Source organism: Staurois parvus, unplaced genomic scaffold, assembly GCF_062004578.1.
Source record: "Staurois parvus isolate SC_StPar_1 unplaced genomic scaffold, SC_StPar_1.0 ptg000288l, whole genome shotgun sequence".
Classification (NCBI taxonomy): Eukaryota; Metazoa; Chordata; class Amphibia; order Anura; family Ranidae; genus Staurois; species Staurois parvus.
Window position 1 is genome coordinate 2,492,480 of NW_028318084.1, and position 72,089 is coordinate 2,564,568.

The following is a 72,089-nucleotide window of genomic DNA, read 5'->3' on the forward strand; positions in this document are numbered from 1 at the left end:
TAAAAGTTGGTTATAAATTTAGGCCAAAATGTATTCTGCTCCATGTTTTTGGTAAAAAAAATCCCAATAAGTGTATATTGATTGCTTTGTGTGGAAGTTATAGCGTCTACAAACTATGGTATAGATACTGCAATTTATGCCATTTTTTTTGCTATACAGCGCTGCTCTAGTTTAATGGACAATTGCGCGGTCATGCAATGCGGTACAATTCTTTTTTTCCCACAAATTGAGCTTTCTTTCGGTGGTATTTGATCGCCTGTGCGTTTTTTTTTATTTTTTGCGCTATAAAAAAAAAAGCCTGACAATTTTGAGGAATAACAGTATTTTGGACGTTTTGCTATAAAAACATGTCCCAGTAAAAAAAAAATGTAAAAATCAAATTTAGTCATAAATTTCTGCCAAAATGCATTCTGTGACATGTCTTTGCTACAAAAACCCAATACGTGTAAATTAATTGGTTTACGTGAAAGTTATAGCGTTTACAAATGGCGGGAAAGAGACTGGGATTTTTAATTTTTTTTATACTAATGGCGGCGATCAGCAACTTATGGCGGGACTGCGGCGGACATTCTGACATTGGGGGGGTACTGACTTGGGGTCACTGACATCCCCAGTGACACCAATACAGTGATCAGTCCAAAAAAACCACTGACACTGTACTAATGGCACTGGGGAGGAAGGGGTTAAGTTTATTATTCAGTAAAAGGGTTAACTGTGAGGGGAGTGGTTTACTAGGGGGTGGGGTGTGTACTGCACTGAGACATGCTGATCCGGACAGAAACTCTTCTGTCCCAATCAGCGTGTCAGGGAACTGACAGAAAGCACAGCTACTGGAGCCCTGCTCCCTGTCAGTGATTGCCGCTAATCATCGGGACACAGCCGGTAATGACCGGCTGTGACCCGGCGACTGACATCCATGGCTGGGATCGGCGGGACAGGTAGGGCGGCGGGGTGCCCCCTACCTGTTTTAGAAACACATTTTAAACCGTGGTTTTGCCCAGCCGTGCCGCCGCATTTCTACAGTGGCTGGGCGGCATGTGGTTTAACACTGAGGGATTTTTTTTAAGCACTTTGCATTAAAAGAAAAATGCTCCCCTATTATGTATGTTTTCACATGGAGGCATTGCGATTCCGTTGTGTTGTAAAAACTTGCTTGCAGCATCTTTGGAGCATGTTTGTTCAATTAAAAAAAAAAAAAAAAAAAAAATCCCTCAAAACTCCCCCCCATTGAAATTGAAAGTCACGTGTCCTTTAAAAAAAAAAAAAAAAAAAAAAAAAAAATGCTCAAAGCGTGACAAAAGCACTGTAAAAATGCAAATGCGTTTTTTTTTTGCAGCGGATCAGTGTGAAAGTAGCCTAACACAAATGCATGCACCTGCAATTTTCTTGCATTCCCATTGAAGTCTATGGGGCTAAACGCTGTGCTGCGCCACAATAAGCACCTTTTTCAAATATCGCACTGCGCCATTTTTCTTTAGTGTGACTACTATAGAGCGTGCCATTGCTATTGGTAGATGTACAAGATACTGCATTAGTGTGAGCAGGGGACCTAAGTGTTGCAACAGGGGGGTGTGCTGCTGTCCAATAAATTTTGAATGACTCTTCAAAGCGTTGTTGTTTTTAACCGCTTTCCTGCTGCCTTCTAGCAGATATACTGCTACCGGGCTGCAGGGGTTTTGCAAAAAAAAAAAAAAAATATATATATATATATATATCTGTTAACCACATGCCGCCCACCCACTGTATAAATACGGCGGCAGGGCGGCACGGGCAGGCAAAACCACGTTTTAAAACGTGTGTTTTGTAAACGGGGTGTGTAAGGCGTGCCGCCGCCCTACCTGTCCTGCTGATCACAGCCGCGGATGTCAGTCGCCGGGTCACAGCCGGTCCTTACCGGCTATCTCCTGGCAATCGGCGACAGAGAGCAGGGCTGCAGTAGCTGTGCTTTCTGTTAGTTCCCTGACAGCTCCAGGACAAGCTGATCGGGATAGAAGAGTTTCTCTCTCCCGATCAGCGGTGTTCCCTGCAGTAAACCCCCCCCCCCCTAGTAAAACACTCCCCCTCACACAGTTAACCCTTTCCCTGAAAAATAAACGTAACCCCTTCCTCCCCAGTGCCATTAGTACAGTGTCAGTGGTTTTTTTTTTTTTTTTGCACTGATCACTGTATTGGTGTCACTGGGGATGTCAGTGACCCCAAGTCAGTACCCCCCAATGTCAGAATGTCCGCCGCAGTCCCGCCGTAAGTTGCTGATCGCCGCCATTATTAGTATAAAAAAAACCCTAAAAATCCCAGTATCTTTCCCGCCATTTGTAAACGCTATAACTTTCACGTAAACCAATTAATTTACACGTATTGGTTTTTTTTTTTTTTTAGCAAAGACATGTCGCAGAATGCATTTTGGCAGAAATTTATGACTAAATTTGATTTTTACATTTTTTTTTTTTTTTACTGGACATGTTTTATAGCAAAAAGTCCAAAATATTGTGTTTTTCCTCCAATTGTCAGCCTTTTTTTTTATAGCGCAAAAAATAAAAACCGCACAGGCGATCAAATACCACCGAAAGAAAGCTCAATTTGTGGCAAAAAAAGGATGTAAATTTCATTTATGTACCGTATTGCATGACCGCGCAATTGTCCTTTAAACTAGCGCAGCGCTGTATAGCAAAAAAATGGCATAAATTGCGGTATCTATACCATAGTTTGTAGACGCTATAACTTCCACACAAAGCAATCAATATACACTTACTGGGATTTTTTTTACCAAAAACATGGAGCAGAATACATTTTGGCCTAAATTTATAACCAACTTTGAGTTTACTATATATTTTTTATAGCTGAAAGTAAAAAATATTTGTTCCAAATTTTTGGCCTTTTTTTGTTTATAGCGTAAAAAATAAAAAGCGCACAGGTGATCAAATACCACCAAAAGAAAGCTCTATTTGTGTGAAAAAAAGGACGTAAATTTCGTTTGGGTGCAGCATTGCATGACCGCGCAATATCCAGTTGAATTAGTGCAGCGCCGAGCAGCAAAAAGAGGCCTGGTCATTAAGGGGGGTAAATCCTCTGGAGGTCAAGTGGTTAATGACTGTTTTTCAACCTACATATGAAATTGATGATTATTAGCGCCTGACTAGTATGATTGGCTAATTATACAAAAAAAAAATTAAAAAAAAAATGTGTGAGATTTTTTTGCATTTTCGGATAGGGGGCATGTGCGCCGTACCCGTGCCGCTATTCGCGGCCTCGGCTGTCAATCACCAGGTCCCAGCACACTATATTTTATATATACCAGTGAGTACTGTCCGTGATACGGCTACAATCACCTCAAGCATATATACCAGTGATAATACAAGAGGGAGCAGCCATACCCTTGTTCAGAGTGCGGGAAATGTTTTTCACAGAAGTCCAGCCTGCATATACATCAGAGACCTCACATGAGGAAGATGCTATATCCCTGTTCTAAGTGCGGGATATGTTTTCTCAGATAAGTATAGACTTTACATATATCAGAGCTCTTACACAGGTGAAAAGCCATATGTTTATCCTGAGTGCGGGAAATACTTTTCAGTGAAGCCCAGTCTTCACACACATCAGAGATCTTACACGGAGGAGAAGTTGTATACCTGTTGGAGTGCGGGAAATGTTTTTCAGAGAAGCCCTTTTCATATATGACAGAGATCTTATACGGGGAAAAGCCGTATTGGGGACAAGAGGGTGAGAGCTGCAAAAGTACTGCGATTTAATATATTGCATGGGAACTGAACTGTATGTATTGAACTATGTTTAAACTGAGGAGGGGTTCACCCAGGGGGTCTTAGAGGAAAATCAGAAGGAAGAGGATCCGGGTAGATGAGTTCGGGAGTGGGGGGAGAAAAAAACTGAGAGCGGGATACCCATGGAAGACAAATTTTGATATCAAATCAAAAATAGACCCCCCCCCCCCAAACCAGAACTGCGGAAAATTGAAATAGTCCCTGACAGCATGAAAAACAAAGTATCAAAGGGAGGAGGGCCTAAGGCTTCCCAAACAGGGTCAATTAAAAATACCCTCACAGGAGAAACTGACTCCAGAGAGACAACAGGGAATAAGTGTAAGAGGTGAGAGGGAAAACGGCGGGGAATGTTCCAGACTATCCCTGGGAATAGCTAACAGTAGTCAACGTATGGAAGAAGTGGATATGGATAAAGAGAGCTCACAGATGCCTACTAAAGCAGAAATAGCAGAAATGTTTAAAGGACTTGAAAGATCCTTAAAACAGAAACTGGCGAAATCACATAAAGACCTGGGGCAAATATTATCAAGGGTGGAGGAGACGGAAGAAAAATATTATCAAGGGTGGAGGAGACGGAAGAAAAACTAGATAAACATGCCCAAATTATACATAAATTAGAAAAACTGGCGATAGAAATGAGAAAAGAACAAAGAAATCTGTTATATAAATTGGAAGACCAGGAGAATAGGGATAGGAGATGCAATCTAAGAATACGAGGCTTTCCAGAGATCTCCCAAGGAGATGATTTGACAGGAATAATAACGGGAGTGCTGAATACTATAATGGATAGAACTATAACAGAGCCTCTCAAAATGGAGTATATAGAATAGGAAAATACATATAAGAAGATAGAAAGGAAAAGCCAAGAGATGTAATAGTGCAATTCCATAATTTTCGGGATAAAGAAGAGCTTTGGAAGAGCAATAATAAAATATGGAGAAATAAATATACAGATCTTTGCTGATTTAGGAGAAATGTAGGCTATGGAAAATGAGGGGAGGCAGGTAGCTCTAAGGAGAAACAGAGAGTAGGAATAGTAAAGAGGAATAAGATGGGGGGGGGGGGGGGGGTTCTCTCCCCTTTTTTTTTTTTTTCTTTTTCTTTTTCTTTCTCTCCATTTCTCTTATGATTTTTGAAGTTTACTAGAGTATGGCAGGACATGGAGGATGAGACGCGCTTGGGGAAAAGTTCATAGTCAGAGCTTCACCTGAAAATCTGAATCAAAGGTGGGGTTAGGATCACAAATGAATCATAGGCAAAATGTAAGCCTAAAGGGAGATGGGGGGGAGGAGGAGGAGGGGATAGGTAGTTTAAGACTCTGCGAAATAGTGGGAGAAACATTAGTCTGGAGAAACTCTAGAGATCAAAGTGGGAGAAACATTAGTCTGGAGAAATTCTAGAGATCAAAGGGGAGAGAGGGTAGAGATAACGGACTGAGATCTCAGTTTTTCATACAAAAAAGTAGGAAAGAGAAAATCCCTGCGGTGGTACTCTCTATCGATGCTGAAAAGGCATTTGATAGAGTAGATTGGCGATATATGTTGGATACATTGGAAGTATTGGGGATGGGACCTAGAATGAGAGAGTGGATAAGGAAATTATATAGTCAACCCTCTGCAGCAATCATGGTTAATGGGGAATTGTCAGAGTATTTTGGGATGCAGACCGGAACTAGACAGGGATGCCCTTTGTCACCATTGCTATATGTTTTGTCATTGTAAACTCTTTTGGCTACAATAAAGAATAATCTAGATATAAAAGGAATTTGGATAGGAGATACGGAGCATAAGGTGGCAGCTTATGCAGATGAGATGCTGTTTTATGTGGGAAACCTAAGGATAACTTTGCCAAATTTAAAAGAAATCACTGAAAGAATATGGGGAGATGTCAAATTTAAAAAACCCAAGAAAAACAGAAATTTTAAACATAAATCTTCCAAATAGAGAGAAAATAGGTTACAGGAGGAATTTCCATTTGTTTGGAGAGAAAAAACTGAAATATCTAGAAATAAAATTAACTGTATCCGCCAAGAATTTGTATAAAATAAATTTATATCCCATTGTTAAATGAGATCAGGGATGAGCTAAGGAAATTAGGAGGGGGAACCCCGTCATGGATAGGTTGTATAAATTTGCTAAAAATGGTGATTGTTCCAAAAAAATTTTTATAAATTTCAAATGATACCAGTTAAACTACCAGAAGTATACTTTAGATCAATTTTTAAAAATGTTTAAGATTTATTTGGAGGAATAAAAAACCGAGAATAAGTCAGGAAATTGTATGTAGAAATAAAGAGGATTGGGAGTCCCAGATATAAAAAGATATAACTCGGTAAGGGCTCGTTCACACTAGGCTGTTTTGCCAACGCTTGCCAAACGCCCCTATAGCTTTTGGCAAGCGTTGGTCCGGCGTTTGCGGAGCGTTAACGCTCGGCAAACGCTCCGCAAACGCCGCATGCGCGGTTTAGCGGCGGTTGCTAGGTGTTTGCCGAGCGTTAATAACGCCCCACAAACGCCTATAATGCAGTTTGAGTGGTGTTACCGCTCCGCAAACGCCCCGCAACCGCGTCGCAACCGCACCGCAAACGCCGGCCGGGCGTTTGCGGAACGGCACCATAGACAAGAATAGGAGGCTTCAAAGCCTCCTGACTCGTCCAGAGGCGTCCGTTTTGCCGCGACGCAAACGCTCCCGTTAGAACAGCACCATGTGCTGTAATGTGCAGAATTGGCAGAGGCATTTGGGAAGCGGTAAAAACGCTTCCCAAACACCTCTCTGCTGCCTGCACACAAGGCTAGTGTGAACGTAGCCTAATAACGGTGAGCATTTTTGACTGGACATATAATGCAGAAGGGAAAAGCTGGGTTAAAATAGAAAATTATACTAAGTAATACTAAATTTAAGTGGAATTGTATGGTTACCTCCACAATACAGAGGATTAGCAGACAGCACAAGTTTGTTCACATTTAATGTTTTAAGAGTTTTTGGGATATTTTACACAAACAGATGGGATGGGAATATAATTCACTGTTAATGCCCTTTTAGGGTCCACAGAGTTTCCCCCCCCCCCCCCCCCCCCGGGTAAAGAAGGTATCACAGGGAAGTGGATTAAGAAGGAAGATGCACAATTAAGGGATATAATGGTGGTGGGAGGAAATAGGATCACTTAAGGAATTGGAAAATTTTTTTTTACGAGCATGGATGAGTGCCGTTATTTTCAATTTAACCACTTCCAGCCCGGACACTTTTACCCCCTTCCTGTCCAGGGCAATTTTTAGCTTTCAGCCATATCACACTTTGAATGACAATTGCGCGGTCATGCAATACTGTACCCATATGAATTTTTTACCATTTTTTTGAGACAGATAAAGCTTTATTTTGGTGGTATTTATTCACCGCTGGGATTTTTATTTTTTTTACTATGTAAATGAAAAAGTTCAAAAATTTTGAAAAAAAGTGTTTTTTTTTAAATAAAATTTTGCAAATAAATAATATTTCATCACAAATCTTAGCCAAAATTTATTCCGTTATTTTTTTAGTAAAAAAAAAAAATCCAAATTAGTTTAACCAAAAATTATAATTTTTAAACATTTTTTTTTAAATTTTTAATTTTTTTTATAATTTTTTTTTTTTTTTTTTACACACGGTCACCCTAGCAGTACATTGTCACCATGGTGACACTGTACTACTTGTGGAGGGTGATGAAGATTTTTTTTTTTTTTTTTACACTGATTGCTTTTACACCCATATAGGATGTAAAAGCAATCATTTCTCTTTCTCTCTGTCTGCATTCTTGCAGTCATTGAGAATTACTGAGTGAGCTGTGAGTGGTCACAGCTTGTCACATGGTACAAGGCTGTTGTGAATAGCCTTGTACCATGTGACCTCTGTGATCATTCACAGATTTCACACATAGTAAGCAATGATGTCACAAGTGACATCTTGCTTACTATTTTGCATGTGATCACTGATTCGCCAATCAGTGATCACATGATCGGGACCTCGTACAGAGGTCCCGTCCGTCGATCGGTATTTCACTGTGTCCAGAGGACACAGCGGGCACCGGATCGCGGTGGTGCGCGCTCCCAGGGAGTGCGCGCAGCTAGAAAAGGCGGGTGCCGTTTATGGACGGCAACCCGACCCTGGACTGCCACCGCCCTGCCGTTTATAAACAGCAGGCGGACGGCAAGAGGTTAAAACACCTTTTTATAGGAAAGCTTCCAAAGCCTTTAAGAATAAGAGAGAATTGGAATCATTTTGACCACTTATTAGATGCACGGGGAAATGGGGAAACGAACCTCCTAAAATATATAAGATTCTCACTGAAATAAACGCAGATATAAGTCCTCCATATATAGAAAAATGGAAAAGAGAAATAGGAGTAACAATAGAAGCGGAAAAACTGAGGAAAATGTATAGAATAATCCACGGAAATATAAAAATGCAGGAGGTAGAAATTAATTTAAAAGTGTTTGGCAAGACGGTATATCACACCTCGTGTGGCACATGGATTGAGTGGAGATAATTCACCTTTTATGTTGGTGTGGATGTGTAGGTAGAGGCACAATGTATCACATATGGTGGGATTGTTCTAAAATACAAGAGTATTGGGGGAAAATAGTAAGCTTGATTCAGAAAATTACAGAGGTTGATATTCTAGTAGACCCAGAGATTTACCTTTTTCATAGTACTAAGCTTTCAGTTAAAAAATACAAAGAATCTGGTTTATTGTACTAATTTGAATGCAGCAAAGGGAACGATACCCAAGTATTGGAGGAGACAGGAGGGGCCGAAAATTAAGACTGGGTGGATAGCGTGGATCAAATATGTAACTTGGAGGAACTTTATCATTTGAATGAAGATAAGATGGAGAGTCATCATACAAGATGGAACAAATGGGAGTAATTCAAAAAGTCAAGGCTAGCCTTAGAGGTTATGGGGGATTAACATAGAATAATATGGAAACCTATTTTGTTCTTCTTTTATAGGGATTACGATCTCCAGAAATGAACAGGAAAATGCAGAGCAGAAGGGGTTAGGGATTGGATGGGAGGGGGGGGGATGGGTGGCATATTGGTAGGTTTTATGACCCATGTTGAACATTGGGAAACCATTAAAGCGGAACTTTACCCATAACAACGTGATAAAGATAATGTTCTTTATCAAGTAACATGCAGTTCATTCTACTTTTAATAATTGTGCTACCAAAATTTAGTGTGTGCTTTAAATTGCCTCCAGCATTGTTCTTGTTTCTATTTGCAGGAACCTGCTATTTTTCCAAAACCCAGAGCCCCTGAGCAGCAGTTAATCTTTAGGCTGTCAGCAGATCAGCCTCTACAAATTCGGCACAGTGCTGAAAAATGGGGAGCATGTGCAGAGCAGGATGACACAGTGTGTTACTTGATTTTAAACAGTGTAGACACTTTAGTTTTAAATTTTTTACATAGATATACCAGCAAATGGGGCCAACATGAAGTGATCTAGCAGAACTTAAACTGTTTTTTAATTCTGAAGCTCCCCCCTGAGTCCAATCCAGCAAAGTCCACGAGAACCGAAGCTCTCCTGGGACCTCCTCTCCTCACTGGCTGAGACACAGCAGCGGGAGCCATTGGCTCCCACTGCAGTCAATCACAGCCAGTGAGGAGGAAGCAGGGGGCGGGACTGAGCTATGCTTTGTGTGTCCCATAGATGCAGAGGTGGCTTCGAAGTGAGCACGCACAAGCTGCTTGCTCTGGGGGCATTTGGCAAGGGGGAAGGGCCAGAAGTGCTGGCAGAGAACCCGAGAAGAGGAGGATCAGGGCTTCTGTGTGCAAAACCATTGCACAGAGCAGGTAGGTATGATGTGTTTATTGAGGGTTTAGAACCACTTTAACCCCCCTGGCGGTATTCCCGAGTGTAGCTCGGGGTAAAATGTTCAGTACCAAAAGCGGTAACCCCGAGCTACACTCGGGCTTACCATGCGGCGCTGCATAGGGATTCCTTGCAGAGCTTACCTTGTCCTTCGCTCCCGCGATGTGTCCCCTGCAATCTCCTCCGGCCGATGCCGGCATCCGGCTTCTGTGTTCCGGTCCCTGTGACGTCGGGACGTACGGGCGCCGCCGGCGGTGGGAAATTTGAAAATTTTGAAAATTCATTTTTTTCCAAACAAATTTTACATAGTAAAACATTGCTGTTTCAACCCATTTCACATACATTTTGTCCCGAGTGCTTTGTCCTGTCCCCTGTCTGCATTTTTACTGTTCTTTCTGCCTGGAAACTGAGAAAAGTCCATGGCGTCCAAAAAGTGCCCCTTTTAGGTCAAAAGCGGTTTTAGACCGGCTAGAGAACAGCGATAGTAAATCAGAACCACTTGCAGAATTGAGTGATAATGATTCGTGGGGGAAATTCCTCATCAGACACTGAAAACGATTTTGCGACTTTGCTCAGCGATCTGTAATGTACAGCGCTGAGCGAACTATTTGCGCTTTATAAATACTGTATAATAATAATAATGTGCGAACCTTGGCGCTCTATTTCAAATTTCAGTGTTTTCAGTTTGATTATATTATTGAATTAAATGTATTATTATATTTTTTATGATTTATTAAATATAATTTATGATTTCGTGTTTCAAATTTTATCATCCCCGGGATGTTTACTAGACTCTTGTTCGGACAGATTTCAGTGAGTTATTCCTAAAAATTACAGCCTACAATAAAAAAACCTATTTCCATGCAAAATAATGGTACCGCTTTCAGCACCAAAAATCTAAAATAATCAGACCGCCAGGGAGGTTAATTCTGACTAAAGTTACACTAATAATGAAATGTCATTAACGCCGGCCATACATGGATTGAAATTCAACTGGTTGAACCTAAAAATTATGACCATGCATCTAGCACTACTGCAGCTGCAAAGTGAAACATCTGTGGGTGCAGAACCTTTAGGATACCTAAAAGTGGTGGGAAAAAAAAAAAAAAAAATAGATTTTTGTGAGCAGGAAGAGCAAGGTAGACACAAGAAAAAGAGACGGCGAGTGTTACGTGATTGGTGATGACCATGTCTCTTTAAGCCTGTATAGCATTTTCTGTAGCTGCGGGGGTTGGGAGTAGCTGCAGACCCCCCAGGCATACAAAGCCTTGACACTGCTGGAAGTATCTGAGGTAGGAGAACAATTTTCTGCAACTAGGGAGAAGCTAGGGGCACACCAAAGGAAGTACAGAGTATTCATATTGCATTCCTTAACTAAGGTATTGAGTCTGTAAACTGTGTATTGATGTTCATGTCCCTTTAAGCCTGTACAGCACTTCCTGTGATTGGGGGAGGGAAGCAGCTACGGGATTTCAGGCATACCAAGTCTCGACACTCCTGGAAGTGTCAGAGGTGGAGGAAAAAAGCTAATCGATTTTTGTAATCAGGGAGAAATGCTGTGGGCACAACCAAAGGAAATACGGTGAGTACTCATTGCTTGCTCTAACAGATAGATATATTGAGCCTGTAGCTGCAAAGCATTCTGGGATGTGTAGTCAGGATGGAACAAGGAGACTGGGACTGCCTACTGCCGCACTTCCTTTATGATATTCCTATAAATCTAACAGCAGGATCTGGACACAAGCAAGGATAGAGAGGAAGACCTGGCCAGTGCAGTGTAGGATGAGATCAGACTGGGGTTTCCCATCTACAATGCTGGTTAAATAACGTCTCTCCCCCAGACGAGTAAAGCGACTCATTTTAAGCTCTCCTCTCCTCCCTGGCTGATTCTGTCCTGGACTGGAAGACTCAATCACCATGAAGTGAGAAGGTCTACCAGTTCTGGAACGATGGACAGCCAATAGGTACAGCCGGTGGCAGATCCAGACTGGGCTTTTTAGGCACCTGACCGCACAAGTAAAGCATTGAATGTCCACTGAGTAATGACATTCCCAGCCAAGCATTGAGGGAAACAAGAGAAAGTCGTGTTTATGAAACCTATGACACTTTGTTTCCTTCATCAGGATATTCTCAACTCTGCAGCAAAGGGGAGATGGTAGCCCACTAGCTTCTCTCTAACCACCCTTACAGTTTCATCCATGGAAGCATTGCAGGGTTGCTTTTATTTACTGTTCTGCTTTTTGCATAAAGGGTGTATGGCTACGCGGGATCCCAACTCTCACATTGTGCTCACAGTAAAACGTATTCCCAGAAAACACTCCAGGATCTCAGGCTGTGAGGATGAGGAGTAGGGTGGGAGGGAGAGATCTGTGAGGATGAAGAGTAGGGTGGGAGGGAGAGATCTGTGAGGATGAAGAGTAGGGTGGGAGGGAGAGATCTGTGAGGATGAAGAGTAGGGTGGGAGGGAGAGATCTGTGTGACCAGCAAGGGATTTCCGACACGCGTCCGTATGGGGCATTCTGCAGCGACAGTAGCAAGTGTATGCTCTCGGGTTTTGTATGCAGGAAGATGTGACATTGCAGTGCGCACTGCACAGAATGGGGTTGATTTACTAAAACTGGAGAGTGCAAAATCTGGTGCAGCTTTGCATAGGAACCAATTCGCCTTCCAGGTTTTATTGTAGAAGAAACAATTGAGTACTGTCCGTGATACTTTTTTTTTATTCGCACTAACATACAATTTTGAGGACAAGCTTTCGGGGAATGTCTCCTTCTTCAAAGTCCAATACGGCTACAATCGCCTCAAAAGGGTCCCATTAAGGATTGGCACCTTTTTGGGGAAGCAGGTACCCGAAATTGAAAGGTACTCCCACTTCTGCTGCGATTGCCTAAGCCATTGGTGGGCAACCTTTTTTTTCAACTTAGCCAAATCTCGCCAAAACCACGATTGAAATTTATTTTGAGAGCCACATTTTTAAAACCGAAAATACATCCCCCATATAGTAATTCATCCCCCCTATAGTAATTCATCCCCCATATTGTGTCAATTCACTTACCTTTGCTCCGCGCGTTCCTCTTGCCGTGTTCCTGCGCCGTTCTGGTCTTCAGGGCGGACTGTGAGAGGAGAGGAGTTCGTCACGCTGCCCCGCCTACATCCTGGCTGCCCCGCCTACATCCTGACAGCTGCAGAGTCCTGACTTTTGGGGCGGCCGCCCGAGAGGAGGGAGGGGGGCGGGCGCCCGGCACACAGAAGAGCCGCATTTAAGTTTGTAAAGAGCCGCATGTGGCTCGCGAGCCGCGGCTTGCCGACCACTGGCCTTAACAATCGGAAGCGGAAGTTCTCCTTCCCCCGTAGTCTTCTGGGACAGGTGACAGGTCCCAGAAGACTACGGGGCCATTCAGGAAGCGCAGCGCTACTCGCGCATGCGTAGTGGGCACCCGGCTCTGAAGCCGCAAGCTGTCATAGCCGGTTGCCCACACTGAAGATGCTGGCGCCTGGAACACCAGACGGCTGGTGAAACGGGCTGCGGGGAGGACACCGCGGGATTGAGGGACAGGTGAGCGGCTTTTTTTTTTTTAAAGTCAGCAGCTACAGTTTTTGTAGCTGCTGACTTTTATTTTTTTACAGTGTGAATGGAACTTTGCTTTAACATGCGTGTTCTAACACACCACACAGTGTGAAGCAAGCCTAGGGCTGTATTTATACGCTTTTGTGGTAAGGCTGTTTTTACTTTCCTTCATGTATATTCATTTTCATTCTGTTCATTTACAATAAAATCTACTCATGCTGTAGTGTACCATATCGCACAGATGTGTACACTCTATGCCTTGTTCTGGATTGCCAAAAATTATGGCAGCGCCAAGGGCTCTGAAAGTCCATCTAAAATTTATGGACTACCTTGATGCAACATACAAAATAATATGTGAACACACCACAGCAGTATGAAAGAGTCCTAAAAATCTTATAATTATGAAACAGAAGGGTGCTAAGTAACATTTTCTAAGGGCTCATTCACACCAGGTGGTGGTAAAAACACATGGATGAGCCACAGATTTGCCACCCCACTGACTGCCCACTTAAAGTCTAAAATACAGCCGGAAGGGGTTATTCACATGCTGCGGCCATGATAGAGCATGTTGAGTTGATTGGCATCACCACTTGTAAACTCAGCCATTCAACATTCTAAGGGTTTATGCTGCACCCATGAGCCAAATATGTGGCCAGTGGTGCATTATCCCCATTGTAAATTGCCTCCTGAACAACAGACAGCAACTGCTTAGCCCCACACTGAAAAGCAGATCACTTTCCAGAACATGGGCTACTGTGAACCTAGACTAAGCTTTCACATCAGTCTACATGTTGTTGGTGTCCATTCTTTATGTGGGGGGGGGGGGGGGGAACGGTGATGTCATGTGTGTTTACAATGCAAGCCACTCTTCACTTTTTTCCTTTTCTTGTAACTTTATTGAAATTTTACAAAAAGGGAAAATTGTATCAAATCCACGGCAGCTTACAAATCATATAGCTCTGCCCCTATCACCACCCACAGAACCTCTTTAAATCTATAAAAGTCTAATTGAGAGCAAGCTCCCCATTCTCCATATAAAGCGCAAGATCAAAGACATACAAAAAAGGGTGGGTCCGTATGGTGCCATGGATTAGTGTCAGAAAAGGAAAATTATGGTAAGTAATACAATTTTCCATTTTCCTGATGCCAACATGGCAACATACAAATGATAAATAATGAGCTTAACAGGGAAGGTTACTGCTGCAAACTTAGTCTTTATTAACAAGGACAAGGAAGCCTGAATGGCTCTTTTCCCAAACTCCAGGGAATAAAGGGTTCCCGGATCCACCCTGTAATGTCTTTAAGAACATATGGTGAGATGACCAGCTTGCCACCTTGCAGATGGTTTCTAATAATACTCTGGCATGCGCTGCTCAGGAGGAAAAGAGAGTCCTGGTTAAGTGAGCTCTAACCATTCAGAAGAATCCTTTTCCAGCTGCTCTATATACTTGTTGAATAGTCTTCACAATCCAGGATTAAATAGTTCTGGCTGAAGCTTCCTTTCCCTTAAACCTTCCAGAAGGGTGGATAAAGTTTTTCAGAGTCTGAAGAAAGAAGTAGCTTGGAGATACAAACTCAGAATCTTTCGGATGTCCATCTCTTGTAGGGCAGAATTTGATTCAGCTAGAAAGGCTGGAAGGAACCATTCACTGAAGGGATGGAAAGCGGAGGCCGCTTTAGGAATGAAGTGTTACAAAGGTTTCAGCACGACTTTAACCGGAAAAAAGTGACATAAGGCTCTGCTGACCCCAAGGCGTGGAGCTCGGATACCCTACCACCTGAAGTTATGGCAACCAGGTATGCTGCTGTTAAAGTGATATCCCACAACAAGCAATCTTTTATTGGAGCAAAAAGATTCAAGACTAGCAATAAGTTCCACTGAGGAAGCGTGTTTCTTTCTGGGAGGTGCAGCCTAAGGATTGTCCTCATGAACAGTTCCACAAACAGATCTGTTGCCCTTTTTTTCGAGTGAAGACCGGAATGGATGAAACTGAAACCTTCAGGGAACTCAAACAGAGCCCTAAATCCAAACCAGTCTGTTAGAGGGAGAAGACATGCGAAACACTGTGGTTAATAGGGTCGAATTGGTGCCATGTTGCAAAGGCCATTAATTTATCCCTTTTATTGTATTGATGGAAATGGTTGAGGATTTTCTGAAATTCTGTAAGTTTCTTGTCACTTTGGGGAGAACCCCAGAGCTTGGAGTCACTGGTTTTCAATCTCCAGGCCATTAGGGTCAGCTGAGACTGCTGTGGATGCAGAATTATCCCTTGCGATAGAAGATGTGGAGATATGGGCAGTCTGATTTGGTGGACAGATGCGGAGGTCCATCGCCAGGGCAAACCATGGCCTGCATAGCCAGTGAGGCAGAACTGCAATGACTGTCAGATCCTCCGTTTAACAATCTCCTGAGAAATTTCAGAATAAGAGGGAGAAGGTAGAAGGGTAAAAGGCCAGATGACAGACCCAAGGGTGAGTCAGGGCATCCACCCCCTTCGCCAATAGATGGGGATGACATGACGGGAACCTATTCGCCTTGTAATTGACAAAGGATGTGAACAGATCCAGTGGGAGAGATGACTCCTCCATTGTGCCAGAAAGCCCACTTGGAAAAGCCTGAGCCACCAATGATCCCAATACAGGAGGCCATAGTCCCCAAAAGACTCATGCATTGAGAGGCTTTCATCCCTGGCGAAGCCAGAGCTTGCTGGATTTTTTTTTCTGATACTGGGGAGTTTGAGGTGGCAAAGAGACAGTGGCTGAATGGATATTGAACGGTGAGCCTAGATACATCATATTTTGAATTGGCTCTTCTGGAAGTTCACAATCCAACTGAAGGTCTGTAAAGTGGATAACCGAATTGCCCTCTGTTCCAGTAGCTGGACCTGATTTTGGGCTAGGAGTCATTTGTCATCTAAGTAGTGATGGACTCTTAGAGCTTGTTCCTGCAGTGGAGCCAACACAGCTACTGTATTAAGACCTTGGTGAAGGTTCGGGGAGAGGTGGACAGGACGAAGGGGAGACAGATGAACTGGTAGTGTTTCTCTCCCAATGAGAATCTGAAGAACTTTTAAAATGAGTGCAGGATTGGGATGTGTAGGTATGCGTCCTGTAAGTCTCTGGCTGATTTGTCCTTTGCAGCCATCGGGACTTTCCATCCTTGGATAACAGGCTCGATTTGCTGCCAGTGACCATGGAGATGGCTGCCTCCCAGTTTTTGTTCAAAAAGTGATTTTTTTGTCAAAGGGAAGCCTACAGCAGTTTTTGCTTAGAGGGCAGATTGGCTGCTCAAGGGCTTAGCCACAGGATCCTCTTGACCATTACTGAGCTCAGCATCGCTCTGGATAACGATCTGATGACGGCAATGGTGGCTTCTCATATGAAGTCCACCAAGAGCTTGAAGTCATTGAGTGCCTTGATGACCTGCTCCTTGGGAATCTCTCAATTGCGCACTTCAAATTCTGAGTCCAGACATGCATGGTGCTTGCCACTGAAGTTAGGGCAGTAGCGGGCTTGCAAGCAATACCTGCCACCAGATAGGATTTTTGCAAGTCCATATCTATGCTCCTGTCTAGAACATCCTGAAGCGAAGAGGAGTTCTCCATTGGGAGAGTGACATTCCTCGCTAGTCTCATAACTGCCGCATCCACTGACGGTGGGTTGTCTAGGGCCGCCACATCCTCCTCTGCCAGTGGGTACAGCTTTTGTAAACGATTGGCTGAGGATGACTTTCTCTTTACCTTTTGCCATTCCTCCTGAAACAGGCCCTTAATCTCTGACAAAAGAGAAGTAGTTACCTGTTTTAGAAAAAGAAAGTAAGTTTCGGAGGATGCTTTGGGTCTTCCCATTCTAGGGCTGCCTTAACAGCTTTGAATGGTTGAACCATGCTGAACTTGAAGCCTGAGCATTATTTTTCTCCAAATCAGATGAGGCTGGCTGGAGGAATCACAGCACTGAGCAAACTGTTGGCGCTATATAAATACTGTATAATAATAAATACCCGTCAGTGTCCCGCTGAGCTGGTGTCACCCTGACATGCTAGGTACCTCTCGTCAGAGGAGGTTGTGAAACTTGACTTGGAACTGCTCATCAACCTCCTGGCCTTGGCTGCCTGAGTTAACCATAGAACTCTGCCAGGGAGTCCTGGGCTCTTGTTTGAGCATGGTTGACACATGCTGACTCTCGTACGTTCTGTCTCTGGCAAGATGCCTGAAACAGACTTCACAAACTAATTTGTCCAGCATGGAGTCGGCCCCACATGACCAACATTTATTGCCTTTGGGACATTGAGCCCTCTGAGGGAATGCAGAGTGCTTGACTTGGGTGAACTCTTGCGTCCTGTAGTGGGACTTGCCAGAACTGGAGGAATCACTGTCTGCCCTGGGGATGCCATGGTGGGACGGGATCCTCTGGGACCATCTTGAGTGGGAGCGTGACAGACCACGCTCATCAGGGCAAAATACAGTCTTTTTTTCCCTGTAATCTTACTTATCCAAAGGTGGCCCTTACCCGATATTGTGGTGGTCTTGACTATGACGGTAGGCTCATGCTGATAAAAGGAGGGCATGAGGAGACTGCATGAAATAAAAGGCAAAAAATAAATGGAAAGTGTGTTTTTTTTTTAAAAGATGCACCAAAACGGAACCCCCCTAGACTGGGGAACAGACCAAGATTTTGCCTGATTCTGGGGAAAAAAACAGATGGCATGCCAACTGGCAACACAAGATGCCTAAGGAGCAAGAGGCATCTGATAGAGAGGCTAACTCCCTTTTTAAATAGGGCGCCATTAGCCATTCTCTCCTTGTCTAACTCCTCCCCACAGTCAAAGAGAGGAAAGGCTTTTTCCCTAATCAATGATGGCTGCTGCAAAGTCACGTGTATCGTTCATTTGCAAACTGTTTCAGACTAAGCCAAAATGGCTGCTGGAGACAATCGTACTGCAAGGAAGTTCGGGATTGCCTGGAGAAGCTCCGAAGCCATGCTTGGGCAAAGGGAGGAGGGAGAACATGAAGTGGCAATACCGGATTAAAGAAAGTGGGGAAAAAAAATGGAGCAGACTGGAGACCATAAGAGACAGGGAAAACCCAAATATTATATATAATGTGTATGTATATGTGTGTGTATATATTTTATTTATAATATATATGTGTGTGTGTGTGTGTTACTAAACCCACAACAGTAAAATCAGTCTGTAGATGCAGTAAAGCATGCTTGTTATACTCACTATGGAACCTAAGGGGTTAATCCTCTGCATTGTGTAAAAAGGCTGTTTTGATCCTGACTTTTCTGATCCTCTCCTTCCAGTGTCCCCCTCTTATCTCCTGATAACATATCGTGTGGAGTCACTCTGCACATGCTCAGTTTGTTGTGTATTGCTAGAGAGGGTGTTTTTTCTTCCTTGGGAGAGTGCATGTGCTCAGCACAGGGCCAATCAGCACTCTCCAGACACAGGTGAGGGCTTCTACATCCCCCTACAGCAGAATGAAAACTCCTACAAGATTTTGACCAGTGCTCTGCTGGACACTGATAGCAGTTGGGACAGTCTTGTGACTTCTAATGAGAAAAGGTATTTAGCAGTTTGTATTTACTAAAATAATTGCACTTCCATGATGTGTGTATTGTGGGAGACCAGATCTAGTGAATGCAGAGTCCTGGGTTTAGTAACACTTTAAATCTAATTTACAAAAATGGGACATGTGAATTGGGAAAAAGGAATTCCATTTGGCTCATACAGCAGCAAATGTTTAACCTGAGAATCCCTAACCATAGTAACAATGGAGTTTGTGTAAGATTTCCCCTGTTGATGTTAGGGGAGGGGAGCAGCCGTGGGCTCTCAGGCATGTCAAGCCTCTGACACTCCCAGAAGTGTCAGAGGTGGAGGAAAAGACAACAAGCTCTTTCTGTGAACACGGAGAGCACTGAGGGCACAACATAGGGAGGCACGGTGAGTATTCAATGTATACTTTTACCAGATCTATTGAGCCTGTAAACTATTTACTAAAGCAGCAGAGTCATTGTGCAAAGCACTCGTCAGTAAGAAGATGAAGCTGTCTTCACTTTCAATATCCACTCGTATGCTGGAGAAAATCCTGTCTGTTTCCTTCGCATAACATCGGGTAGTAACAGTGATCTCAGCCTAACCAACCTTCACTTTTCTAGGTGAACAACCTCTGTAATTTGGTGTCAGCGTCTCTTTATGCCTCCATAGCCCCTCCTGTTACTGCAAAGCACTCTGGGATGTGTAGTCAGGAAGGAAGAAGTAGTCCGGGGCTGCCTAGTGGCCAACTTCCATTGTGATATTACTGTTTCAGTGGCAGCGGGGAGTCCAGGAAGGACATGGACAGTGCAGTGTAGGATTCCATAATACTCGACCCTGACTGGATGACATTTACGTTACCAAAAGCAGGTCAAACAATTACTTTCTTTGGTAATCATATGTCACATATCAGTGCTGCGGATCCCCTGCAGCCTTTTTGCAGCCATTGTCTACATGCATGTATTTCTGATGGTGACTTCAGCAGCTAATGTCTGCAAAATGTGTTGAAACAGCCACTTGTAGTCTTCATTTGAAACCCGGATGACAGACATTATTAAGTGTTCTTGCATGGCGACCACTTCCTGTTCTCACATATATATTATTATTATTATAGCCAAATTTACCCCCCTAACTCCTCCCACAGTTTTTACACTACATAGACAGTAATATACCGAAACGTGCGGATTGTTCCCGATTGGTGCGCTATTACTTTGTGGAACGTTTCGCCGAATGGTTCACGAAATATCGGCATTTTTGTGATGAAATTGGTCCCATAGGAATGAATGGCGGAATGTTCAAAACTAGAGTGGGAGCTGACAAAAGCTAGAGTGTGAGCTGAAAAATCAGGACATGATTTCTAAACTTCCATCACTCCCTCATTTTCAAGCCCACCTACACAAATATCTTCTATCAAAACGTTCAGCTATCCCTGCTGCCACTAAAAATGTCCACGGCTAAGCCATAGTCCTGATAGTTTTCACAATATGACCATTTGTTTGCAACTCATGCTGCCCATTGACATTCATTGAAACTCCACTCTAGCCACCTCAAATTTGAAGGGAAATTTTCTAAACTGCGACTGTGCCTTCATTTTTAATATTTCAGAGACATACTATGCATCAAAATGTAGGTCTAGGTCTTGTGATTCTCACAATATAAAGCTCTTCGGTGTAGGATTTATAATTTTTAAACTACAACCGTTTGAAGATGGCAACTGCCAGTGAAGTGAGCAAGTTGGAGCAGTTTGTTTTTAACCGCTCTTCTCTGTCCTTGCTGTAGAGTGAGTTGCCATAGGAACCCAGGTGTGTGAGCAGGCAGCAGAGTGACAAAAGCTAGAGTGTGAGCTGAAAAATAAAAGGTGAAATGCATTTCTCACTCTTATCAAGCTTGCCATGCGCACTTTTTACATTTGATCAATCAATTGGTTAGTGTAATGTTTACTATCTTTACTCCAAACACTCCACACAGTTACTCTGCCCACTCCATAAAGTTACTCCGCCCACTCCAACCTTTTCACAGTTACTCCAGCCACTCCAACCACACAAGTTACTCTGCCCACTTTACCCAGTTACCCCCACCACTCCAACCACACAACAGTTACTCCGCCCACTCCACCCAGTTACTCCGCCCACTCCACCCAGTTACTCCGCCCACTCCACCCAGTTACTCCGCCCACTCCACCCAGTTACTCCGCCCACTCCAGTTGTAGACTACTGGTGGAGGCAAGAACACTTCACACAATTTCCCCAGAAATTGTAGCTTTTCTAATTATTATTATTATTATTATTATTATTATTATTTTTATTATTATTATACAGTATTTATATAGCGCCAACAGTTTGCTCAGCGCTTTGCAATATAAAGACAAAGTATTAGGCTGGGTTCACACCTAGTGTTTTTTAATCCATTTGAATGGGCTGCTCTACGTGAAACTAACGCACCAAAGTAGCACATGTACCCTTTAATGCCCTAGGGCATTAAGCACTGCGCATTTTACAATGCGAGAAAACGTGCGTCTGCTTGCCGTGAATGGCACATGACACGTGACATGTTTTCCGTGAGTTCCATGAAGCATAAAACTATCTTCTTTAGCACGTATTTTTAAAAATGCTTAGGTGTAAATCCAGCCGTAGTGATGTCAGCTCCTCACTGCATGTTTTTTATATTTCAATGGTTTTTATTAAGTTTTAAACCGTATAAAACAGAGGCGACAAAACACGCCCACGCAGGGGCTATCAATTGCACAGATAAAAAAATGCAAAAAAAAAAACAGTGCTCCAATGCCAACAGGCAAAAGGTACGCCCACGCAGGGGCTATCAATGGCACATAAGTTACAAAACATTAATGTAACTGACTATAACAACTAAAGGCAGCTGTCCAGTCACACCAAAAACACAGAGAAAGGAAGAAAAAAAAAACCAAAGAGCAGGGGTCCAAGAGCGCCAATACCGAACGCCATTACATCCCCAGACTAGCCGGGGGGAGCGTGGGAAAGGCATATTGCCACTGCATGTTTTTTAACCCTGTAAATGCCACACCACCACGCTGCAACCACATGCATTGCAGGGTAGTTGCAGTGCGGCCCCATTTTGCTTGAATAGGTTGGGTTTGAAGTCTTTGTACACTCAGATTGGCTGCCTTTGTAGCTTCAGAGGGAAGTTGAGGTGCAAAAATGACTGTTAACCAGGGGCGGACTGACCATTTGGAAACTCGGGCACTGCCCGAGGGCCCGGGGTCAGTAGGGGGCCCCATGAGGTGCCCCCGGTACCTTTTTCATAGGCTTTTTTGAGTTTGGGCAAAGACACAGGGGCCCCATGATCCCCTATTGCCCGGGGGCCCCATGAGTTGTCAGTCCGCCCCTGCTGTTAACATTAGTTTTTTTTGATGCTCTGGCCTGCCTGTTCGCTGTGGTAGATAATACAGGTTGAATCCTAAGGATCACTTGTATGCCAAAAAGACAAAACATAGTCGACTTGCATAAAAGATCCCTGCCCATCTAATGTTCTGTTCTCAATCTGCTCCTAGTGCCACCACCTATCAAACTCGCCCATTGAGATCAACAGCGCTTTACCCCAACCTTGAGCCAAACTCTTAGCGGAACAATCCTGCAATGTGAAATTGCTATTCAGCTATGTAAAAAAAAAAAACTAAACTAAAAACAATTATCAGGATGCAGTGGTAGCGCCTTTTGAACACTTACCAGTTGCTGCTATAATGCCCTCTAAAAAGCAATCCACTGTGGATTGCATTTCAGCGATCAGCAAACTTACCGCCTGTCTGAAGCGCACTATTAGAAGAAGAAATGGGACATAGCCCTTCCAAAATACAGTGCTAACAAAATTAAAGGAAAACTTTGAAAACACATCAGATCTCAATGGGGAAAAATATGCTGGATATCTATACTGATATGGACGGGGTAATGTATTGGGAACGTAATGATGCCCCATCGTTTGATAGAAATGAAAATTATCAACCCAGAGGACTGAATTCAAAGACACCCTGAAAATCAAAGTGAAAAAAAATGATGCATCAGGCTGGTCCATTTTGCTGAAATTTCATTGCAGCAACTCAAAATGCTACTCAGTAGTTTGTATGGCCCCCATGTGCTTGTCTGCATGCCTGATAATGTCGGGGGAGGCTCCTAATAAGACGACGGATGGTGTCCTGGGGGATTTCCTCCCAGATCTGGGCCAGGGCATCACTGAGCTCCTGGACAGTCTGAGGTGCAACTAGGATGGACCAAAACATGCCATCTCGGAGGTGTTCTTTTGGATTTAGGTCAAGCGAGCGTGGGGGCCATTCTATGGTATCAATTCCTTTTTATACTCCAAGAACTGCCTGCATACTCTCGCCACATGAGGCCGGGCATTGTCGTGCACCAGGAGGAACTCATGACCCAATGCACCAGCGTAGGGTCTGACAATGTCTCCAATGATTTCATCCCGATACCTAATGGCAGTCAGGGTGTCATTGTCTATCCTGTAGAGGTCTGTGCATCCCTCCATGGATATGCCTCCCCAGACCATCACTGACCCACCACCAAAACGGTCATGCTGAACCATGTTACAGGCAGCATAACGTTCTCCATGGCTTCTCCAGACTCTTTCACATCTGTCACATGTACTCAGGGTGAACCTGCTCTCATCTGTAAAAAGCACAGGGTGCCAGAGACGGACCTGCCAATTAATGGTGTTCAATGACAAATGCCAATCCAGCTCTATGGTGCTGGGCAGTGAGCACAGCGCCCACTAGAGGACCTCAGGTCACCCTCCATGAAGTCTGTTTCTGATTGTTTGGTCAGAGACATTCACACCAGTGGCCTGCTGGAGGTCATTTTGTAGGGCTCTGGCAGTGCTCATCCCGTTCCTCCTTGCACAAAGGAGCAGATAACGGTCCTGCTGATGGGTTTAGGACATTCAATGACCCTGTCCAGCTCTCCTAGAGTAACTGTCTCCTGGAATCTCCTCCATGCTTTTCATTGTTCTGGAAGACACAGCAAACCCAGCAATGGCACGTATTGATGTGCCATCTGGAGGAGTTGGACTGCCTGTGCAACCTCTGTAGGGTCCAGGTATCACCTCCATGCTACCAGTAGTGACAGTGACCCTAGCCAAATGCAAAAATAGTGAAAAACTGTCAGAAAAGATGAGTAGGGAAAAAATGTTGGTGGCCTCCACCTGTAAAACCATTCCTGTTTTGGGGGTCATCTCATTGTTGCCCATCTAGTGCACCTTTTGTTCATTACATTAACACCAAAGCAGCTGAAACTGATTAACAACCACCTCTGCTACTTAACTGACCAGATCAATATCCCAGGAGTTTAATTGACTTGATGCTAGACTCTGATTAACCACTTGCCTACCGGGCACTTATACCCCCTTCCTTACCAGGCCAATTTTCAGCTTTCAGCGCTGCCGCACTTTGACAATTGCGCGGTCATGCAAACATTGTACCAATATGAAATTTTGATCATTTTTTTCTCACAAATAGAGCTTTCTTTTGGTGGTATTTAATCGCCACTGGGTGCTTTACTTTTTGCGCTATAAATAAAAAAAGTGCAAAAAATTTGAAAAAAAATTGTGGGTCCCCCCCACTGACACCAACGATGGGGCACTATTCCTCCCCCCCACTGACACCGATGGGGCACTATTCCTCCCCCCCACTGACACCAACGATGGGGCACTATTCCTCCCCCCCACTTACACCAACGATGGGGCACTATTCCCCCCCCCCCCACTGACACCAATGATGGGGCACTATTCCACCCCCCACTGACACCAATGATGGGACACCATTCCTCCCACTGACACCAATGTTGGGACACCATTCCTCCCACTGACACCAATGATGGGGCACTATTCCCCCCACTGATACCAATGATGGGGCACTATTCCTCCCACTGACACCAATGATGGGGCACTATTCCTCCCACTGATACTAATGATGGGGCACTATTCCTGCCACTAATGCCAATGATGGGGCACTATTCCTGCCACTGATACCAATGATGGGGCACTATTCCTCCCACTGATACTAATGATGGGGCACTATTCCTGCCACTAATGCCAATGATGGGGCACTATTCCTGCCACTGACACCAATGATGGGGCACTATTCCTCCCACTGATACCAATGATGGGGCACTATTCCTGCCACTGATACCAATGATGGGGCACTATTCCTCCCACTGACACCAATGATGGGGCACTATTCCTGCCACTGATACCAATGATGGGGCACTATTCCTGCCACTGATACCAATGATGGGGCACTATTCCTCCCACTGACACCAATGATGGGACACTATTCCTCCCACTGATACCAATGATGGGGCACTATTCCTCCCACTGATACCAATGATGGGGCACTATTCCTCCCACTGACACCAATGATGGGACACTATTCCTGCCACTGGTGTGCATTGGAAGAGGGGTAGTCTTATACGGCGAGTATAGCTCAAACACTAAATTTTAGCAGGAAAAGTAGGGGGGTCGTATTATACGCCGGCAAATACGGTACGTTTTTCTACACATTTTTCTACATATTTACTTTTATACTTTATTACTATTTCTTTCTTCATATTTATTAATGTTTAGTATGAATACATATGTTGTGTGAATATTTTCTGCCTGCTGGGCTTTGTGGTACTTTAAGAAATCCTTGCTTAACCACTTGCCTACCAGGCACTTATACCCCCTTATTTACCAGGCCAATTTTCAGCTTTCAGCGCTGCCGCACTTTGACAATTGCGCGGTCATGCAACATTGTACCAATATGAAATTTTGATCATTTTTTTTCTCACAAATAGAGCTTTCTTTTGGTGGTATTTAATCGCCACTGGGCGCTTTACTTTTTGCGCTATAAATAAAAAAAGTGCAAAAAATTTGAAAAAAAAAAAAGTTTATTTGTTTTTTTTATAACATTTTTCAAACAGGTATTTTTTCTCCTTCACTGATGTGCGTTGATGAGGCAGCACTGATGGGCACTGATAGGCAGCACTAAAGGGCACTGATAGGCAGTACTAATGAGGTGGCACTGATAGACAGCACTAATTAGGGGTCACGGATAGGCGGCACTGATATGCAGCACTGATAGGCGGCACTGATAGGTGACACTGATTGTGGGTACTGATAGACGGCACTGACTGGCATCACTGCTGGGCACTGACTGGCGGCACTGACTGGCACAACCGCTGGGCACTGACTGGTGGCACTGACTGGCTGCACTGGTGGGTGGGCACAGGTGGGTGGCACTTCTGGGCACAGGTAGGTGGCACTACAGAGTGGCACAGGTGGGTGCACTGCTGGGCACAGGTGGGTGCACTGCTGGGCACGGGTGGGCGGAGCTAGTGGGCTCACTGCTGGTCAGAACTTGCGGGTGTCACTGCTGGGCACTGATCATCAGTGCTCTGATGATCGGTGCCGATCCCCGCTCTGACAACTGCCGGTTCTCGGCAGTACATTCCTCACGATCTGACAGCGTGAGGAAAGTGCAGCCGAGAACCGGCACTTGCATTTCCCTGTGATCAGCGTGTCATTGGACACTGCTGATCACGTGGTAAAAGGCCGCTGTGATTGGCCTTTTACCACATCACGTGATCAGCTCTCTCCGCAGGAGAGCGCGTTCTGGGAGGACGTCATATGACGTCCACCCAGAACTGGCCGGCCGCGGTGAAGCCGTCATTCGGCTATGCGCGGTCGGCAAGAGGTTAAAGTGTTCCTTTATTTTTTATTGATCAGTGTATGTGATCCCTACATCTTTGAGCATTTCAGATACACTTTATTATGTATAAAGTGAACACTCCCACCACTGTCATGGCATATAAGGCCTCATTCACATTTGTTTTTTTGTCTAGTCAGCAGATTCTTGTGGCAGGAATTTTCATGTATCTGCACATCCAGAGGTTACCTTTGTCTTGGCACGAATGATTGCCCCTGGATACAAAGTGCCTGCATCCAGGACCATTGATCTGTCTCTCCCACAGGTAACTGATGGATGTGTGGATACATGGGAATAGCAGGGACAGTTAAGGCTTCTGTCAGCCTGTTATTGCTTTGTACAAGCTGAGCAGCCATTGGCATACCTTTTTTATATTGTAGCGATTGCTCATTTGTAGCTTGTATACAGTATTGACTGCCTATTTGTAGTCTGTATATTATGATTGCTATTAGTAGCCCATATATTTTAATGACTGCCCATGTGTTGCCATGTGTTGCCAATATTCTATCAGGATTGCCATTTTGTTTGCCTATGTATTATCAGAGCAACACTGTATAAATCAAAACATTTGTACTCTACAGTAATAGTGTCCGTGTGCCCATGCTTAGCATACATGTACTTCACCATCCGGTGAAGTACCAAGAAACCCTGCCCCCAACATGCTGATGTCACTGGGCAGTCTAGGCTTGTCAGTGACATCACGCTGCACAAATCACATCTGCGTCATTTACAGGGTTCACCAGGCTTGACCTCCCCACCGGAATGCAGCTCCACCCATAAGGCCAGGCAACCGTAATGCCCACATCCAACAGGGAAAACGGAACTGAACATCCAGGGGGCAAACCCAGACCACAATGCCCACAAAGTAGTGCAGGGACAGATGGGAAAAAAAATAGGTCACCTTGAGCACCACCCACATGTAAATGTGCCCGAGCAGCCTAGCAGAGCCCAGGAACACCTTTTAGCACACACAATACACAATGACATAAGAACTGGATGACACAAGTGTAAAAATTAGTGTTAATAGATGAGATACAAAAACAAAAAACACCTTTTATGGGGCTTTTAAGGCAGCTATGACAATTGTGTGTATTTAAATAAAAGGCTAGTATGCCAAATTTATTACAACAAATCCACAGAGTATATAAATACATTACATACACGAAAAACTGTATCAATGTTATTACATAAACATGGCTAAAATTATTAACTCCATGTGTCCATAATATATGAAAAACTGTAGTATGCCTGTCATGGCTTAACTTTTTGTAAAAGCATCGGGACAAAACCCAGCACATTTCGGGGAAAAAAAGCCTTCTTCAGGGTATAAAACAGAGGTATGCTGTGTCTAGGAAGCAATCACAGTATTAAGTATATCACTGCAAATGACAACCCTAACCAGAAGAAACTAATGGGGTTTTAACCATTTCAATACCGGGCAATTTTACCCCTTCCTGCCCAGGCCAGTTTTCAGGTCTCAGCATTCTCACACTTTGAATGACAATTGCGCGGTCATACAACATTGTACCCAAACTAAAATTTTATCATTTTCTTCACACAACTAGAGCTTTCTTTTGGTGTTATTTAATCACCACTGGGGTTTTTATTTTTTGCTAAATTAACAAAAAAAGACCAAAAATCTTGAAAAAAACACATTTTTCTTTGTTTCTGTTTATAAAGTTTGCAAATAAATGTTCTTCATAAATTTAGGCCGAGATGTATTCTGCTACATGTCTTTGGTGAAAATAACCCAAATTAGGATGTATTATTTAGTTTGTAGGAAAGTTATAGAGTTCACAAACTATGGTATAGATCTGAATATTGATCAATCCTGAAGTACTGACAGCCAATCTAATTTCTTGAGGTCCAAGAATGTCAGAACAGTACAGATATCCCCCAAATGTCAGAACAGTACAGATATCCCCCAAATGACCCCTTTTTGCAGAGTAGACAGTCCGACGTACTTCATAAGAGGAATGGCGAGTTTTTTGAAGTTGTATTTTTTTTGTCATTTTTCGGAAAATTAAAAAATTTAAAAAATTAGTTTCACTATTTTTTTTTTTTTTTTTGCATTGTCACCAGTGCAGTACAGCATCATCATATAACTGGCATGGCGGTGATCAGGGACACTGACTGGTGACCGTATGGGGAAAATAAAAAAAAAATAAAAAAAAAAAAAATATATATATATATATATATATATATATATATATATATATATATATATATATATATATATATATATAATATAATTTTTTTTTCTTTTTTAAGTTTTTTTTTTTTTTTTTTCATATATCACTATGACCAAAGTAGTACAATGTTACCATAGTAACATTGTACTACTTTGGGGAAGTGATCAGTATTTTTTTTTTTTTACACAATTTGCTTATAGCAAAGAATTACTTTGCTATAAGCAAGCATTTACCTGAATGACATCGATTCATTCAGGGTTTTTTTTTTTTTTTTTTTTTTTTTTTTTTTTTTTTTTTGTGCTTAGCTGTGATTTGGCCACAGCTAATCACATGACATGTGCATGTGATTAGCTGTGACCATTCACAGCTAGACACTAGTATACAATGGATGGCATGAATGAAGCCAAACATTGTATACAACTGTCATCTGTCATGTGACCTGCTGTGATTGGTCACAGCAGGTCACATGGTACCGGCAACGGGGACCGATACTCAGATCTGTCATCGGCCGTGTCCGAGGTACACGGCCGGTGACAGATCACGCCGCTGCGCGGCTCTGCAGGAGCAGGATCTGCGCATGTGCGGGAGGATGCCATATGGTGTCCACCCGGAACGCTGATGACATTTGCCGGCCGCCATTTGGCCATAGGGCGGGCGGCAAATGGTTAAAGGTACCATACAAGGAAAAAAAAATCAAAAAGTTTTAAACAATTACCACTTTATTGATTAAACATGAGCCACCATAATGGTGGAACATGAAAAATAGACATATAATCCTTTAAAACGCATACTGTGCTTAACCACAATGAACAAACAATGCTACAGAGAGTAGCCTATTGATGTAGCCGTATGACAGACATAATTGGTACAGATTGATACTTTGCTGATTGCTCCAACGCGTTTCACAGGATGCAGCCCGCTTCTTCAGGGAGACAAAGTATATATTTCTGAAATTAAACAAAAGTAGGCCCAAAGACATATCGTTCATATGTATGTACATAGCACATTACAATGATATTAAATATAACATGAACACTATCTATCAGCATTTATCAGTTGGTGATATTAGTAACTTTATATAAAGCCATTGAAAGCAAACCGAGCATCTGATTCAGACATGATTCCACCTGATTAGCAGATATTGATATCTGTGGCTGAGGGGTGCTCCCCATTTATGGAGATGAAACCCAGCGTCTGGTGATGTCTATGCGTTCCACACTTCAGGCTGTAATTGACTGCAAAGGATTTGCAACCAAGTATTAAAAAGTGAAAATTTGATTTATGATTATTCTGTCCCATTACTTTTGGTCCCTTAACAAGTGGGAGGCACATATGCAAACTGTTGTAATTCCTACACCGTTCACCTGATTTGGATGTAAATACCCTCAAATTAAAGCTGACAGTCTGCAGTTAAACCACATCTTGTTTTTAATTTCAAATCCATTGTGGTGGTGTATAGAGCCAAAAATGTTAGAATTGTGTCCATGTCCCAATATTTATGGACCTGACTGTACATCTAACTTTTTTTTTTAGCACGACAATGTGGTAGTGAGCCTGGTTCCAACCAATAACGAAAATGTACACCTAGGTAGAATTCCCCTGGAGGTAGACAAAGGCTGCTGCAAAGCACCTTGAAAGGCATAGGAGTATAAAATGAATAGCCAGCAAATCGTTCTCCCAATAAAAGTACTTTATTCATGAAGGGTACAATGTGCAGGTTACAGCAGCTTACGCGTTTCGGTAAAAGTATTCATAGTCATTGGTTCCAACCAATCTATCTCTTCACTTTCATATTTTGGTTGTTCTCCAGGATTCCACCTATGGTAGAGTTTTCCCTTTTCCTAGCTATGTTAATTGGTCACATGACCCATAGAGTAGAAGTGGGTCTTTCCCAAAATAGCTTGCATTCAATCATATTTTTTTTCCCTGGCATTATCCAGTCGGCTAAATCCTGAGATAAACTGAAATTCTTAGACAATAATGCCAAAGCCAGGGGTATGAGATAATAATTAATTGCAATAGTTACCACTTTTCATTTTGGAAAACAGTTATAGGGTGCATTACCATAAAACATTTTTTTTTTTTCCAATTTGTTTTTTTAAATTACATATTTTAAAGAGTTATGTCTTTTCTAACATGCAAAATAACCATTTACGCCATCACTTCTACCTGTGTTGATGGCAGTGGTGAATTGGAATTGGTAATGCCAATCTCTGTTCTATCCTTACAGAATTATTGGAAGTTTAAAGTTCCTGAAGTGACTTTGGGTAACGCAGACAACTATCATTTTTTGAGGCTGCGTCCAGATTGGACAAGAAAAACACTTTGCTCCTCTGCTTACAACTAAAGGTAACCAAATGCTTTGACAACGTGATCCACTGCTATTTCATTTTATGTCCATCTTCCCTTTTTGTATTACATATCCTTTAAAAGCATTAATATAAATTGTGGTATTTCACAGTGATGTCATTACTTTAGCATCAAAAACGTGTGTTTGTATCCATACCGCTTCCTGAAACATCGTTTATTATTGGCGTTCTTCAAGGTGATCCTTTTAGTGGCTATTTCCAAAAGTGCATTATCAAATATGCAGTAAATTTCAATACACTTAGGGGCCCTATTTATGACAGAATGGACATCACTCTATGTAGACTGCAGGATATTTCAATAAACCCTCCAAAATTTGACTTTGTGGTGCTTTGAAGGATATATTTTGCATAACTCTTCAGAGAACACTTCCGGATTGTAGGAGAATCCTGTCATATGACCTGTCAAAGTAATGCAGCAGAGTTTTGTCCCCCTCTCTGAACTTCTTACCCTATTCATTAAAATAAATGGGACTTCAGTTACTTAACCTCCCTGGCGGTATGATTCTTTCCGATTTTTTTTGGTGCTGAAAGCGGTACCTTTTTTTTTTGCATGGAAATATGTAGTTTTTTATTGTAGGCTGTAATTTTTAGGAATAACTCACTGAAATCTGTCCGAACAAGAGTCTAGTAAACATCCCGGGTATAATAAAACTTGAAACCCGAAATCATAAATTATAATTTAATGATCATAAAAAATAATATAATAAATTTAATTCAATAATATAATCAAACCAAAAACACTGAAATTTGAAATATAGCGCCAAGTTCGCACATCGCTGAGCAAAGTCGCAGAATCGTTTTCAGTGTCTGATGAGGAATTTCCCCCACCAATCATTATCACTCAATTCTGCAAGTGGTTCTGATTTACTATCGCTGTTCTCTAGCCGGTCTAAAACCGCTTTTGACGTAAAGGGACGCTTTTTGGACGCAATGGACTTTTCTAAGTTTCCAGGCAGAAAGAACAGTCAAAATGCAGGCAGGGCACCGGACAAAGCAGTAGGGACAAAATGTATGTGAAATGCATTGAAACAGCAAAAATGAAATTTTTTTAAAAATTTCAAATTTTCCCACCGGTTCCGGCACCCGTACGTCCCGACGTCACAGGGACCGGAACACGGAAGCCAGATGCCGGCATCGGCCGGAGGAGCTGGCCGGGGACGCTGCAGGGGACACATCGCGGGAGCGAAGGACAAGGTAAGTGCTGCAGGGACCCCCTGAGCAACGCCACATGGTAAGCCCGAGTGTAGCTCAGGGTTACCGCTTTTGGTACTCAAATTTTACCCCGAGCTACACTCGGGAATACCGCTAAGGAGGTTAAGAGCCAGCAAGTGAAGCAGGAGGCACAACTGTTTGGGTGATTTTTTTTTTTTTTTTCTTAGGGCTTGCTTACACTTATGGTGCTCTTTGAAAAGTGATCTATAATGAATTGCTGGTAAGATGGCATTTTAAAAGTGGTGAGGCAAAATGCCATCTCCCCCACCTGTGGGTTTAGCTATACTGCTGCTTCATAACTGGGCCCTGAAGGGTACGCCCACCACTAGGCCCAAACTATGTATCTGGGATATTCTTTTTACACTTTAAACTCCGGAAAAGCAGGGACTCCATGTCTTATTCATTTATTTATTTTTGCGTGGGGTTCCCCTTAAAACCTATACCAGACCTGAAGGGCCGCCACACCCCACAATTTGTATTCCTTTTTTTTTTTTTTTTTAACCACATGCCGCCCAGCCACTGTATAAATACGGCGGCAGGGCGGCACGGCTGGGCAAAAGCACGTTTTAAAACGTGTGTTTTGTGAACAGGTAGGGGGCGCGCGCCCGCCCTACCTGTTTCCCGCCGATCACAGCCGCAGATGTTAGTCGCCGGGTCACAGCCGGTCGTTACCGACTATGTCCCGGCGATCGGCGGCAAATCGCTGACATAGAGCACAGCTGCAGTAGCTGTGCTTTCTGTCAGTTCCCTGACAGCTGCAGGACACGCTGATCAGGACAGAAGAGTTTCTCTCTCCCGATCAGCGTGTCCCTGTGCAGTACACCCCCCCTCACACAGTTAACCCTTTCAGGAAATAAAAAGTTAACCCCTTCCTCCCCAGTGCCATTAGTACAGTGTCAGTGTTTTTTTTTTTTTTTTTTTGCACTGATCACTGTATTGGTGTCACTGGGGATGTCAGTGACCCCAAGTCAGTACCCCCCAATGTCAGAATGTCTGCCGCAGTGCCGCCATAAGTCTGATCGCCGCCATAAGTCGCTGATTGCCGCAATTATTAGTATAAAAAAAAACTAAAAATCCCAGTATCTTTCCCGCCATTTGTAAAAGCTATAACTTTCACGTAAACCAATTAATTTACATGTATTGGGTTTTTTTTTAGCAAAGACATGTCGCAGAATGCATTTTGGCAGAAATTTATGACTAAATTTGATTTTTACATTTTTTTTTTTACTGGACATGTTTATAGCAAAAAGTCCAAAATATAGTTTTTTTTTGTTTTTTTTTCCTCAAAATTGTCAGCCTTTTTTTTTTTTTTTTTTTTTTTTTATAGCGCAAAAAATAAAAAAAGCACAGGCGATCAAATACCACCGAAAGAAAGCTCAATTTGTGGGAAAAAAAGGATGTAAACTTCATTTATGTACCGTATTGCATGACCGCGCAATTGTCCGTTAAATTAGCGCAGCGCTGTATAGCAAAAAAATGGCGTAAATTGCAGTATCTATACCATAGTTTGTAGACGCTATAACTTCCACACAAAGCAATCAATATACACTTATTGGGATTTTTTTTACCAAAAACATGGAGCAGAATACATTTTGGCCTAAATTTATAACCAAACTGAGTTTACTATATATTTTTTATAGCTGAAAGTAAAAAATATTGTTTTTCTTCAAAATTTTTGGCCTTTTTTTGTTTATAGCGTGAAAAATAAAAAGCGCACAGGTGATCAAATACCACCAAAATAAAGCTCTATTTGCATGAAAAAAAGGACGTAAATTTAGTTTGGGTGCAGCATTGCATGACCGCGCAATTATCAGTTGAATTAGTGCAGCGCCGAGTAGCAAAAAGAGGCGTGGTCATTAAGGGGGGTAAATCCTCAGGAGGGCAAGTGGTTAACTATACCCTGCCACTTTGTTTACCTTGCTGAGGATTCCTGACCAGTAAATAAGGCCAGGTGATGTCACTGGTTGGTATGGATCCAACTCATCCTTGACAGTAGAAGAAAGAAGTTTGTTACGGTAGCAGGAGAAAAACCCTGCGCTATAAATGTTAGTCTCCTGCCAAATGGCCTAAAAGTGTGATGTTTAGACAAATCAATTGAACTTGTGTTTGAATCGAACTGGGAGTTTTGTTCATGTCACCTATGTGTAGGTAAATATTTTTGTATTTATATATTGGGACACATGTCCAATTCTGATGCAATGGAAAAAACAAAACAAAATATCTTTTGTTTAAATGTATTTATACTTTGTTTTTCGGGTAAACTTTTATTTTTGCAAGTAACTCCATAGGCATAGTCTGTTACCTTTTCAAGTAAGCCTGTATATACAGTCAGGTCCATAAATATTGGGACATGGACACAATTGTAACATTTTTGGCTCTATACACCACCACAATGGATTTGAAATAAAACGAACAAGATGTGCTTTAACTGCAGACTGTCAGCTTTAATTTGAGGGTATTTACATCCAAATCAGGTGAATGGTGTAGGAATTACAACAGTTTGCATATGTGCCTCCCACTTGTTAAGGGACCAAAAGTAATGGGAAAATTGGCTTCTCAGCTGTTCCATGGCCAGGTGTGTGTTATTCCCTCATTATCCCAATTACAATGAGCAGATAAAAGGTCCAGAGTTCATTTCAAGAGTGCTATTTGCATTTGGAATCTGTTGCTGTCGACTCTCAAGATGAGATCCAAAGAGCTGTCACTATCAGTGAAGCCATCATTAGGCTGAAAAAACAAAACAAACCCATCAGAGAGATAGCAAAAACATTAGGCGTGGCCAAAACAGTTTGGAACATTCTTAAAAAGAAGGAACGCACCGGTGAGCTCAGCAACAGCAGAAGACCCGGAAGACCACGGAAAACAACTGTGGTGGATGACAGAAGAATTCTTTCCCTGGTGAAGAAAACACCCTTCACAACAGTTGGCCAGATCAAGAACACTCTCCAGGAGGTAGGTGTATGTGTGTCAAAGTCAACAATCAAGAGAAGACTTCACCAGAGTGAATACAGAGGGTTCACCACAAGATGTAAACCATTGGTGAGCCTCAAAAACAGGAAGGCCAGATTAGAGTTTGCCAAACGACATCTAAAAAAGCCTTCACAGTTCTGGAACAACATCCTATGGACAGAGGAGACCAACATCAACTTGTACCAGAGTGATGGGAAGAGAAGAGTATGGAGAAGGAAAGGAACTGCTCATGATCCTAAGCATACCACCTCATCAGTGAAGCATGGTGGTGGTAGTGTCATGGCGTGGGCATGTATGGCTGCCAATGGAACTGCTTCTCTTGTATTTATTGATGATGTGACTGCTGACAGAAGCAGCCGGATGAATTCTGAAGTGTTTCGGGAATATTATCTGCTCATATTCAGCCAAATGCTTCACAACTCATTGGACGCTTCACAGTGCAGATGGACAATGACCCAAAGCAGACTGCAAAAGCAACCAAAGAGTTTTTTAAGGGAAAGAAGTAGAATGTTATGCAATGGCCAAGTCCATCACCTGACCTGAATCCGATTGAGCATTTCACTTGCTGAAGACAAAACTGAAGGGAAAATGCCCCAAGAACAAGCAGGAACTGAAAACAGTTGCAGTAGAGGCCTGGCAGAGCATCACCAGGGATGAAACCCAGCATCTGGTGATGTCTATGCGTTCCAGACTTCAGGCTGTAATTGACTGCAAAGGATTTGCAACCAAGTATTAAAAAGTGAAAGTTTGATTTATGATTATTATTCTGTCCCATTACTTTTGGTTCATAACAAGTGAGAGGCACATATGCAAACTGTTGTAATTCCTATACTGTTCACCTGATTTGGATGTAAATACCCTCAAATTAAAGCCGACAGTCTGCAGTTAAAGCACATCTTGTTCGTTTCATTTCAAATCCATTGTGGTGGTGTATAGAGCCAAAAATGTTAGAATTGTGTCGATGTCCCAATATTTATGGACCTGACTGTAGGTGTAATATTAAAAATCCTTTTTTCTTTGCTGTTTGATGTAATCCATCTAATTTTACTGCAGCTATTTATAACTTGTTGACAATCTATGCAATTGTTTCTGTATTCTGCAGATACCATCATCATGCCCAAGTGTATTATAACCAAGTGCCCTCACAAGACTGGAGGAAAATGTACTACTCCAAATGGTGTCATTTTGCATGGATTTCCAAATTCAATTGAGAGAATAAAACAATGGCTTCTGCAGACGGGACAATCATTTGAACATTTGGACGAGATTTCAGACATCATCCTGGAGGGGAAGCGTAGTGATTTGTACCGCTTGTGTTCCACTCACTTTGTTGAAGACAGCTATGTTAATACAGGTAAACGAAAAAAACTGAAGTGCACGGCTGTACCCACTATTTTTCCAGAACCAGCGGAAGGTAGATCACTGATTGAGGAATTTAACATTCTTGAATCAAAAAATCGGGAAAACCAAACTGATGGTGATGGTTCTGCTTGTTTCCTTTGTGGTATGTTACCAAACAGTGCCTCTAATAGAATAATGCATGACCAGTCCACCCAAACAGAATCTTCCATCTGGAGTCCGACAGTACCACAAGTAGAACATATTTACCTTGTCACTCATTCTGCCCAAAATTTGGAAATGGCAAAATCTCAGGAAGCTGCATGCCCTAATCTTGGCGCACGATTGCCTTTTGAATGCATGGAAGGACCATCAAATGAGGATGGCGTTAGAGCATTGTTGATAGATCCTCTAAGTGCATTCATTGAGTTTAGTATCCCACAGCCGTCTTCACAGGTTGAAGAAAAGCATACGCAAGGTAACATTCTCACGTTTACACTAGGTGCTGGGACAAAATTAGAAAAAAATGTAGATCAAAGACAAGATGAAGTCTACAAACCATTGCAGGAAAGTGGTTATGTTTCAGAAAAAAGTGCCCAGAAATCATTTTTAGAGGACGAGCAATGCAAGGCCAATTTTGCAGATCCTATAGCAGACATGGTGAATGAATCCAAATATATAGTGTTTGAGCAATGTTTGAATAATCTACTTCGCAAAGTAAAGTGTCAAGATCCAAGTGGTTGCAGTAAAGTTGTTCATAAATACAACAAAGAATTTCATGGGTCAGCAGTTGTTATTCGTGGGATTTGTGAAAATGGACACTACTTTCGCATCTGGGAAAGTCAACCCAAAATCAACCGCTTTTATGCTGGGAACATTCTGCTTGCAGCAAGTCTACTGACAACTGGCCAAAACTTCCAGAAAATTCAGGCATTTCTTCAATGTCTTGGAGTTCGCCACATTTCAGAAAAAAAATTCCACCAATATCAGAGGCGTTTTATATTTCCATCGATCCATGACTTCTGGAAAGCACAACAATATCAGTTGAAAAACCAATTGCAAGACACACCAATAGCTATCTGTGGTAAGGGGCAATGTGATCGTTCCAGGCACAATACCAAATCTTGTGTGTACACAATGATGGACATGATATCTGACAGAATCTTAGATTTGGAGGTTGTGCAGGGCCCTCAATACACTTCCTCCATTGCGATGGAGGCTCGTGCATTTGATATTTGCATGACCCGAGCACTGTCGCATGGACAGGAGATTGCTTTTTTTGCTTCTAAGAGGCACATCAGTGTGAGGCAGCGTATGAGGACAAAATACAAAAACGTTTCTCACCAGTATGATGTTTGGCATTATGCAAAACGTCTGAAAAGAAAATTAACGTTTGCCTCCTGTGGACGCAGTGGTATAGGCATAAAACCATGGATATCCAAAATTCTTAAACATTTCTGGTGGAGTATTCAGACCAGTAAGGGCAATGCAACTCTACTGAAAGAAAAATGGTTGTCTCTTCTAAAGCACATACAAAATATCCACACGTGGCATGATGGTGTGCTTTATCATAAATGCGCTCATCCGGTGTTATCTGAGGAAGCATACTCTGGAACTTTATGGTTGAAAGAAGGCACGGTTGCATATGATAAAGTTTCTGAAATCATATGCAACCCTGAGCTCATGGAAGATCTAGATCACCTAGTGTGGAATTGCCATATGGCTGCGCTAGAGGTCTTCCATAGCAATGCTCTGAAATTTCGCACTAAATGTGCTCGGATTTCTATCGATGCCTTGGAAGCCAGAACAAAGCTGGCGGCAATAAGTCACAACCACAACATTGATCGAATTTCAGTAATTGGTCGACGATCTGCATCTGCAATAACCCCTTTAGGAACTAAGCTGTCTACACTGAATTTAAGGAAAAAATGGCTACCGCACACCTCGAAGGAACCAGTGACAAATACTTATCTTGGCTCTATCCTACAGGACACTCTCAGAATGGCAGAGGGCACTAAGACAAGTACTTGGGTTCCAAAAGGACCTTTGATGGCTCCAAGCACAGTTCAAATAGAGAAACCAGAAAAATCTGATGCTACACAGTTTTCTAGAATGATTTCCAGAAAAAAAAGGAGGTCAACAGCAGACCAAGAAGAATTTGGTGGTTCCTCAGAGTTTGAATCATATTTTGCCTTGTAATAGTACAAAGACATTTATGGTTTTCTTCAGACCATTTTACATTGATAGCAGCCACCACTTCAGATTGTAAAGCTAATGTAGCAAACTATTGACAACTTCCATTTGCAGTTTATTGTATGTTGTCATATCTTCACCTTTTTTTTACAGGTCAATTTTTGTTTTAGTCTTTATTTGAATTACTGTAGTATGTCATATGTTTGATGCTTCGTTTAATATGATTGTTGTTAATAGCTATACCTTTTGTTTGGGTGTTTGTAATAAAAAATTTTTGTTACACACTGTAAATTATTATTGTTATACAGGATTTATATAGTGCCAACAGTTTGCTCAGCGCTTTACAATATAATGGGAGACAATACAGTTCAATACAAGAGGGATAGGAGGGCCCTGCTAAAGGGGTATGTTGCTTGTTGATGTGTAAGCATTTTTCACTTTGAAACATGTACAGTGGGGATCGAAAGTTTGGGCACCCCAGCTAAAAATTTGTATTAATGTGCATAAAGAAGCCAAGGAAAGATGGAAAAATCTCCAAAAGGCATCAAATTACAGATTAGACATTCTTATAATATGTCAACAAAAGTTAGATTTTATTTCCATCATTTACACTTTCAAATCTCCTGACCTCAACATAATTGAAAATCTATGGATAGACCTTAAAAGAGCAGTGCGTGACAGACAGCCCAGAAATCTCAAAGAACTGGAAGACTTTTGTAAGGAAAAATCGGCAAAGATACCTCAAACAAGAATTGAGACTCTTGGCTGGCTACAAAAAGCATTTACAAGCTGTGATACTTGCCAAAGGGGGCAGTACAAGATATTAACTCTGCAGGGTGCCCAAATGTTTGCAGACGCCATTTTTTTGTTTTCTGTTATTTTAAAAGTGTAAATGATGGAAATAAAATCTAACTTTTGTTGACATATTTTAAGAATGTCTAATCTGTAATTTGATGCCTTTTTGGAGATTTTTCCATCTTTCCTTGGCTTCTTTATGCACAGTAATACAAATGTTTAGCTGGGGTGCCCAAACTTTCGATCCCCACTGTATATATGTCAAAATTTTTTTTGCTCCAAAAGAATCACCCAACCCACCACTAGTGAAAACTCCCCTATTTAAAACATCAAAACGTGCCTTTCAAATAATAAATATCCAAACACATCTAATCATGCACAATATGTCAATAAGTGTCCAGTGTCATATAGTCCAAAAAATAAATCAAAATGAAAAAAGTGTTTAAATACGTCCCACTTGAAATCACTTCTTTCTAATGTTGAGATCCTCAAAGGACAGCTTCCGCAGAGACCCTCAAAGAAATCAAAAACTCAACATAGTGCATTAACTTAATAACTTGATAAATAACACTCCATGCGTGCATTTATAAACATTAGTGAAAAAACGTGGGAAAAACGAAAACCACAGCAACACTTGTGCCAAACTGGTGATTGTGTTCCACTCAGTGTAAACCACTTCAATAGTGTTTCACTTCTAGTACATATAGCCTATATACCATTACCAAAAACAAATAGCAAGAACGCTGTGAGATATCTTATAGAGAAAGCTTGCAAGAGGCCCTCAGCCTCCTTGTCTCCACTCCTGATGTTCTGATTACAGTCTCATCCCCTCATGGTACCGCAAGCCAGTTCTCCAATCACTCGGCTCCACGCAGGATGTATATGAGACAGTAATAGTGTAATTCCGTATTTATATCATAAAATATACTTTAATGAATCTGCTTACATGTACACAATATAGAAAGCGCATTTATAAGAGACCCCAAGCTCTGGGGATTACCAAGCAGCTTCCAGGGCGATAACCATGCAGCTCCCAACTCCAAGATGGCCGCTGTATCACTTCCGGTTCCTGCTCCGTACGTCCGTCACTTCCCTGACGCGTTTCGTCACATCCGGGACTTAATCTTAAGGGATAGGTGCGTCGGGACATCTCTCCGCATTATAGCCAACTCAACAGTCAATTAGCGAAGTTCTGGCCGCCATCTTAAGTATGGGAAATAAGCCCATACTTCTCTAGATAGTGCTGTACTGCTTAGATAAGTGTCTCAGATATCAGATAAACACATTTATATATAACAAATCCTAAGTTATATATCCAGCCTCTCTCCACGATATCAATAATTGGAATAAAATAAAAACGAAAAAAATAAAAAATACATTTTTTTTTTATAAAAACTACATAGATGTGAATACTACATACTTTCTAGGGTGGAAAGTTCTCTCTATTCAGAATTGTGTAGTTGATTGGGGTGTTTTGAACTACACATTTTATATGTATATGATATGGTATGCGCTAAGTTTCAGTACACCTTAGGGGTACAATAGATTTTAAAAAATCCCAAGTAGACATTTTTAGGTAAGAAATTAATTATAACATTTTAAGTGCCCTTTCACACAACCATTTCGATCAGATCCACCAGACAGTTTTTTTTCAGGTGGACTTAATCACATGGTCCATTGACCGGACTTGTGTTTGTTTACACCTGCCTACCTGCGTTCTGATCTGGTTTGCTAAAAACAAACAAATGGATGGAGTTCTGTTCTCCTCCTCAATGTAGGCGGATCGGATCAGATGTAGTCAAGTGTAAACGGACAGCAAAGTCCATTGACAACCACAGAGCAAAGCTGGCTCTTTCCGAGTCCGCTCTGCATACACTGAGTGGACATGGACCTGTCAGCCGCCCACTCTGCTGCGATCAGCAGGGGGTATTCTTTGAGCAGATCCCCTATTCTTTGAGCAGATCCCCTGCTGATCAGAACAGAGTCCGCCCTGTGTGACAAGGGCCTGAGGCTAAGTTCACAGGAACTTTGTTAGCAGGCATTAGGAAAGCGTTTTTAACTCTCCTCAAACGCCTATAAAAATTCTAAACATGGCAGCACACAGTTCTGTCCACACTGTAGCCTTCGCGTTGCGGCAAAATTGACGTCTCTCAGACAAGTCTATGGTGACGCGCCTCAAACACCTGGCAGGCATTTCTCCTCACTTTGTTTTCATTACAATGGTCACACGTTTTATGGGTGGCATGCTCTGGTCTTCTGCAGGTATAGTCACAACCATAGCTTTTATTGAGGTTGATTTACTAAAACTGGAGAGTGCAAAATCAGGTGCAGCTCTGCATAGAAACCAAACAGCTTCTTTGAACAAGCCTAAGTTAGATGCTGATTGACTACCATGCATAGCTGCACCAGATTTTGCACTCTCCAGTTTTAGTAAATCTCCTAATTCTGCCTGCTTTGTTATAAAAGACACAGTGGTGAACAGTAGTAGTAGGAGTTACGGAGTGATGCTGGGAAGGGGAATACCTCTGCTGTGCATTAAGGGAAGTCCAAACAAGGTCTGGGTTCCTTTAGATAACTTTCTTTGATCGGAGAACAGACCCCCAGGCCGCAACCAAGTTAATGTTTGCAGTCAGTGCATGCTGCAGAATATCGTCACAAAGCCTGGACACAACATGTGACATGGGCCTAGCAAACATGCCTACCATACCTGGTCCAACTCACTGGTCGTCAGCAACTATGGATCTATAGACCGACTGGGACATCAGGGCCCACATTAAGAATACCTATTGATACAGAGTAGTAGAGGCAAGGACGACAATCATTCAAAAAACTCACTGACTCTTGTTGAGCAGCTCACATACAATCAATGGGCACTTCATTAGGAAAAGGTATACAGTACACTTTAATGGGTGGGCTGGGTGTGCATTCCTTCAGCCCAGGGTATATTCTTTACTGGAGGAATGTACACAGATCACACCCATTAAAGCAGTGGTTCTCAACCTGTGGGTCACGACCCCTTTGGGGGTCGAACGACCCTTTCACAGGGGTCCCCTAAGACCATCAGAAAACACATTTCCGATGTGTAAAGAGCAGCTACTGTGTTAAAAGCAGCTACTGTGCTGAAAGCAGCAGTATTGGAGGTAAAAGGACACTCATGAATTATAATTACTGGGTAAATAATTTTATGGTTGGGGGTCACCACAACATGAGGAACTGTATTAAAGGGTCACGGCATTAGGAAGGTTGAGAACCACTGCATTAAAGTGTACTGTACACCTTTTTTTCCTGACAAAGTGGCCACTAAAGAGCCATGAAACACATTGATGTTTTACCTGTTTTTCTGATCAATAAATGCTGATCGCCTCTGCTGACCACATACTGGTTCCATTTTTTAGGGTCTTATCCTTACTTGCATTGTTCACTGGATCTGATTACAAGCTACTGTGGTGCAAAAATTGGCACCAAACCCGAATGAGCATCAAGTGTACCCACCCACACTCTGCATGGAAACATATTTTTCACATGTGCTAAGATAGGTTGCTTATTCCTAGGATGGGTATCCAGCCACCTTATGATTGCTACACTTTTTGCCATATTTAGGGTAGTACTGATGTAGAACTACCCCCTTAGGGGGCCCTGGATTTGAATGGGTCCCCATATGCTCTGCATGGCCAGGCAACACACATTTCCCACATTTTGCACACTGGAGATAGCAAACAGTCCTCGAGCTTGGTTTTGTGATTTTATTAAGGGGTTAAACTTGGATAGGGTCTAGGGGTATATTGGATGCCCAGGGAACTGTACAACTTGAGAACAACTCCTTAGCAACTATGTACAAAAAATGTGGATTAACAAGTCTTTCTTGAAGGAGCACTAAACCCCTTCGGTGTACCTCCTCAGACCCTGAATGATTCCTAATCTTCACCCAGCTGCACTAAGGGTATTCCCTGGGTAAGGGTGCCCAGAAGCTGTCAAGGGAACAGCCCCAGATGAGAAGCTAGTTGGATCTTGCACCTGACCAACCCTCCCCCTTTATCTGGCCTGGGGGGTGTAAGAGTACTTGCACTGTCCTCTCCTGTTAGCTTAGTGGGTTGGCGGATCCTTTAGGCCTTATGCTGCGCTGACTCCTTCCCTGCTACTCAGGCTGTCCTCCCCAGGAGACAAGGCAGTGGAGATCCTCTTCTCCAGTGACCTGCCTGTAGGGAGGCTCCCCTCCCAGGCTCCTCACTCCATCTTCCACCCAACACTGCTCTCTATTCCCCAGGCTCTCTGATATTTGAGGGTTGCCTTAGTCATTTATGCTCTGCCTCCTGCCAGGGGATTGGCCAAGGTCCCTCAAACATGCAGATCTGGGCCTCTTCTCCTCCTCTCCCATGCTCTAGAAAGCTCTTAGGTTTCTGGAAAGGTGGGCAGGCTCTAGAAGCCTTGACCTGTTATAGCTTCCCAGCCTGTCCTGAGGTGACCTCACTCCCAGGCTGACTCATCCCCAGGCTGCTTCTCAGCCTGTATCTAGAAAAGAAAAAAAACAAATATCTAGCTAACCTGGAGGGTGTTACACTGAATACTACTCTTAGAAGGATCTCTTGCATGGCGCTTTATTCCTTTCTTGTATGTGCTTATCTGGTGCAACACTGACTCACATGCAACCCACCAATGGGCTTCCAGGAAAAATGGAGTCATTCATAAAGTAGTCCAAAATGGCTTTCATGATTCACTAAACGGCCATCTTGTTTTGGGGGCAAAACATGCTGTCCATTTTTATCAGGGCTTTGTAAGGTTTGCAAATATTTGAATGGACTGAAGAAAGCGGGTGCCAGAGAAATTGTAAAGTTCATGGGGCAAAGAAAAGAAGATATACTTACCTGATCCTCTACACTGCTAGACTAGGCACCGCAGCATCTTCTCCCCATGCACTAGTGGTCACGGGTCCTGATGCCATCAAAACCATTGCAGGGTCTATAGCCCTGCATTAGATATGATGATGCTGAGAAACAGTCCACTGCACTGCCAGAGCATGGGGGTGCTGTCTGCTGAAGGAGCAGAGCATCAGTAAATATACCTTTTACTCTTCCCTGGAATAAAGGAGCAGTGTATCAGTAAATATATGAACCCATTGCAAGGTGATACACAAAGATGAAACATTTCCTCCTCCATAAGTTGTACCTGCATTGTCTCTTCTCTACAGCTGTTCGAAGTCCAGAATTTATGCAGCTTGTGTGAGCTTTCACCCTCAGTTCACACTAGTGCTGGCGGAAGCCGCTGCAGGACCTGCACTTCATTCTGCAGCTGCAACCACCTGCACACAAATCGCAGGACCCGCGGGTGGGTGCCATTTAATCTAATGGCATGCCGCCCACACTGCAGTGCAGTTCCCAGTGTGGGCTGCGAGACATGGCAGCCCATTCAAATGAATGGGCTACCGTGCCACGGCCTGCAAAATGGCACTAGTGTGAACCGAGGGTCAGAAAACAGGAAGCTGAAGTTACTGATTGGAGGGAAGGAACACACTCCCTTCACATAGCACACAGGAACGGAGCTGAGGCTATCAATCACAGGCTTTGTTCTGGAACTCCTCCCCTGTTCCCTTTCCTGACCCCAGCTTGTCAGATGCGACTCATACAGACATCAGAAGAATGAGGCAGCAGACAGTAATCACACTCAATGCTCTGCATTAAGACAAGTACACACTATAGAGGGATATGCTTTGTTCACATTTCATGTCAGAGGTTTACAACCACTTAAAAGGAATTGGGGAAGAATTATGCCATTGAAACTACAACAAACCAAAACTATAATTTTTATTTTTATTATACAGGATTAATATAGCTCCAGCAGCAGCACTTTACAATATAAAGGGAGTTAGTACAGTTAGGCGGGCCACAGATGGGCTGTTTATCGGCTGAAACAAAAAATCGGTTGGCCCCGTTGCCGATGCTGCCACCAATGTCCACAAAAAACGGCCATTTTTTCGTGGATTTTCCAGCATGACCAATAAATATAAATGTGAAGATCCACGAAAAACAGCCGACGGGCTGGCCCCATTAACGGCGTGAATATCTGCCAATTTTTTTCATGCGGACGAAAATTCGTCCAATAAATGACCCGTCTATGGCCTGCATTAGAGTACAGTTAGGAGGGCCCAGTTCATAAGAGCTTACAATCTAATAGAGTGCGATGATTATGTATCTGGCAATATTGTCCTTTCTTTTCAGTTGATCTCTTCCATGTAGCAATCTTCTTTTGCTCAAGGCTAGATTCACATTATTGTGGGTCGGGAACAGGGGCGGACTGACCATTCGAGCACTCGGGCACTGCTCGAGGGCCCGGGGTCAGTAGGGGGCCCCATGAAATGCCACTGGTACTTTTTTTTTTTATAGGCTTTTTTGGGTGTGCTTTTGAGTTTGGGCAAGGACACGGGCCCCATGATACCCTATTGCCTGGGGGCCCCATGAGTTGTCAGTCTGCCCCTGGTTGCATGTTCCTGACCCGCAGGCAAAATGTGCTGCTCTTTATCAGATGTAAAGGGGGCCATTGTAAAAGTGACACATTTTTGTGTGTGCCGAACCTCATGGTGTCACGGTGCAGGTTGTATACAGGAAGGGTCAGAGACTGCTTTCCTTGCATTCCTGTGGGTAGGGCTTGAAGTGAATGGGCTCCTACATACAGAACGCAGGATGCATTGATGTGAACCTAGCCTTGGGAATATAAAAAAATATACTTTTGCATGGAAAGGATCATTACACGTGTTTCAATAAATAATACATTTGATAACTAGAAAAGCTCCAATTTCTGGGGAAATTGTGTGAAGTGTTCTTGCCTCCACCAGTAGTCTACAACTGGAGTGGGCAGAGTAACTGGGGGGAGTGGCTTGTCACTCTGCTGCCTGCTCACACACCTGGGTTCCTATGGCAACTCACTCTACAGCAAGGGCAGAGAAGCGGTTAAAAACAAACTGCTCCAACTTGCTCACTTCACTGGCGGTTGCCATCTACAAACGGTTGTAGTTTAAAAATTATAAATCCTACACCAAAGAGCTTTATATTGTGAGAATCACAAGACCCAGACCTACATTTTGATGTATAGTATGTCTCTGAAATATTTAAAAATGAAGGCACAGTTGCAGTTTAGAAATTGCCCTTGAAATTTGAGGTGGCTAGAGTGGAGTTTCAATGAATGTCAATGAGTGGCGTGAGTTGCAAACGGTCATATTGTGAAAACTATCAGGACTATGGCTTAGCCGTGGACATTTTTAGTGGCAGCAGGGATAGCTGAACGTTTTCATATAAGATTTGTGTAGGTGGGCTTGAAAATGAGGGAGTGATGGCAGTTTAGAAATCATGTCCTGATTTTTCAGCTCACACTCTAGCTTTTGTCAGCTCCCACTCTAGTTTTGAACATTCCGCCATTCATTCCTATGGGACCAATTTCACCACAAAAATGGCGATATTTCGTGAACCATTCGGCGAAACATTCCACAAAGTAATAGCACACCAATCGGGAACAATCCGCACGTTTTGGTATATTACTGTCTATGTAGTGTAAAAACTGTGGGAGGAGTTAGGGGGGTAAATTTGGCTATAATAATAAGAATATATATGTGAGATCACAGGAAGTGGTCGCCATGCAACAACACTTAATAAAGCTATTCTAAATGTAAAAAGAGAGGTGATCAGTCTGGCAATTGCAAGCTGACTTTAGAAAGCCACATAAGGTGCAAGGCTTGTGTAACTTTGCCTGTGTAGAACTGCAGTTGGCGTCACCGCAGGCGTGCTCCAGTTGGCGTCACCGCAGGCGTGCTCCAGTTGGCGTCACCGCAGGCGTGCTCCAGTTGGCGTCACCGCAGGCGTGCTCCAGTTGGCGTCACCGCAGGCGTGCTCCAGTTGGCGTCACCGCAGGCGTGCTCCAGTTGGCGTCACCGCAGGCGTGCTCCAGTTGGCGTCACCGCAGGCGTGCTCCAGTTGGCGTCACGGCAGGCGGGCTCCAGTTGGCGTCACGGCAGGCGGGCTCCAGTTGGCGTCACGGCAGGCGGGCTCCAGTTGGCGTCACGGCAGGCGGGCTCCAGGTGGCGTCACGGCAGGCGCGCTCCAGGTGGCGTCACGGCAGGCGCGCTCCAGGTGGCGTCACGGCAGGCGCGCAGTCAGTTGTGCTCCAGATACCAGACTCGGCACTATCATTACAGCCAGGGTGAGACTTCCCCGTGCAACTGCCTGGAATGCTGTGATGTCAGGGCCGGGGAAGGAGGGGTGACTGGAAGAGGGGGGGAGGGGAGCAGTTGCGGGCTCTCAGGCATATAGAGACACTGACTCTCAAGGAAGAGTCAGAGGTGGAAGAAAAAAAACAGATTTCTGTGAGCAAGGAGAGCATTGTGGGCATACCAGAGGAAGGTACAGTGAGTATATATTTTACACTTTTATAGGATATATAGAGCCTGCAAACTGCGGAGTTGATTTACTAAATGATCAGAGGCCGTCCCTTATAAAGTGTATAATTGCGCAGAAGATGACGCTGTCTTCGCCTAACAGCAGCACTAATCCCTCCTACCATTTACAGCCAAGGATGCTGCCATCTTTGCCCCCGGCTCATCTGTAACTGCCATGGTGATTTCCTTGTGATCAGTTATGACACCAACGATCTGATGACTTGACAGTTCGGCTGAGAGCACAAGTAACTGTGACAGTTATCATTCACAGCATGCCTTGAACGTGGCTGTTTTGGGAAAGCGTTAAATCACTGCATTTATTTCCCCTACATTTATCATTTCTGCTGTATCCTGTTCTCTTTGTAGTGCTTATTTGTGTGAAACCCTTGGTGTTCCTGCCAGTCCCCTTACTTTTCTATTAAAAACTGACCGTGCTAGGCATAGAAGCACATCCATCCCAATGGTGTCAATTTTCTGCACGCTCTGCAATGGCCAAGACTACCCCCAGCATAGCTTTTCACTGGGAAGATCCGTGTGAGGGCTCGTTCACACTTGACTGTGTTTCCAACTCTTGTCAAACGCCCCTATAGCGCTTGACAAGCGTTTAACGCTCCGCAAACACCGCATGCGCGGTTAAAGGCGCTTGCTAGGCGTTTGCAAAGCGTTAAAAACGCCCCACAAATGCGTATAATGAAGCTTGAATGGTGTTAAGGCTCGTTCACACTTGGCTGTTTTACCAACGCTTGCCAAACGCCCCTATAGCGTTTGGCAAGTGTTGGTCCGGCGTTTGTGGAGCGTTTTTTAACGCTCCGCAAACGCATGCGCGGTTTAGCGGAGGTTGCTAGGCGTTTGCCGAGCGTTAATAACGCCCCACAAACGCCTATAATGCAGTTTGAGTGGTGTTACTGCTCCGCAAACGCCCTGCTACCGCGTCGCAAACAGCGGCACCATAGACAAGAATAGGAGGCTTCAACGCCTCCTGACTCGACCAGAGGTGTCTGTTTTGCCGCGACGCAAACGCTCCCGTTAGAACAGCACCATGTGCTGTAATGTGCAGAATTGGCAGAGGCGTTTGGGAAGCGGTAAAAACGCTTCCAAGCGCCTCTCTGCCGCCTGCACACAAGGCTAGTGTGAACGTACCCTTAACGCTCTGCAAACGCCCCGCAACCTCACCTCAAACACCGGGCGTTTGCGGAGCGGCACCATAGACTTGAATAGCAGGCTTCAACTCCTGACTCGACTAGAGGCGTCCGTTTTGCTGCAACACGACGCTAACGCTCCCGTGTGAACAGCACCATGTGCTGCAATGTGCAGAATTTTCGCAGGTGTTTGGGAAGCGGTAAAAACGCTTCCCAAACTCCTGTCTGCCGCTTGCAAACAAGGCTAGTGTGAACGTACCCTCATGCTGTAAGGCTACGTTCACACTAGCCTTGTGTGCAGGCGGCAGAGAGGCGTTTGGGAAGCGTTTTTACCGCTTCCCAAACGCCTCTGCCAATTCTGCACATTACAGCACATGGTGCTGTTCTAACAGGAGCGTTTGCGTCGCGTCGCGGCAAAACGGACGCCTCTGGTCGAGTCAGGAGGCTTTGAAGCCTCCTATTCTCGTCTATGGTGCCGCTCCGCAAACGCCCGGCCGGCGTTTGCGGTGCGGTTGCGACGCGGTTGCGGGGTGTTTGCGGAGCGGTAACACCACTCAAATGCATTATAGGAGTTTTTGGGGCGTTATTAACGCTCGGCAACCTCCGCTAAACCGCGCATGCGGCGTTTGCGGAGCGTTTGCCGAGCGTTAAAAACGCTCCGCAAACACCGGACCAACGCTTGCCAAACGCTATAGGGGCGTTTGGCAAGCGTTGGCAAAACAGCCTAGTGTGAACGAGCCCTTACTCTGCCTCTTGCTGACGCCCAGGCAGTCTCCAGAGGTTATGTAATCACTTATAGAAAATATATATTTTTCTTTAACCACTTGCCCTCCTGAGGATTTACCCCTCTTAATGACCACGCCTCTTTTTGCTACTCGGCGCTGCACTAATTCAACTGATAATTGCGCGGTCATGCAATGCTGCACCCAAACAAAATTTATGTCCTTTTTTCACACAAATAGAGCTTTCTTTCGGTGGTATTTGATCACCTGTGCGCTTTTTATTTTTCACGCTAGAAACAAACAAAAAAAGGCCAAAAATTTTGAAGAAAAACAATATTTTTTTACTTTCAGCTATAAAAAATATATAGTAAACTCAAAGTTGGTTATAAATTTAGGCCAAAATGTATTCTGCTCCATGTTTTTGGTAAAAAAAATCCCAATAAGTGTATATTGATTGCTTTGTGTGGAAGTTATAGCGTCTACAAACTATGGGATAGATACTGCAATTTACACCATTTTTTTGCTATACAGCGCTGCGCTAGTTTAATGGACAATTGCGCGGTCATGCAATACGGTACATAAATGAAATTTACATCCTTTTTTTTTCACATAAATTGAGCTTTCTTTCGGTGGTATTTGATCGCCTGTGCGGTTTTTATTTTTTGTGCTATAAATAAAAAGGCTGACAATTTTGAGGAAAAAAAACAATATTTTGGACTTTTTGCTATAAAACATGTCCAGTAAAAAAAAAAATTTAAAAATCAAATTTAGTCATAAATTTCTGCCAAAATGCATTCTGCGACATGTCTTTGCTAATAAAAAACCCCAATACGTGTAAATTAATTGGTTTACGTGAAAGTTATAGCGTTTACAAATGGCGGGAAAGAGACTGGGATTTTTAGGGTTTTTTTATACTAATAATGGCGGCGATCAGCGACTTATGGCGGGACTGCGGCGGACATTCTGACATTGGGGGGTACTGACTTGGGGTCACTGACATCCCCAGTGACACCAATACAGTGATCAGTGCAAAAAAAAAAAACACTGACACTGTACTAATGGCACTGGGGAGGAAGGGGTTAAGTTTATTATTCAGGGAAAGGGTTAACTGTGTGAGGGGAGTGTTTTACTAGGGGGCGGGGTGTGCTGCACAGGACACCACTGATCGGGAGAGAAACTCTTCTGTCCCGATCAGCTTGTCCTCAAGCTGTCAGGGAACTGACAGAAAGCACAGCTACTGCAGCTGTGCTCTCTGTCACTGATTGCTGCTAATCGCCGGGAGATAGCCGGTAAGGACCGGCTGTGATCGGTGGGACAGGTAGGGCGGCGGCGCGCCTCGCGCGGCCCCCTACCTGTTTACAAAACACACGTTTTAAAACGTGGTTTTGCCTGCCAGTGCCGCCCTGCCGCCGTATTTCTACAGTGGCTGGGCGGCAAGTAGTTAATGTATATGTGCATTTTTATTTTAACCATTTGACTCCCAAAGGCTTTACCTCCTTCATGGTCAGGGCATTTTTTACTGTTCAGCACTGCATTACTTTAACTGGCATGACTTGCTCTGTCATGCAAAACTGTACCCAAATTAAATTTACATATTTCTTTTCACACAAATATAACTTTTTTGTTGGTATTTGATCACCACTGGGTTTTATTTAATTTTTTTTAACTTGTATAAACAAAAGACCGAACATTTTTGAAGAAAAATATTTTCTATTCTGTTTATAAAAGATATTCAGTCAAATCAAATTTCATATATTTAGGCCAAAATGAAAACTACCCATTTTCCTCATAATTTCAGAGAGAAATGCACTGTAACCAGCATGTCCAACGTTTGCTGCCTTCCTTCCTTAACCACTTCCAGTCCGGACACTTTCCCCCCCTTCCTGACCAGGGCAATTTTCAGCTTTCAGCGCTATCACACTTTGAATGACAATTGCGCGGTCATGCAACACTGTACCCATATGAATTTTTTACCATTTTTTTGAGACAGATAAAGCTTTATTTTGGTGGTATTTATCTACCGCTGGGATTTTTATTTTTTTTGCTATGTAAATGAAAAAGTCCAAAAATTTTGAAAAAAAGTTTTTTTTTTTAATAAAATTTTGCAAATAAATAATATTTCATCATAAATCTTGGCCAAAATTTATTCTGTTATCTTTTTAGTAAAAAAATAATCCAAATTAGTTTATAACCAAAAATTATAATTTTTAAAATTTTTTTTTTTACATTTTTATTTTATTTTTTTATATTCTTATATTTTATTTTTATTTTTTTTTAACATACTGTCACCCTAGCAGTACAGTGTCACCATGGTAACACTGTACTACTTGTGGGGGGTGATGAAGATTTTTTTTTTTTTTTTTTTACACTGATTGCTTTTACACCCATATAGGATGTAAAAGCAATCGTTTCTCTTTCTCTCTGTCTGCATTCTTGCAGTCATTAAGTACTGGGTGAGCTGTGATTGGTCACAGCTTGTCACATGGTACAAGGCTGTTGTGAATAGTTGATCATTGTGAATAATGATCTGTGATCATTCACAGATTTCACACGTAGTAAGCAATGATGTCACAAGTGACATCTTGCTTACTACTTTGCATGTGATCACTGATTGGCCAATCAGTGATCACATGATCGGGACCTCGTACAGAGGTCCCGTCCGACGATCGGTGTTTCACTGTGTCCGGAGGACACAGCGGGCACTGGATCGCGGTGCTGCACGCTCCCAGGGAGCGCGCACAAGCAGGGTGCGGGGAGGCCATTTATAAACATCCACCCCCCCCTGCACTGCCACCGTCCTGCCGTTTATATGCAACGGCCGGTCGGGAAGTGGTTAAATAAGGGCAATAATTGCCACCTGTTTTTCAAAGAATGAATGACCTCACTAATAGAACTCCACACTGCTATTATTTTGAACACGCCCCTTTCAATGAGTGATTCAATGACACAGAATCAGCAGCATGCATGTCATGACTGTTGGGTCTGTTGGATTTCTATGACTCTACTACACCTGCTAGGAAATTATCTGCCATGTAGAAATATCATTTCCACCAAAAACAGCGATTGATCCGGTTAGTGATGTCTGACTGCTATTATGTTGAACACAACTGTATATTGAGCCTGTATACTGCGTATTGATGGTCCCTTTTTAAGCTTTTGCAGCTTTTCCTGTAACTGATTAGAGGAGAGGATCAGATACAGAATCTCAGGCATACAAAGCCTTGACACACCTGGAAGTGTCAGAGGTGGAGGAAAAAAAGGAAAATTTATTTTTGTCATTATAACAAAAGGAAATCGGGTGAGTAGTCATTGCTTGGTTTAACAGATGTATTGAGCCTGTAGCTCAGTGGTTCTCAACCTTCCTAATGCCGTGACCCTTTAATACAGCTCCTCATGTTGTGGTGACCCCCAACCATAAAATTATTTACCCAGTAATTATAATTCATGAGTGTCGTTTTACCTCCAATACTGCTGCTTTCAACACAGTAGCTGCTTTCAGCACAGTAGCTGCTTTTAACACAGTAGCTGCTCTTTACACATCGGAAATATGTGTTTTCTGATGGTCTTAGGCGACCCCTGTGAAAGGGTCGTTCGACCCCCAGGTTGAGAACCACTGCTGTAGCTGCAAAGCATTCTGGGATGTGTAGTCCGGATGGGACAAGGAGACTGGGACTGCCTACTGCCGCACTTCCATTGAGCTATTACGGTGAAGCTAACAGCAGGATCTGGAAACACAAGTAAGGATAGACAGAGGAAGACATGGGCAGTGCAGTGTAGGATTACATTAGACTGGGGCAGGGGCGGACTGACCATTTGGAAACTCTGGCACTGCCCGAGGGCCCGGGGTCAGCAGGGGGCCCCATGAGACGCCCCTGGTACCTGTTTTCATAGACTTTTTTTGAGTTTGGGCAAGGACACAGGGGCCCTATGATCCCCTATTGCCCGGGGGCCCCATGAGTTGTCAGTCCGCCCCTGGACTGGGGATTCTACTTATCAGGTTTACACTTGAACAATACAATGCTGATTCAAACCGTCCCCCCCCCCCCCCCGTCTGCTTCTTGTACTGACTGTGCCGATCAGACAAGCCAAGCCACTGATTCTGAGCCCTTCTTCCTGTCCTCCATCAGCTGGTTCAGTCCCGAGCTGCAGACTCGTTCACCACGACATGGGGGGGCTACCAGTCCTGGAAAGATGGACCGTGGACAGGCACAGCCCCTGGCAGATCCAGACTGGGATTTTCTTGTAGCAGTCCACGCTGGTAAAGCATTGAAAGTCCACTATGTAATGACTTACCCCAGGCATGCATTGAACATGAAACAAATCATCTTTATGAAACTTAAAAGACTTAATTTCCTGCCCTTACCCCCCCTCCCCGGTCACACCGATCCCGACTTTTTGAAATTGTGCGACTTACAGTGAAGTCAGGCGATTTCCAAGTAGGAATGTCATTGCGAGTTCAGGTGCGATTTAGAGTTCAGGTATGATTGCGAGTTCGGGTGCGATTTAGAGTTCGGGTGCGATTTAGAGTTCGGGTGCGATTTAGAGTTCGGGTGCGATTTAGAGTTCGGGTGCGATTTAGAGTTCGGGTGCGATTTAGAGTTCGGGTGCGATTTAGAGTTCGGGTGCGATTAGAGTTCGGGTGCGATTAGAGTTCGGGTGCGATTAGAGTTCGGGTGCGATTAGAGTTCGGGTGCGATTAGAGTTCGGGTGCGATTAGAGTTCGGGTGCGATTAGAGATCGGGTGCGATTGCGAGTTCGGGTGCGATTTAGAGTTCAGGTGCGGACACAGATGTCTATGCAAATCGCAACAAAAGTAGTGCATGCACGGCTTTAGAAATTAATACGGCTCCGACCAAGTTGCAACCGCACCGATATGACCGCTGTCATTCTAAGAAATAGTGTGTGACTTGGCATGCGATCTGCAAGTTGCATGGCATGCAAATCGCATGCCAAGTCGCACCCAGTGTGACGGTACTAAATGTGGACGTTAACTCGTGACAATAAATTTATCTTATGCTATTGAAAATGTTTTATTAAGTGTTCCTGCATGGCGACCACTTCCTGTTATCTCACATATATATATTCTTATTATATCCAAATTTACCCCCCTAACTCCTCCCACAGTTTTTACACTACATAGACAGTAATATACCGAAACGTGCGGATTGTTCCCGATTGGTGTGCTATTACTTTGTGGAACGTTTCGCCGAATGGTTCACGAAATATCGCCATTTTTGTGGTGAAATTGGTCCCATAGGAATGAATGGCGGAATGTTCAAAACTAGAGTGGGAGCTGACAAAAGCTAGAGTGTGAGCTGAAAAATCAGGACATGATTTCTAAACTGCCATCACTCCCTCATTTTCAAGCCCACCTACACAAATCTTATATCAAAACGTTCAGCTATCCCTGCTGCCACTAAAAATGTCCACGGCTAAGCCATAGTCCTGATAGTTTTCACAACATGACCATTTTTTTGCAACTCACGCCGCTGATTCTCACAATATAAAGCTCTTCGGTGTAGGATTTATAATTTTTAAACTACAACCATTTGAAAATGGCAACCCCCAGTGAAGTGAGCAAGTGGGAGCAGTTTGTTTTTAACCGCTTTTCTCTGCCCTTGCTGTAGAGTGAGTTGCCATAGGAACCCAGGTGTGTGAGCAGGCAGCAGAGTAGAGGCAAGAACATTTATTTCAGGTACTTATATAGCGCCGTCAATTTACGCAGCTCTTTATATATATATTGTACATTCACATCAGTCCCTAACCCTCAAGGGGTGTACAATCTAAGGTGCCTAACTCACATTCATACATACACATACAAGGGCCACTTTAGACAGGAGCCAATTCACCTACCAGCATGTCTTTGGAGTGTGGGAGGAAACCGGAGACCCTGAGGAAACCCACGCAGGCACAGGGAGAACATGCAAACTCCAGGCAGGTGGTGCTGTGGTTGGGATTCGAACCAGCGACCCGAGTACTGCCAGGCAGAAGTGCTAACCATTTAACACTACACACAAAGTGGTAGTTCTGTCACTGAACAAAAAGAAAATGCAATCCAGTTTTGCTTACATGGACGACCCTGAAATTCTAGTCCGGAAGAAGCTAGAGGACTACCATAACCCCTTCCCTGGGCAGTTGAGAATATCTAGAAAAAAAGCGTATCTAAACCCAAGAACTAACAATGGTAGTATTGCAGCTTATCGCCCCTTGGATGTGGTGGCTGCATTCATTTTCTTTTTTCCCTTTTCATTTTAGCCCGATGATCCTACCCATTAACATGCTTCCTGTGCTAGGGCAACCGCCATACTGAGAAGCAGGTAGTGTTAGGACTACACAACACCTCCCCCTTTACTGAATAACTGGAAAAAGTGTTTTGTAGTCCACAAAGATGGCAGGTAACAGAGTGGAATGGACTAGAGTACAGGAATTTTTGGTTTTACAGGTTTTTGGGCTGGATAAACATTTTGTTTCACTTGTAGAATAGATATTATTATAAAACACTTTCAATGGCATATTTAACAGACAGACCAAAAGGGAGCAAATAAAAGAAATGTATTGTGACACCCCGGTTTCAACAAGACCGACTTTGAAATCATGCGACTTACAGCGAAGTCGCACGATTTCAAAAGTCGGGGGACATGACGATTTCAGGTGTGATGTGCACTACATCTGACACAGATGTCTATGGAAATCGCATCAAAAGTAGTGCATGTACTTCTTTCGAAATTGGTGCGGCTCCGAGCAAGTCAGAACCGCACCGATGTGACCGCTGTAATTGTGGACAATGGGGTGCGACTTGACATACGGATTTGAAAGTAGCATGGCATGCAAATCGCATGCCAAGTTGCACCCAGTGCTACCTGTGTGTTACAGCTTCCATACACTTAAAACATACGGCGTATGGCCACGTGGGATCCCAGCTCTCACATTGTGCTCACAGTAAAACATATTCCCAGAAAAGCCTCCAGGATCTCAGGCTGTGAGGATGAAGAGTAGGGTGGGAGGCAGAGATCTGTGAGGATGAAGAGTAGGGTGGGAGGGAGAGATCTGTGAGGATGAAGAGTAGGGTGGGAGGGAGAGATCTGTGAGGATGAAGAGTAGGGTGGGAGGGAGAGATCTGTGAGGATGAAGAGTAGGGTGGGAGGGAGAGATCTGTGAGGATGAAGAGTAGGGTGGGAGGGAGAGATCTGTGAGGATGAAGAGTAGGGTGGGAGGGAGAGATCTGTGAGGATGAAGAGTAGGGTGGGAGGGAGAGATCTGTGAGGATGAAGAGTAGGGTGGGAGGGAGAGATCTGTGAGGATGAAGAGTAGGGTGGGAGGGAGAGATCTGTGAGGATGAAGAGTAGGGTGGGAGGGAGAGATCTGTGAGGATGAAGAGTAGGGTGGGAGGGAGAGATCTGTGAGGATGAAGAGTAGGGTGGGAGGGAGAGATCTGTGTGAGCAGCAAGGGATTTCCGACACGCGTCCGTATGGGGCATTCTGCAGCGACAGCAGCAAGCAATGTCATATATTGGGTGTGGGAAGTTGTCTGACATGGAAGTCTACACAGGATGACACCTGACAGTTTTTCACCTTGTTTGTCTATTCCTGACTACCTCGTAACTAACTACCTTCATTTTGTAAAGTGCTGCGAAAACTGTTCGTACTGTTGGTTCCTCCCATGCCCGCCTCCAGGATTTCTCCAGGACATCACCTATCCTCTGGAACTCCCTACCCCAATCCATCAGATTATCACCTACTCTCCTCTCCTTTTAGGCGCACCGTGAAAACCCATCTCTTCAGGGAAGCCTACCCCACCCCCTGCTAACTTGCCGACCTCCTCCACTCTTCCTACCACCCCATCCCCCACAGCTATCTCCTCCTGTGCCCCTATCCCCTCCCTCCTAGATTGTAAGCTCCAAGGAGCAGGGCCCTCGATCCCCTCGTGTTTTGCATTGTATTGTTATTGTTCTGTCACATGTTCTGTCCCCCTTTGTAATGTACAGCGCTGAGCGAACTATTGGCGCTTTATAAATACTGTATAATAATAATAATAAATCCTGTATAATAAACATGCAGGCTCCCATTTTATGATTTTTTTTTTTCACATATTCAGGCGTTTTTGGCCTGATAGATTTTAATAAGAGCTAATTTATTCATTAATTACAGGTACTTATATAGCGCCGTCAATTTACGCAGAACTTTACATATATATTGTACATTCACATCAGTCCCTAACCCTCAAGGGGTGTACAATCTAAGGTCCCTAACTCACATTCATACATACACATACTAGGGACAATTTAGACAGGGGCCAATTAACCTACCAGCATGTCTTTGGAGTGTGGGAGGAAACCGGAGTACCCGGAGGAAACCCACACAGGCATAGGGAGAGCATGCAAACTCCAGGCAGGTGGTGCCATGGTTGGGATTTGAACAAATGACCCGAGTACTGCCAGGTGGAAGTGCTAACCATTTTAGCATTTTTATTGTACTTCCATCTCACTGATCTCACCCCAGATTAGACAGGCCAGATCTAGCCCTGCTCACAAGAGATATTTTGTTATGCTCAGCAAACACACTTTTAATGACAATTATACAATGTTTTCATTTATTTCAGGCACTTGTACAGCGCTGTCAATTTACGTAGCGTTTTACATATATATATATATATATATATATAGTACATTCAAGTCAGTCGCTAACCCCCAAGGGGCGTACAATCTAAGGTCCCTAACGCACATTCATACATACACATACTAGGGCAAATTTGGACAGGAGCCAATTCACCTACCAGCATGTCTTTGGAGAGTACCTGAAGGAAACCCACGCAGGCACAGGGAGAACATGCAAATTCTAGACAGGTGGTGCTGTGGTTGGGATCAAAAACAATATATTTGTTTTTGTGCCTGAAGAACACCTCTCCCTGAACTGCTTCTCTCATCTTACTCCTGAAGATTGATACATGTGCAAAAACACTTCAAAATCACCATGACTGTGCTCAGGTGGGAATGCAGGCTACATTGATGCCTGAAGGCTTGTGCGGCTCAGGGAGTACGCAGCGCGGCGATCGCCGGTGCGCTGTGTCCCTCGGACACGGGATCATGGAAAGAGCGGAAGATGTCGGCTCGGTCATGTGATCAGCTGTGTCCAATCACAGCTGATCACATGTAAACACGGAAATGCTGATTATCGGCATTTCTCTCCTCTCGAGCTGTCATGCTGACAGAGGAGAGCCGGGAATCGGCTTTCCGCAGAGGGGACATGTACACTGATCATCAGGGTACTGATGATCAGTGTGGCCCCAGAAGTGCCACCTGTCAGTGCCCATCAGTGCCAGCAGTCAGTGCCACATATCAGTGCATACCAGTGCCCATCTGAGCTGACTATCAATGCCACCCATCAGTGCCACCTATCAATGCCAATCAGTGCCACGTATCAGTGCTGCCTTTCAGTGCCCATCAGTGATGCCTGTCAATGCCCATCAGTGCAACCTACCAGTGCCTCCTCATCAGTGCCCCCTGTCAGTGCCCATCACTGCAGCCTCATTAGTGCACATCAGTGAAGGAGAAAAATCACTTATTTACAAAATTGTATAACAAACTAAGAAAAAACTTTTTAAAAAAAATTTTTCAGTGGTTTTTGGTTTGTTTAAGAAAAAAATAAAAAACCCAGAGGTGATTAAATACCACCAAAATAAAGCTCTATCTGTCTCAAAAAATGATAAAAATGCCATATGGGTACAGTGTTGCATGACCGCGCAATTGTCATTCAAAGTGTGATAGCGCTGAAAGCTGGAAATTGGCCTGGGCAGGAAGGGGGTAGAAGTGCCCGGAGGGCAGGAAGGGGGTAGAAGTGCCCGGAGGGCAGGAAGGGGGTAGGAGTGCCCTGTAGGCAGGAAGGGGGTAGAAGTGCCCGGTAGGCAGGAAGGGGGTAGAAGAGCCCTGTAGGCAGGAAGGGGGTAGAAGAGCCCTGTAGGCAGGAAGGGGGTAGAAGAGCCCTGTAGGCAGGAAGGGGGTAGAAGAGCCCTGTAGGCAGGAAGGGGGTAGAAGAGCCCGGTAGGCAGGAAGGGGGTAGAAGTGCCCGGTAGGCAGGAAGGGGGTATAAGTGCCTGGTAGGCTAGTGGTTAAAGCCCAATTTGTTCGGTAGAAAGGTTAGGGTTTTATTACTTTGACCCCGTTGTTGACTCTTCTCTTCACATCTTGCCCTGGTGGAAGCAATTCACTGCTGGCATTTGGAATTATTGCATTTACTGCTGACTGTACAGGTTTTTATAGGGCTCAGGCACATGGGGTATACAGTACTCCTGTGATCAGATCCATAATTTCTACAGATCTAAATACAGTAGTATTGCATTCTATGGGAATATGCAAACTAGTTCAAATATGGGCAGCACAGTGACTAAAAGGTTAGCACTTCTGCCTGGCAGAACTTGGGTTGTTGGTTCGAATCCCAGCCATGGCACCTCCTGCCTGGAGTTTCCATGTTCTCCCTGTGCCTGCGTGGGTTTCCTCCGGGTATTCCGGTTTCCTCCCACACTCCAAAGACATGCTGGTCGGTTAATTGGATCCTGTCTACATTGGCCCTTGTATATGAATGTAAGTTAGAGACCTTAGATTGTACGCCCCTTGAGTGTTAGGGACGGATGTGAATGTACAATATATATTTAAAGCGCTGCGTAAATTGACGGCGCTATATAAGTACCTGAAATATAGAAAATATTGGTCCACAGTGTAAAGCTGCATAAACCAAAAATGGAAAACTGCATTCCAAAAACCTGTTCAGAAAGTGTATTTATTGCTTTTGCACATGAAAACATTTGTGTTTGTTTACAGAAATATACTTTATTAGTCACCTTTGCTTATCAAGGTTGATATGTAAATGCCGTGACTGTGTAATCAGCGGCATCTGCATTGTTGATTGCACTTTATTGATATTAACATGTCAGTCCTGAATGGCCTCCTAGGATACTTGACCACAGGCCTGTGCTAGACTATTTTTCGCACTAGGCAAGACCAGCTACTTGCACCAACTCCCCCCCCCCCCCCCCAAAAAAAAAAATTTTTTTTTTTTAAAGAGAAGAAAATATTAAATCAACAAAGCTTGAAACTGCTACATTTTTATTTTAATTTGCAAAAATAAATGTCTCCTAGATTGTAAGCTCGAAAGAGCAGGGCCCCTGAACCCCACGTGTATTGTATTGTTACTGTATTGTCTCATGTTCTGTCCCCCACTATAATGTACAGCGCTGAGCAAACCAGCACCAATATAAAAATCAGTGTCACAAATGGACTGTATCTGTTGATGGCAATGACAGGGTGACAGTTGCAGTGAGTGAAGGATCTACACTCTGACAGATCCCTGGCTGGAATTCCCCAGGCAATGGAAGGAGATAAAACGCTGTGACAGCAGGCAGCTGAACTGAGCGATCCCACACAGTGACAGATCCCACACAGTGACAGATCCCACACAGTGACAGATCCCACACTGTGACAGATCCCACACAACACGCCACCACCAACAATGACACAGATCAGCAGGCCCAACAGGCACGAGAAGAGCAAGCTGTGGGAGCGTGATGGCGTCATCACTCACTGACACATGGCACATGTGATGGCTGGCCTAAGTTATAACTATTGTGTCTGTACCATAAGTTATTTTCTGAGATGTATGTATGTGAAGTAAGACAGAGAGGGCCGGGTGATGGGTAGGGATCTGTAGTCCAGCAGGCAGGCCTGTTAACACTGTTTGAAAATTTTCAGTTCAGCAGATTCACTATGTTGTCGACTAAAACAGGAACTTAGGAGGACAATGGATTTCTATCCTATCAGTGTGTATTTTTCTGTACTTTGTAGTGTTTTAATAGGATAAAATAAGGGGAAACATATATGTATTGCAGTGATGTACTATATATTTAATTTTATTCTGACCGTACACTTTAAAAAGGAACTAAATCTGTTGATGTAACTTTCCAAAAACTGTTACATTCAAGACATGCCTTGAATGATAACTGTCATAGTTGCTTGCGTCGTCCACCAAACTTGTTAAGCCATAAAAAGGACTGGTTGTCAGGGACCATCGCGACGCATGGGTCTACACATGCGTAGGTGTCTGTCAAGACGTGCAGGTAGCAGGACACTAGGACCCAGGCGCACCTGTCGTCTTGACAGTACTAGGCAGGCACTGGGACCTAGGCTGCGCCTGTCAGGTGCAGGGCGGGCTACTTAAACCAGCCCTGCACAGACACTTGTTGCCGAATGGTCTTTTGTATCCTGTTGCCTGTGTTGTGAGTACTCTGATCCGGATTGTCTGACCTTGTTGCCTTCTCCTGTCCTGACCCCTTGGCTTGCCTGACTCTGCTCCTGGATGTTCCCTTATAGATCCGATCTTTTGGTATTGACCCTGCGTGTGACCTGACTATCTTTTGCCTATCGTCTTGTACCTCACCGACCCGCTAGTTATCGACCAGGATTGTTTGACTCTGACTTTGCATTCGTCCATCAATCCCTCAGGAATCCCCTGGGCTCCCTCACATCAGACTCTTAACCTGCTGGAGCCCTTGGCAGACTCCTCTACCTCTGATAGAGATACCTAGCAGCTGCGACCTGGTCCCGGAGCGCTCCAAGTTCATCCCCACCATCAGGGGCCCTGGTGAACAAGTGCTCCGGTACTTAGACCCTGTACTCTGGGGAGGCTCTATCAGGGGACTGATAGAGGTGCTGTCAGGCGGTCCGTTACACTGGTGTTATAACTGATCACTTATGCAGCACCATGACAACTGCAGATCATAGTACCCCTTCTCATTCACAAAAAAAGAAAAAAGTAGTATAAATAAAGACATAAGTCAGTTTTTGACAAGTCCTTTATTAAAAAAAAAATAAAGGAACGCCTGCTCCACAGGGGCAAATGGATGGCTGGTTAGAACCTCTAGGACTAAGGAGAGATCCCACCTAGGAAAGGTAGATCTAGCAGGTGGACAGATGTTCAACACTCCCGATAAATCTGATTTACAGAGGATCCTCTGCCCACTTTGTACTGGTTGCTACTGATATTTCAGCCACCTGAACTTTGAGCAGGCTCAATACGAGGTCCAAATCAAGACATGTCTGAAGGAACCCCAATATCTGTGGTCTTCATGGAGAAATTGGCTCAAAATCTCTTCCTGTGGCATAAAAAACAAATGTGTCCCAAATGTTTGCATACATAGTATTTGTTGTTGGTTTCCTAGCCTTAAGAGTGGATATGACGTCTGGGGGGCAACCTAGGGATTCAAACCTTCTCTCAGCTTCCATTCTCGAAGGTCTAGCTTCTGCTGGTTTGGATGAGTGAATCTGCCTTGTCAGAAGATTATTATTATATAGGATTTATATAGCACCAACAGATTGTACAGTGCTTTACAATGTGAGGGCAAACTGAACAGTTACAATACAACTGAATACAGGAGGAATCAAAGGGCCCTGCTCGTTAAAGCTTACAATCTAAAAAGGGAGGGTCAAGTGATGCAAAAGGTAATAACTGTGGGGGATGAGCTGATGGAGAAAATACATGTACAGTTAGGTGGAGGCAGGATAGGCTTCTCCAAAGAGGCACTTTAGGAGCACTGATTTTCAGCCATGTGTCTCCCCACACAGCCCCCCCCTTCAGCTCCCAGGGTGAGAGGTTGGAGACTCATCCCTCCTATTAACACTGAAAGTTTCCAGACTCAAGGGACCCATAGACTACAGAAACACAGGTGAAACTGCTAACCAATTTCCCCTCTTTGTTGGCACTTCCCTGAAATCTCTCAGCTAGGGCTCTCAAAAGGAACAAAAATAACGCCACTCCATGACGTATCCATGGCACCTTCTACACCCCCAGATAGACCATACTCTGTGTTAGAATCATTTGGCTTTTTTGGTAGTTTATTAGCCACCCGACTTCTGTTAGACTATAACAGGACCTGTCTGTGGGAGATGAGCTGATTCAGGTTGTTCGCTAAGAAGAGAATGTCGTCTAAAAAGTGGTATAACCGGAGTCCCCTTTCGGGGGCTAGGATCGAGACTAGCACCTTTTGTGAACACCCTGGGAGAGGTACATAGACCAAATGGAAGGCATTTTAACTGTTAGTGGACTTGACCCACTGCAAACCTTAGGTATTTTTGAAAGGTACAAACAGATATGCATCATGGAGATCTATCAAGACTAGCCAGTCTGCTGGCTAGAGAGCTTGAATAATTGACTGAAGTGACTCCATTTTGAAGGTTTCGAGGTGTGTGTATTTATTGAATCCTTTCAAGTCTATCATGGGCCTCCATCCACCTGTTCTCTTTTGGACTAAGAACAGGGTGGAGTAGAAGCCCGTGAACTGGGACTTGGAACTGGAATGGCTGCCACCTGGAACTGGAGGGAATGTTACAAACTGCTTTAAGGCCAGTGCTTTCTGTGGGGAGACTGGAGTTTTCCATTTTTCTTAAGAACTTCGAGGAGGCGGATGAGAAAAAGTCTAGAAGTGTCCATAATGGATTGTTGATAGGTCCCAAGGATCTTGACAGCGAATTGCCCAGACTGGCATGAAGTGTTTGTCTGGCTGCAACCGGGAGTGTCTTGGCTGGCCTCGTGTCAAAAAGACTTAATTCCCTGCTGGGGAGCAGTGAGAGTCCTATTTTTCCTGGAGCCTAAGAAGGACACCTGGGTGCCTCTCCAGAATTTTCCTGCATCAATGTTTTACCGCAATTGTCTGAAGTCTCTTGACCTTGCTGAAATTTAGATGCGCAAGCTGTCAATCTTCTCACTCTTCTATCTCAAGAAAGTAAGCCATATTTGCCACCCATTACTCTGGATATAGCCCTGTCCAGTATTTCTCCAAGTAGAGCATTCCCATCAAATGGAATTTTTCACCAGTTTTTTACTTTGATGCTAAATCAGCCACACCGCGTACAGCATTTATCTGGCTGAACAATGGATTGTATCTATCATGGCTTCCTCCACAATGTCTGCTGAAAACTTCAACTCTTCCAGAGCTTTGATCATGTCATCCTTTAGAATGTCTTGACGTAGAGCCACCTCTATATTTTCTGTTCAGGCCCTGATGGCATTAGACACAGATGTAATTGCAATTACAGGCTTACATGCTGCCCCTGATGCTAAATAACCTCTCTTCAGATCCTAGGTCTATCTGCCTATCCAGAGGATCCTTGAAGGAAGACAAATCATCCATGGGTAGAGTTATATTCTTGTCTAGGTGTACAACTGCTTCATCCACCGCTAGCATTGAGTCCAAAGTTTGCATATCAGAATCTGCCAATAGACACAGCTTGTTGATTCAACCTAAAGATATATTTTGTCTGTCTTCTCTCTCGCCTCCTCAATAACCTCTCTAATCTCACTCATTAGGGGAAAGACCATTTGCTTCTTCTTAAGGAAAGGAAAATATCTCTTTGATTTCTTTGGGGGCCCCTCTGGATCTTCCGATACAATAGCGCTCTTGACCAGTTGAATAAAGGGATGTGCAAGGGAAAAACTGAACCTGGAGGGCTCTGAATCATGTGAGGGATCTTCCAAAGATGAGTATCTGGTGGCACAACCTGATGGAAGCAGAGGGGTACTGATAGTTGAAGGCCCCGAAACATTAGGATCTATATCTGGAATTTGTGCTGCTGAAGGCGGAAGGGGTCTTTCTAGGCCCGTTTTTAGTAAGTCTGAAACCTGCTGAATCTCAAGTTTACGGTTGGATGCATAGTCCCTGAGACAGCCGTTACACAGCAGCTTATCTGATAGTAGCAGAGCACCACATGGCCAGCATTTCTTCCTTGCTGAGTGAGCAAAGGGAGAGGGAGAATAATGTCATGGGAGTACTTGTGGCACCTAGAGGATCCTCTGGACCTCTTCTGGGCGAACAGAGCTGGGAACGAGATAAAGATTTAATTACCAGTGAACTAGCACACTTTTTTTTTTTTTTTTTTTCTCTTACCCTAAGGTACCCCTTACCTAGTGGAAACATGAAGATCTTGACTGTGTGGTGAATTACGCCTGGTAGACCGGGCAGGAGGATCAGCTGGAAGATAGAAGGAAAGTTAATCAAGTATTTCTAAGAAAAAAGGTACAGTAGACTGGATACAAATTCCAAGGTAGCTGCACTAGTAATCAAACGTCATGGCAAGGGCAAGGCTGACGAGCCGACAGCAATTGTCATGTCGGACCGACAAAATTTAAACCGAAAAAGGGTGGAAAATGATGCAACTTCCCGCCCCCTAACCAGAGATAGGCTGCCATCCAAAACTATGTAATTTCCCTAATCAAAGATGGCCACCGGTCCCAAAAACCACATCGCGCATGCATGAACTGCACAGAGCCATTCTCAGAAAAGAGTTGCACCATGCCTGCACAGTACATCCTGAGGCAGTGTCTAAGTAGTGAGTAGATGTAAAAATTTAAATAAACTAATTGAGAGAAAGATATAGCCACTGAGAGAACCTAAGAAGAAAAAAAATACAAGGAGCACACCTATCTTGATGCAAAGACCATGAGAGAAGGCAGGCTCCTGTGAGAAGGCTTTGCGTACCCCAAAAGATTCACAGAAGGGGTTCCCTTTCTTATCAGCATTGTTAGCGATCCAAGAACAGGGACTGCACCTGGGAGAGGCTGAACCCGATGGAAGCTGCACTTGGCAGACATAGGTTCGTACTGCTACTCTACCAGTCATAAGGTATGAGAGGAAAAAGGGAGAATGCTGGGGAGAGCGAGAGTGTCTTACGCTTATGATATTCATATGATATAGTCCTGAGGGAGGAGTTGGGGCGGAGCTCTATCACCTGCATGCTGCCATGGACGTGTCGGGAAAATGTTTTGAATGCAGTTGTCCTGATGTTGGTAGACATTTTTGCAATGTTTACATTTTCAGACATTTCATATTGTGATGCCATGTACAGTGCTGTGAAAAAGTATTTGCCCCCTACCTGGATTTTGTTTTTGATTTTTTTTTTGCATATTTGTCACACTTAAATGATTTAGATCATCAAACTAATATTTAATGTTACACAAAGCTGTCCAGACCTGGCTGGCCCTATGTGAAAAAGTTATTGCGCCCCCCTTGCTAAATCATGAATAAACTGTGGTTATCCACATTTTTTTGGAAGGATAAATTTCACTTGTCACACTCACGCCTGATTACTGCCAGACCTATTTGAATCACTTAAATAGAAGCTGTCTTACAAAGTGAAGCATGCTAAAAGATCTCAAAAAGCAACACATCATACTGTGATCTAAAGAAATTCAAGAACAGATGAGACGCAAAGTAATTGATATGTATTCGTCTGGAAAGGGTTACAAACACATTTCTAAGGCTTTGGGACTCCAGTGAACCATGGTGAGAGCCATTATCCACAAATGGAGAAACGTTTGAACAGCGGTGAACTTTCCCAGGAGTGGCTGGCCTGACGAAATTACTCCCAAGGGCACAATCACTAATCCAAAACAACCTCCTAAAGAACTGCAGGCCTCAGTTTTCTAAGTTAAAGGTCATTGTTCATGATTCAACAATAAGAAAGAAACTGAACAAAACTGGACCCATGGGAAAGTTCCAAGGAAAAAGCCACTGCTGACCAAAAAGAACACATAGGCTCAACTCACATTTGTATAAAAAAAAAATCTTGATTATCCCCAATTTATTTTGGCCAAATATTCTGTGGACTGATGAGACAACTTGCCATAATTAATTAACCTCCTTAGCAGTATTCCCGAGTGTAGCTCGGGGTAAAGTTTCAGTACCAAAAGCGGTAACCTCGAGCTACACTCGGGCTTACCATGCAGCGCTGCATAGGGATTCCCTGCAGAGCTTACCTTGTCCTTCGCTCCCACAATGTGTCCCCTGCAGCGTCCCCGACCATCTCCTCCGGCCGATGCTGGCATCAGGCTTCTGTGTTCCGGTCCCTGTGACGTCGGGACGTACGGGCGGCGGCGGGAAATTTGAAAATTTTTAAAAAAATGTCTTTTTTTCCAAACAAATTTTACATAGTAAAACATTGCTGTTTCAACCCATTTCACATACATTTTGTCCCGAGTGCTTTGTCCGGCGTCCTGCCTGCATTTTGACTGTTCTTTCTGCCTGGAAACTGAGAAACGTCCACGGCGTCCAAAAAGTGTCCCTTTTAGGTCAAAAGCGGTTTTAGACCGGCTAGAGAACAGCGATAGTAAATCAGAACCACTTGCAGAATTGAGTGATGATTCGTGGGGGAAATTCGTCATCAGACACTAAAAACGATTCTGCGACTTTGCTCTGCAATGTGCGAACTTGACGCTAAATTTCAAATTTCAGTGTTTTCGGTTTGATTATATTATTGAATTAAATTTATTATTATGTTATTATTTTTTATGATTATTTATTAAATTATAATTTATGATTTCGTGTTTCAAGTTTTATCCTATCCGGGATGTTTACTAGACTCTTGTTCGGACAGATTTCAGTGAGTTATTCCTAAAAATTACAGGCCTACAATAAAAAAACTACATATTTCCATGCAAAATAATGGTACCGCTTTCAGCACCAAAAATCTGAAATAATCATACCGCCAGGGAGGTTAATGGAAACATGAATTCTGCACTCTACCAAAAATTCATGAAGTAGAATGTCCGGCCATCTGTTCGTGACTTCAAGCGCAGTTGGATTGTGAAGCAGGACAATGATCTGAAACACACCAGCAAGTCCAACTCTGAATGGTTCAAAAAAAGGAAAAAAAGGTTTTGGAGTGGCCTAGTCAGTCTGGACTTAAATTCCTCCACAGCGATGTGAAAGACTCATTGGCAGTTATTGTAATCAGTAATTAGGTTTAGGGGGCAATTACATTTTCATATAGGGCTGACCAGCCAGGTTTGGATAGTTTTTTTTTTCTTTTAATAAATGAAATGAAATTATAATTTAAAAACTGCCTTTTTGTATTTTCTTGGATTCTTTGTGCAAAATTAAAATTTCTTTAATGATCTGAATAATTTAAGTGTGAAAAATATGCAGAAAAAAAACCTCAGGAAGAGAGTAAATTTTCACAGTACTGTGGAAAGCATCACCAGCAGGGTGGATAAAAATCAATGATTTTTAAAATTTTTTTTTTAAAAATCGGATTTTTTTTAAATAAAATGCTTTTTGAGGAAAATATATTACCATCCAAAGGTTATTCCATCATGAAATAAAGATTCGTTTTTTAATTATGTAGAATAAGGCTGTATATGTTTAATTTTCTTGGTAAATAAATTCCATGAATCCATTCACAATGTCAGGCTCTCCAGAGGTTTCTGTAAGATTATTGGGCAGTTTCTCTGCCTACAAGATATTATCACAGATGATCGGTTTACTTTTGCAGTTCTCAAAACTGAATTTGACTCAGCGGAGATCACAGGCCTCTTCTTCACAGCAAAAATGTTTATAACATGAACAGAGTTAAGAAAAAGACCTTCATCCTAACTTCTACAAACCTCTGAATACAGAATCAACCCCTTCAGTGCTGAGTTTCAAGACGTTCAGTGAATTGAATAGAAACAATATTTTTCTGATTGTTTGGAGTGGAATAGATCTGCACAAGAAGAAAGTGAGACTAAGTGTGAGGAGGGAGGGGCCGACAGTGTGAGGAGGGAGGGGCCGACAGTGTGAGGAGGGAGGGGCTGACAGTCTAAGTTTCTTCAAATATATATATTTTGTTTAGCCAAATTAGTTACCAAACATGGATGTTTAAGCAAATCACAGATGCTGGAATGTTATTGTTTCAGTTGAATAAATCTATTTAAATTGTTATTATTAAGGTAATGATTATTTTTCTCCTTCCTAAATACAACAGAAAAGTTGTCCAAATATGAATGATTAACCTATTAAACTGGGGATAAAAAAACTAATATGAAAAGTTGTTATTCTAAAAATCTTCATCTACTTGTATATTAAAGTTATATCGGCAAGAATTAGTCTTTATGTAGAAAACTAGGATTTACATCAAGCCTTACTGACTAGTGATTTAAATCGTGATTTAAATCGGTTTGATATAAATCAAATCCACCCTGATCACCAGACAAATATTTTTATTTTTTTCCATGTAACGTTAATTTATATTGGAAATACTGGGTACAGTGAAGTATATGCTGTTACAGCTAAATACTGACTGCCTTGGAAAGCCAAAAACTGGAAATCAAGTTTTTTTTCTTTCATTTCTTTCTGTAATCCGTCTAATTTCACTACAACTATTAAGCTTGTTTTTAAACTATCCAATTGTTTCCCACTTTCTGCAGATACTGTCATCATGCCCAAGTGCATAATAACTAAATGCCCTCACAGGACCGGAGGAAAACCCACTACTCCAACTGTAACTTTGCATGGTTTTCCTAATTCCATTGAAAGAATAAAGCAATGGCTTCTGCAGACTGGACAAACATTCCAACATTTGGACGAACTGGCAGACATCATCCTGGAGGGAAAGCGCTGCGATTTGTACCGGATGTGTTCCACTCACTTTGTTGAAGACAGCTATGTTAATACGGGTAAACGAAAGAAACTTAAGCGCACGGCTGTACCCACTCTTTTTCCAGAGCCACCAGAAGGTAGATTACTAATTGAGGAACTGCACATTATTGAATCAAAAAATCGAGAAAGCCAAACAGATGTTGAAGGTGGTTCCTCTGTTTGCTTCCTTTGCGGCATGTCACCAAGTGTTGCATCCAGTAAAAAAATGTTTGATCAGTCCACACAAACTGAATGGGGTCCTACAGTGTCACAAGTGCAGCATATTTACCTTTTCGCTCATACTACCCCAAATATGGAAATTGAAAAATCCCAGGAAGCAGCGTGCCCTAATGCTGCAGCTTGTATACCTTTTGAACGCATGGAAGGGTCATCCAATGAGGATAGAGTTAAAGCATTGGTAATAGATCCTCTAAATGCATTCATTGAGTTCAGTGTCCCACAATCACCTTCACAGATTGAAGAACAGCATACTCAAGGCAGCATTATTTCATTTGCACTAAATGGAGGATCAAAATTCGGGGAAACTGTAAATGAAAGACAAGATGAGGACTACAAACCATCACAGGAAAGTGTTTATGGTTCAGAAATAAGGACCCAGAAATCCCTTTTGGAGGATAAGCAACACAATGGAAATTATATTGCAAACATGGTGAATGAGTCCAAATATATTGTTTTTGAGCAATGTCTGGATAATTTACTTCACAAGGTAAAGTGTCAAGATCCAAGTGGTTGCAGTAAAGTTGTTCATAAATACAACAAAGAATTTCATGGGTCAGCAGTTATCATTCGTGGCACTTGTGAAGATGGACACTACTTTCGGATCTGGGAAAGTCAACCTAAAATCAAACGCTTTTATGCTGGGAACATTCTGCTTGCAGCAAGTCTTCTGACAACTGGTCAAACCTTTGACAATATTCAAGCATTTCTTAAATGTTTTGGCGTTCGCCACATTTCAGAACAAATATTCCACCAATATCAGAGGCGTTTTATATTTCCATCAATCCATGACTTCTGGAAGGTGCAACATGATCAAGTGCAAAACAATTTGCAAGGCACACCAGTAGCCATCTGTGGTAAGGGGCAATGCCATAGTACAAGTCACCACACCAGATATTGTGTGTATACAATGATGGACATGATATCTGATAAAATCTTTGATTTCGAGGTAGTTCAGGGCTCTCGGTGCACTTCCTCCATTGAGATGGAGAATCATGGACTTGATATCTGCATGTCCCGAGCAATATCAAGCGGACAGGACATTGCTTTTTTTGCTTCTGAAAGGAATATGAGTGTGCAGAAACATATGAGGACGAAACACCAACAAATTCCTCATCAGTGTGATGTTCAACATTATGCCAAATGTCTCAAAAGCAAGTTAATATTTGCCTCTCGTGGACACAGCGGGATAAGCATAAAGCCATGGATATCCAAAATTCTTAAACATTTCTGGTGGTGTATTCAGACGAGTAAAGGCGATGTGGCTCTACTGAAAGAAAAATGGCTGTCTCTTCTAAAGCACATACAAAATATCCACACATGGCATGATGGTGTTCTTTATCATAAATGTGCTCATGCGGCATTATCTGAGGAGGCTTATTCTGGAATTTTATGGCTTAAAGAAGGAACAGTTGCATATGATAAAATTTCGAAAATCATTTCCAACCCTGAACTTATGGAACATCTAAATCACCTGGTTTTTAATTGCCATACAGGTATGCTAGATCTCTTCCATAGCAACTTTTTGAAATTTCACACTAAGTGCGTTCCTTTTTCTATTGATGCCATGGAAGCCAGAACAAGACTAGCAGCGATAAGATACAACTACAACATTGACCGAA

At 43.2% G+C, this 72,089-nt stretch overlaps 2 protein-coding genes and 1 pseudogene across 4 annotated transcripts in view; 2 read left to right on the forward strand and 1 right to left on the reverse strand.

Moving 5' to 3' along the window:
- The first annotated feature begins 11,067 nt into the window (after nucleotides 1-11,067).
- LOC149458309 (uncharacterized) lies at nucleotides 11,068-38,999 on the forward strand. Of its 2 annotated transcripts, none has more exons than XM_089682398.1 (3): nucleotides 11,068-11,205; nucleotides 30,870-30,988; nucleotides 36,293-38,999. In XM_089682398.1, the coding sequence occupies exon 3, from the start codon at nucleotides 36,304-36,306 to the stop codon at nucleotides 38,725-38,727; it is 2,424 nt and encodes an 807-aa protein (XP_089538524.1). In that variant the 5' UTR covers nucleotides 11,068-11,205; nucleotides 30,870-30,988; nucleotides 36,293-36,303; the 3' UTR covers nucleotides 38,728-38,999. The 2 variants fall into 2 exon arrangements, with proteins under 2 accessions (XP_089538524.1, XP_089538526.1); XM_089682400.1 differs by lacking the exon at nucleotides 11,068-11,205 and adding an exon at nucleotides 19,067-19,135.
- A 14,351-nt stretch (nucleotides 39,000-53,350) lies between these two features.
- Nucleotides 53,351-72,089, forward strand: part of LOC149458310 (uncharacterized) — a 234,061-nt gene continuing 215,322 nt past the window's right edge. Inside the window, exons 1-2 of one of the 2 annotated variants that reach the window (XM_089682401.1) lie at nucleotides 53,363-53,533; nucleotides 70,020-72,089. The exon at nucleotides 70,020-72,089 is cut by the window's right edge and continues 649 nt beyond it. In XM_089682401.1, the coding sequence (XP_089538527.1) occupies nucleotides 70,031-72,089 (2,059 nt within the window). In that variant the 5' untranslated portion in view covers nucleotides 53,363-53,533; nucleotides 70,020-70,030. Of the gene's footprint in view, nucleotides 53,534-70,019 lie in introns of both variants that reach the window. The other variant, XR_016313473.1, reaches the window with a different exon arrangement.
- On the reverse strand, nucleotides 64,374-66,631 carry LOC149458311 (uncharacterized; annotated as a pseudogene).

What these genes read in the sequence shown, in the direction of transcription:
- LOC149458309 (XM_089682398.1), top strand. Translation starts at nt 36,304, where the DNA reads ATGCCCAAGTGTATTATAACCAAGTGCCCTCACAAGACTGGAGGAAAA.